At 39.7% G+C, this 72,089-nt stretch overlaps 1 protein-coding gene and 1 non-coding gene across 2 annotated transcripts; one reads left to right on the forward strand and one right to left on the reverse strand.

The window, feature by feature from the left end:
- Window positions 1-20,306: 20,306 nt before the first annotated feature.
- On the reverse strand, window positions 20,307-58,367 carry SEPSECS (Sep (O-phosphoserine) tRNA:Sec (selenocysteine) tRNA synthase). The gene is made up of 11 exons (XM_003927484.4): window positions 58,147-58,367; window positions 56,843-56,997; window positions 55,077-55,195; window positions 54,605-54,763; window positions 53,565-53,718; window positions 50,541-50,643; window positions 43,797-43,926; window positions 43,572-43,663; window positions 26,532-26,625; window positions 24,975-25,065; window positions 20,307-23,470 (listed from the first exon to the last, which is right to left on the reverse strand). The coding sequence occupies exons 1-11, from the start codon at window positions 58,258-58,260 to the stop codon at window positions 23,176-23,178; spliced, it is 1,506 nt and encodes a 501-aa protein (XP_003927533.3). The 5' UTR covers window positions 58,261-58,367; the 3' UTR covers window positions 20,307-23,175.
- Window positions 58,368-71,899: 13,532 nt separating this feature from the next.
- LOC120363794 (U7 small nuclear RNA) lies at window positions 71,900-71,961 on the forward strand. The gene has a single exon (XR_005579233.2). It is a non-coding gene; the product is annotated as a U7 small nuclear RNA (small nuclear RNA).
- The last annotated feature ends 128 nt before the right edge of the window (window positions 71,962-72,089 follow it).

Genomic DNA, 72,089 nt, shown 5'->3' on the forward strand with positions numbered 1-72,089 from the left:
AGGCCAGTCTCTGTTTTATTCAGGCCTTCAACTGATTGAATGAGGCCCACCCACATTATGGAGGGCAATTTGCTTTATTCAGAGTTCACTGATTTAAATGTTCATCTTATCCAAAAACACCTCACAGAAACATCCAGAAAAATGTTTGACCAAATAGCTGGGGACCATGGCCCAGTCAGGTTGACAGATAGCATTTTATTTGCTTATTTTTCTTTTTATTTGTACAAATTTATGGGGTACATGTGCATTTTGGTTACACGCATCAATTGCATCGTGGCGAAGTCAGGGCTTTTAGGGTATCCATCACCCAAATAATGCATTTCATAACCATTAATCAATTTTTCTTCATCCTCCCCACTTCTACCTCCTCACCCTTCAGAGTCTCCGTTACTCATAAAATTAACCATCACAGTAAAGAAGGTACTGAGCTGAATAAACCCAGCCCTCTAGAAGGTCATAGGATAGTAGCAGAAGCAATGGTATGTGCTGGAATAATTCCACAAGTTTGAAAGTGATGCCTGCTATGAAAGAGACATAGATAAAAGTGCCAGAAACCCGAATGCATTTCCTTTAGTCATGGGAGGAAGTGAGGGAGCAAGGGGCTTTCTGGAGAAGGAGGATTTGAGCAGGATCTTGAATCGTGGGTAGGATTTGGATGGATGCACATGCGCATGGAGGGAGGAACATGACCAGCTAGATGGACAAGCATGAGCGAAGAGGGATTCGAATCCGTGCAGGCAGCATCCGGGAAGTCATTGCAGGCAGAGGAAATACTGAAAGAATTAACAAGCAATATGGCAACCAGCAGAGTAGACACAGGCCACTGCACCCTGTGGGTGCACACCAGCTAGATGTCAGCCTCAGCCACAGCACAGGGTTTTCAACATCTTTCCTGTCCCATTCCTGTGATAAGTGCTCTTCTTTCTTTGCACAGTTATACCCGACAATGTGCAAACCAGGCTGTAGGAGAAGAGCAGTCTGCTGTTTGCCCCAGCCTCCACTAAACCCAGCCTTGGCTTCCCTCCGATCTCCATCCCATACCCTTCAGTGTGTACTTCATCGCTGGCTCTAGATGGCCCATGTGGCCCAGCCCTCAGCCAATCAGAGCCTCACACCCTCACTGCTGGGGCATTGGTGAAGGACACTGACACCACTGGAGCCAATCACTGCAAGGCTGTCGCTGTATGTTCCCACGTCTGTTCTCATATGAATATGAGAGAAGCCAATGTCCCATGTTCAGGTTGAGACTGAAGCCAAACACATTCATGGGCAAAGCAGAGAAACAGAGAGAAGATGGGTCCTGGTTACGTCAAATCCAGCCCACGCGCATAGAGGAGGCTGTGGGACAGACAGGATGAGTCCAAGATCCACAAGCAGTTGGCAACGGTTCAACACCATGATAATAACCTTAACCACCACCGTTTGTTAAGTGCTTACCACGGATCAAGCACCAACATTTTATTTAATCCTTTCAACCTGCAAAGGTAGTTTCTATTCTCTCATTTTATAGCTGAGAAAACTGCCTCAAAAAAAAATTTAAGAAACATTCTCAGGGGCCCCCTCACAAGTCAGCAGTGAAATCAAGTTTCAAACCCAGGTCTCTTGGATGTTGAGCTCTGAGCTCTTGGTGCCTAAGTGGTTCAGAAATATCTGGAAAGAGGCTGGGTGTGGTGGATCATGCCCGTAATTTACCCAGCATTTTGGGAGGCCCGAGGTAGGCGGATCACCTGAGGTCAGGAGTTCAAGACTAGCCTGGGCAACATAGTGAAAACCTGTCTCTACTAAAAATACAAAAATTCGCCAGGTGTGGTGGCACACACCTGTAGTCCCAGCTACTCAGGAGGCTGAGGAGGGAGAATCACTTGAACCTGGGAGGTGGAGGTTTCAGTGAGATGAGATCACACCACTGGCAGTCCAGCCCGGGCGACAGAGTATGACTGTGAGAAAGAAAGGCAAGGAAAGAAAGGAAGGGAAGAAGGGAAGGGAAGAAGGGAGGGGAAGGGGGAGAGGGGGAGGGGGAGGGGAGGGGAAGGGGGCGGGGAAAACGGGAAGGAAAGGAAAGGAAAGGAGAAGAGAAAGGGGGAAGGGAAGGGAGGGAGGAAGGGAGGAAGGAAGGGAAGGGAGGAAGGGATGAAGGGAGGAAGGGATGAAGGAAGGGAAGGGAGGAAGGGAGGAAGGAAGGAAGACCTTTTTTAATAATAGAGATCCAGGCCAACCCCTAGAGATTTGAGTCACTGGGTCTGGGGTGGGGGCCCAGACACTAGAATTTTTTCAGTGCCCCCAAAGTACTGCAAATGAGTAGCCAGAATCAAGAGCCACTGGTCAAGGCATGTGGGATGAAGTTCTTGTTTCTGTAAAGCAGTTTCAGCCATTTGCACAAAAAACGAGTGACACTGACCTTCCAAACTCCCAGCAGCTCGAGGCATCCCCACGTTCCAGTAAACACCTCCCTTTGGGTAACCTACACAATCTCGGCCAGCTCCTGATGGATGGAGCTGAGATCTGATTTACAGGAAGCGAGTGAGGAGTGAGAAACGCACTAGATGAGAAGAAGAGAAGCTCTCTTTTTTTATCTGGCCTGTCATTTCTAGAAAGCACACTTTATAGTACTAGGAAGGAACAGAAAGCAGCTGCTTCGGGAAACTCTGGGGGACGTCGGCTTCTGGCTTGTCACGGCTGTGATCCATGTTCTGTTCCACTCCACTTACAAGAGCAGATTTCCCTGTGAAACGCAGGGTACAGTGTACACAGCCGGGCCCGCCACGCACACCGCAGCAAGGACCGGGAAAGGGCTTGGCTGAGACAGGGCGTGAGCCAGCCCGCCGCATCCTGGGGCCAGCGGGTTTTGTAGTTGTTGGAGGAGGGAAAGGGAGTTATTTGGTTTTTTTCCGAGAGGTTGGCTGAATATAATCTTTCAGGAGTTCCTCCCTGAACATTCTTCCTTGCTTTAAAAAAAAAAAAAAAAAAAAAAAAAGAACCTGGACTGCAATTTTGTCTTTATGGCCTTTCCCAGGAGATCAGCTTTTATTTCAAAAGTAAAACCCCAGCACAAAGGGTAAGGAAGCTTGCAAACCTTTTGAGGATGGCTGTATAGCAAAGGCTTTCATTAAAACGCTTCTGTACCTCCTATATTATCGGGAAAGTGGCTTTTGCACTTGTTCTTAAAAATCTCCAGGTTCCTTCTGATTTTACGATTCTGAGTCTCTTGGTTGTAGCACAGTGCCGGGCACATAGCTGATACTAAGCCGGAAAATTGTGGGTGGGTGTTTTTTTCTCTCTCTCTCTCTCGTGTATGTGTATGAGAAAACAGGAGCAGAAAGAAAACCTTTTGGCCAGGCACAGTGGCTCATGCCTGTAATCCCAGCACTTTGGGAGGCTGAGGCAGGCGGATCACCTGAGGTCAGGAGTTCAAGACCAGCCTGACCAACATGGAGAAACCTCGTCTCCACTAAAATACAAAAATTAGCTGGGTGTGCTGGCATGTACCTGTAATCCCAGCTACTCCGGAGGCTGAGGCAAGAGAATCACTTGAACCCGGGAGGTGAAGGTTGCGGTGAGCCGAGATCACACCATTGTACTCCAGCCTGGACAACAAGAGCGAAACTGCGTCTCAAAAAAAAGAGAAAAGAACGGCTATTGGCCAACTAGCTTCCTTCTTCATCAGCAAGACTCAGGACTTCAGTATTCCCTGAAATGTGAAATGATTACCAAATGGTTTAAATTTTGATGATACATTTCACCATTGGAATAAAATTTAAGAAAAAAAAATGCAAATGCAAAATTATCCCACGTTTGTTGTTAGTATTTTAATGTGTTTCCACAAACAAACAGGAAAATGTTAAAACTATATTCAGGGGGTGGGGAGGGAGAGGAGATTCGATCCAGTGCTGGAGAGGATGGATCCACTTGGTTTTTTTGTTTTGTTTTGTTTTGTTTTTTTGAGACGGAGTTTCGCTCTTGTTACCCAGGCTGGAGTGCAATGGCGCAGTCTCGGCTCACCGCAACCTCCGCCTCCTGGGTTCAGGCAATTCTCCTGCCTCAGCCTCCTGAGTAGCTGGGATTACAGGCTTGAGCCACTGCGCCTGGCCTGGATCCACTTCTAAAAGGCAACAAGGAGACCTTTGAACCCAGGATTCAGCTCTTAAGACCTTCCTTTCAAACTGATTCTTACTCAACATTCTTTGCCTACAACCAGAGAGAAATCGACCCACCTGGGCCAGTTCGTATTTCTCCTTCCTGTCTGAAAGGATGTTGTGAGGGTCTCTGCTGAACATCTCACAAGATCGAGGTCCATCAGGCCTTGAGTATTTCACAAATCCGTATCAGACACTTCCCTAAAAGAGACAGTGAACCCAGGACGGTCCTGGGGTTTTTTACTCTTTTCTTCTGCCAGTATGCCAAACTGCCTAACAATTTTAAAAGGGATTAACACCACTCCAGCCTGGAGTTTCTACAATTTACCTTTTTTTCCTTAAAAAGGAACTGCAAAAGCGCTTTCCATCCCTGGCTCTCTCATGCCACTCCCATACCTGGTGATTCCTCAGGGGATACTGACAGCAGCTCCGTGGCCACATCAGCAAGGTTTTCAGCGTCTCGGGATGCAATTTAGCTGAGCTTTGGACATGGATGGCACGCACGTAAAGGAGCTAGATATTTTTTCATTATCCTCCCGATCTGAAAGATCAGTTCGCTTGTTCCCTAAATAGTTGCTCTAAAGGTAAGCATCTCTGAAAGACTAAAAGCAGACCTAGCATGATTATAGGCTGTTCTGGGCTTCACCACTTGCTCACACTCTAAATAACAAGAGCTCCGTTTACTGAAGAGCGGGGCGTGTCGGGCACTGTACTGAGAGCTCTGCTTACAGGCTCCCGGGGAATCCTGGCAACACTTCTGTGCAGTGGGCACCGCTGCTTCCCGTCTCGTGCAGAGGACAAAACTGAAGTGCAAGCAGGGCAACTTTTCCAAGGTCACACAGCTCGTAAGTGGCAGAGTTGGCAATGCAACCCCTGTCCTGAACCTCTATGCGACACTCACCTGTTCCTTGTCACTTGTTTTGGGCTTAGCTTGAAAAGTCCTTCGTGACTGGGGAGCAGAATTCTGGGGAATGATTTTCTCTTTTCTGTTCAAATGTTTTGCATCAAACGATTGTTTGTAAAGCCCTTTGAGATAGCTCTAGCACCCGACTGGCCCCAGCCTTCATGGAACCTGAGCCTTCCTCTGCCAGCTCCTGGCCTCCCTGTGTCCTTCAGGCTCCCCCTGGCTGACAGCATCAGTCACGGGGCTGCAGCCTCCTTCACTCTGCGGTGGCAAAGCCCACCAGGCTCCTTGTCTGTCTCCTGACTCATCCCTCGTCAGTCCTTTTGGAAGCCACAAACCCAATGGAGCTGGATGGTAAAGACCAAAGTGTCTCCCCTGGAAGCATCATGACTCCAAGAAAAGACTTGAAATTATGAGTTGAATTATGTCCCCTCAAATTTACATGATGAAACCCTAACTCCCAGCTCCTTAGAGAGTGACCTTATTTAGAAACAGGGTCATTAAGATGCAATTAATGAAGATGATGTCATGGAGTTGAGGGGCCCAGTCCAATGACTGGTGTTCTTACAGAAAGGGGAAACTTGATCACAGATACACGCACAGAGCGCCATGGGAAGATGAAGGCAGAGATGGGTGATGCATCTACAAACCGACGGACACCAAAGACTGCCAGCAAACCCCCAGGAGCTGGGGAGGCAGGGAACAGGGGCTGCCTCACAGCCTCGGAAGGAACCAGCTCAGCTGACACGTTGATCTGGAATTCCAGCCTGCAGAACTGTAACACACTTCTGTTGAACATACCACCCAGTTTGTGGTTACACAGCCCTAGGAAATGAATATACTGAATATCACATGATAAAGAGGAAAGAAGAAAATTCCAGTTAACAAAATCCCCCATATCTCCTCTTAGATTCCCTTCTCTTGAGAAGCCTTTGCAGAGCCCTTGACCATGGCCCTACAAAAGAGGGGACTGACAGAGCCCCCTGGCAGAAGAGAGGGCCAGGGCATGGCGTTGAGATGGTGTTGCAGGGATGACATGCTGGTGTGTTTATTCGTGGTGCCCTTGGTGGAAAGGTTGTGAGTCTGGGAGGAAACAGAGGCACCTCCGAGGCGCCTGCCGGGCTCCATCCTGCCCCGAGTCTGGGGAAGGGCTCCTTCCACGTGTTTCCTGCCTCAGCAACTTAGGCATCCCCCCCTCTTCCCTCCCACCACATGGCCTGAAGATTGTGTCTTTCCCTGTTGGCTCCCCCACTAGACTCCCTCTCAGGACCAGACTGAGGTCAGGACAGGCCACTGGCTCCCCATTGTATCTCCATGGCCAAGTCACAGTACACATCTGTTAGATGAATGGCTAGATCATGTGTGTATGGGAGGAAAACACGAGTCAAAGAGCTCCAAAGATGAAGCCAGGTTTTGGTGGCTCATACCTGTAATTCCAACACTTTGGGAGGCCAAGGTGGAAGGACAGCTTGAGACCCGCTGTTCAAGACCAGCCTGCACAACAAAGCAAAACCCTGTCTGTCCAAAAAGTTAAAAAATAAGCAGGTGTAGTGGCATGTATCTACAGTCTCAGCTACTTGGGAGGCTGAGGACGGAGGATTGCTTGAGTCCAGGGGTTCAAGGTTACAGTGAGCTATGACTGCACTCCTGACCCCCTGCCTGGGTGACACAGCAGGGCCCTGTCTCAAAACACAAACAACAACAAAAACAACAACTACAAAGATGAAAAGTAGAAAGGGAAGGTAACAAAGAAACAGAATATTTTAAAAATCAGAGGAGTGAAAAGGGAGAGAAGGACAAAGACAGAATGGAAGAAGGAGGAGAAGAATATGCATTTTTCTGATACGGATCCACAAGTCCTGGTCTGATATTCTTGGGACCAGGTGTTTTCCATATTGAGAATCTGGTTACTATAGGGCATAGTACCCATATGGGGGCAGACTCCTGTACACAAACATGCATGGACATTTCTGTAGCAAAAACCTATGTATATTCACACAACGTGGAGAAACAAGGACTAGAAAGAGCCTCGCGTAGCTGGAGTCGGGTCAGATGTTCTCAGAGCGCAGGTTTGCAGAGGCGTTTGGACTTCGGAGGATGTTTGGGGAGCGTGGCTCCGGCATGGAGCCTCTGCAGCCCAAGCCAGGCTAAGATGGAGGCTGCTCACACTCTCGTGTCTAAGAAGGGAAAAGGCCTGGGCGGAGAGCCGTTCCCCTGCTGTTCTGTTCTCACGTCTCATCCAGGGTGAATTTTGGGCCAAGGGTTCCCAAGAAAGGATTGAGGACAAATCATTTATTCAACCTAAAAAAAGACAGGGCTTTGTTCGCAGTCAAAGCCAGATGAAGAATGAGAGACAGGGAGAGAAGGCTTCGTATGGAAAATCCAGTCCTTTCACTGCTATACTCTTCACTTTTCCCCACGAATAAGCCCCCATTTGCCACTGTTCTTTTCTGGGAAATGGTTCCACGGTCATTTTTCCCAACAACTGAGCCCCCCGCCCCGGCTCTCCTGGCGGCAGATGACCTGGGCAGCATCTGGTGGAAGCCCCATTGAGAGTGCCCCCCTCCTGCAGGATCTGTCCTGGAAGCAGCTGACCTTATTCTTGAATGGCCTGAGGCAGCTGTAGACATATTTCTGCTGTCACTCAAGGATGCTGGAGCTAGTCCAAGCCCAACTCCCAGTGCGGTATCTCGAGGTGAGAATCAGGATAGGGCAGAGGAAAGATAGTAAGATTCACCGCCAGGCAGGCTTGGCTTTCGGGCTTGTCCCTGCGACTTGTCATGTGATCTTAGGCACATGACTTCATCTTTCTGAATTTCATTCTCCTCCTCTGTAGAGGTGAATAACGATATTCTCTTGCAGAGCTGTGGTGGAGGGCAAAGGAGATAACATAGGAAAATATACCAGAAGCCCAGGCCCTGTCTGAACAGCAGGCGTTCCTGTGTCTGCTGTTCCGTGAAGCATCTGTGGACTCTTCTTGGGGGAGTGGCTTCCTTTCTCCTAGTTGGTGGTGGGGTGATGGCTGTGGGAGGCAACAGAAGACTTTTGAGGCAAGTCCTTAAGCTTCTCCTGCCCTGGTCCATACTCCCCAGACCTCAGGCAATTCCACGACTTTTGGAGCCCACCAGAAAGCTGTTCTGTCATTGGGCCGGTTCCTATAAAGGGAAGCTGATTTCAAAACCTCCCCCTCCAAGATGTCAATGGTTAGAAGCAATCCACTGACAATCCCACCAGCTCACTTACCCGGCCTACCCAGGGGCCAGCATAGCTCCAGGGCTGGCCCTGCCCCATGCAGACACCTCCACCTGCCTGGTCACATCTGCCCTGGGCCAGCCCCTTGGTGCTTCCCAAGTCAGCGGCTGCAGTGGTCAGCAGCTCACAGAGCCCTTAGGGAGGAAACCCAGCCAGCACTCACCACTGGTATTGATGCCCAGGGCAACACAAGGCGTCCCCAGCTCCCAGTTCCCAGGACTCATCTGCATTAGGTTGAGATTCCATTCACTGTGCATGGTCGCTATTGTCTGTGCAGGGCTGTTGGCTCCTGGCATCTCTCTGTGGAGTCCTCACGGTCCAAGATGGTTGCTGCAGCTCCAGCCACCATGTCTGTGTTCCACTTGCTTCCCAGGGGCCTCCCCACCCAGTGACCGTCACTGAGCACACGTCTCACTGATTCATGTGGTGGTTCTAAACAAATCTATACATTATTTGAGAAAGGTGGGAGTCTGTGTCCCTTCTCCTGAGAGTGGGCCAGCCTTCGTGTCTTGTTACCAATAAAGGCAGTGGAAGAAAAGCCGCATGTCTCATCCCAGAAAAGTCAGGCAGTTTCCAGCTGGTACTCTGGTCAGGCTTGCTCTTGGGGACAGCCACCACTAAGTTTGATGCCCCAGAATCACCATGGTAGAAAGGTCACACCTGAATGGAGTAGTGTTGTTATAAAGTCTACTGGATAGGGCCAGGTGCAGTGGCTTACTCTTGTAATACTCGCACTCTGGGAGGCTGAGGCAGGCAATCACTTGAGGTGAGGAGTTCGAGACCATCGTGGTCAACATGGTGACATCCTGTCTCTACTAAAAATGCAAAAATTAGCCAGGCATGGTGTCACGTACCTGCAGTCCCAGCCACTGGAGAGGCCGAGGCAGGAGAGTTGCTTGAACCTGGGAGGCAGCGGAGGTTACAGTGAGCAGAGATCACGCCATTGCAGTCCAGCCTGAGCAACAGAGCCAGACTCTGTCTCAAAATAAATAAATAAATAAATAAATAAATAAATAAATAAAGTAAAAAGACTACTGGATAGGAGTCAGTGGGTCCAGCGCTGGTCAGGCCGCAGTTCCTGAGAAGTGGTTCCACTCTCTGCCCTGTGCAAGCAGTGGGGGCAGCTGGCAGGAGTGTAAGCTCTGGAGGCTGAGTGCTGGGAGTCACATGCCGCTTCCTCCGGTCCGTGGCACGTGTCCTTATGCAGGCAATGTTATCCTCCCCAGGCCTCCTTTACCTCGTCTGTAAAATGGGTATGATACTTGTCACCACCTCACAGAACTGATATGAAAATTAATACATGAGACATTCTCAGAACTGTGTCTCACTCAATATCACCTGTTTTCTTCATTTTGTGCCACCAATTATTTAGTAAAATTACTGTTTCCACAAGTATAGCTTTCTCTCCACTAGAATGTGTCTGCACAGGGCAGACACCGTGGTCACCATGCTGGTGACCATCCTCACTGCTGGTCACCACCACCTCTAAGAGTGTCTGCCACACTGTAGGGACTTGCGTTAGTTTGGATTAGGTTTCTCTTTTTATTTTTGGGTTTGGCTCAAGTTTGGCTATGTGTAACAGATAAAACAATCATGGCTTTAAAAGGGAGCAGTTTATCTGCCGCTCAGGAATAAGAGGTGTCTGAAGGTGTACACCTCAGGAAAAGGTTTGTGAAACTGTCATCATCAGAGGTCCAGACTCCTTCCACCTTTCTACTGCAGCAGGTTTAGTGTAAGTAGACACTTCATGGTACAAGATGGCTGCTTGAGCTCCAGCCGTCACATCTGAATTCTGTGTCAAGAACAAAAAAGAAACAAAAAGGTGTAAAAAGGCACACCACTTTTCTTTTAGGGCAACTTTCTAGCAGTTCTATACAATAATTCAGTTTCCATCTCATTGGTCTAATCTTAAGGCACAGTTACATCAGCTAGGAAGCTTACCCCACTGGAAATGGCAGCATTGTTCTCAAAGTTAGGGTTCTCAGGGACAGGAGGGAATATTGAGAAGAAATGAGCAGTCTCTAGCCAGTGCTCAGTAAATCTCAGACAGATCGATAAATGGTCCAGCCAGCCTCAGCCCTTTCCACCCACGCCCTGGGGGTTGTCACTGCCCTGTAGGCCAGCTGACTTGTGATTTGTGCCAGCTTTGTCTCTAGAAGGCTGTGCCTACTGCCTGAGTGGGAGTCAAAAGGTAGGAAGGAGACTGGCTTAGGAGAGGGGCGTGGTGCAAGGCAAAAGCCACTCTTCCATCCTTGACAATGTCACCGTCATCAGTCATCCCCTCCATGCCCAGGGCCTGCTCTGGTGGTGACTCTGGGGACTTGATCCAAGGGAGGGAGGCTGGCTAAGGATAAGAGCAACCTTCTTTATTTCCTAGGACATCATCACCCCAGGACTTCATCTGCTTGGTTACCAGATGGTTCTCACCATCCACCCTCACAGGACACAAGCTGTCACCTTGTGGCCACTGTCAGTGGGAGTCAGCAGTCCTCTGGGCAGGTGTAAAAGTTCTAGCTGATGTATGGGAAACTTCAGACCAGAGAGGGAGGGCAGGAGCACCACTCAGCCTCTTGGGTCCCAAGAGCCCTGCATCCTCTTTGCCTCAAGGTGCAAAATCTTCTGAGGTTTGCCCATTGTGGGTTCCAGAAACAGGTGCCAAGTCACAAGCTTCTGCGTCTGAAAGGGGAGAGCAGGGAGCTGGATTTGGGCAGATCTAGGCCATGTTCACACATGCTGAGTGGACAGACTCCGGCTCCCACCTGGATCCTGCTCCACAGCTTTTTGAGCTCACGGTCACTGTCCACCTCGCTCCGTCCTGGCATCTTCTGCTGACCACCAGAGCCCCACAGATCATGACCTCTGGCTTGGGCTGAGTCCTCTGGGTGCCAGGAGTGCAGGATTCCCAAAGTTCACAGTCTCCTTAGTCCTCAGGAATAAAAGGTCCTACTTGGCGACTAGGTGATTCCTCACCACCATCACCAACACCAATGCCAAGATCAAGGGCAAGACCGTCACAGGTCTCTTGAGGACCCGAGCATGGAGGCAGGCACCAATGACATGCAGAACACTGCGCTCTTTGTCAGCCTTGGCAGAGTGCTTGTCCTATGCCAAGCACCATGCTATGCACTTTGCACCGAGCATCCTGTTTCGTTTTCCCCTCAATCCCATGCTGTCGAGACCATTGCTATTATCCCCATTTCACAGATGAGGAAACTGAGGTGTAGAGAGATTGACCTGCCCAAGGACCACCCCTATAGGGAAGCTCCAGTGACCCTGTGGGGAGGTATAAAAGAACATCACACCAAGGTGTGATCTCATGTTGGTGGCAGGGGCCTCGCTAGCATAGCAAGAGCATTGCGGACATGAATCCTGGATCTAGATATTTTGGTTATCACCTGGCACGACAGAGTGCTAGAGGTGGATGGACCCGGGAGAGGACCAAATCCAAAATTCTCATTATACAGATGAGGAAACGGAGGCCAGAGTAGGGAATCGCCTTGCCCTGGCTTCATATCTTCGTATCAGCAGGTTCAACGTGCAGCCTGTTCTCATTTAGTTTGGTCATTTCTTGTCCCTGATAAGTTGCTATATTTTTTTTAAAGGCTTTTCTTTGGTTAAAAAAAAAAAAAAGTATTTCTGTCCTGTAGCATGTTTGAATTTCCCTCAACTTTTCACTATCACCAGGTGCAAAAGAGGCTGAGGTTGCACAGTGACGAGCACCCCCTATCGGTGTATTTTCAGAGGACAAACAACTTCAAGGGACTCCGCATCATCTTATCATGACACCTCCCACTCCCAAAAGTGATCTACGTGTCATGCTAAACACTTCACAGTTACTGCATGGCATCCCCCAGTCCCTGACGGAGGAACTCCTCCTTACCTTTCCTATCTTGTAGCTGAGGACACAGGATTATCCACGGAACCTATCCAAGATTACACACTTGATAAACAGCAGAACCAGCTCTGAAGGAGGGGTGGCAACCCACAGCCCCTAAGCGAGATCCAACCAGCCGCCTATTTTTGCATGGCCCATGAGCTGAGAATGGTTCTTACACTTTTAGAAGATTTGGGGTGGGGGGAGGGAAGCATCCAAAGAATACTTCGCGACTCATGAAAATTGTATGAATTTCAAATGTCAGTGTCCATAAATAGTTTTATTGGGACACTGCCATGCCCATTCATTTACAGATTGTGGCTGCTTTCGAGTAGTTGCAATAGAAATGGTATGGCCAGCAAAGCCTAAAATATTTACTGCCTGGCCCCTTACAGAAAATGTTTGCCAACCACCCCTGCTCTAAAGCAAAGGCTCCTACCCCATGTTTCAATGCTCCAAGAAGGCTCCAAGGCTGGTGTCAGAGCTGTGAGCACCAGGGTTTCCAGACCTTACCCTTAGAATGACACCAGACAAGACAAACCATGGAAGTCACCAAACTTCTCTGGGGCTTAACTGCAAAATAAGGATAATCATCATGCCCTTCCAAAAACTGTCAGAAGATGAAAACAAAATAATGTACATCAAAGCATTTTGTAATCCAGAAAGCACTCTACAGAAATGGGATTAGTGCATTATTTGATTCAGAGAAAGAGGGCTGGTATGAAGGAGAGAATCCAACTGGAGGAGGTGGGGTGGGTTTGCCTTGCTTTTGCAGGATTCAATAAAACAGAACAAGCCTGTTAGGAACGGCCTTTGTCACAAACCCTGTGCCCCTTGCTCCCCGATGGTGCATATTCTTTGACCCTGAAGCATGGATTCATCTCTTAAACATTTACATTTGGGGCCAGTGTCTTCCCCCCAGGGCTTGCATGGGATTCCCAGCTTTGGGCTTCTTCCCATGGTGTGAGGAACCACGAGGCAATTTTAAGGAAGGAAGAGTTCCCTGTCCCCAAATTCACTCTGCTCTTTTCTGCTCACTGACTGGCAAAATTTCACAGAGATTCGTTTTTATGATTACTCCAAATCTGTTAAAACAAATATTTCTGGCCCAGGTTAACATTAAACACTCTTGGTTACTTCTATAGTGTGAACAAATTAGTTGATCATTTGTTCAAGAAATATTTGCTAAGGTCCCACAAAATGTAGATCAATGGGCATTCAAGCGACAGGCAGGGGAAGCGAGGAGGGTGAAACCGAGGTCACCACTGTGTCCAGCCAGCTCCATTTATCAAGGTGTTTAAGAAAGAGAAGGGAGAAGGAAAAGAAGGTGTGTGGCAAGAGTTCCAGGAGGCAGGGTTAGGGCTGGAATCCTTCTGTGATGGAGAAGGGTGACTGTGAATATTTGGAGCTGCTGCCTGGTAACTCCGGAGTGGAGTCCACTGATGCCGTGAACCTCCTCCCACTTACAGGGGAACCTGCTGTTTTTGATTGTCAGCACAAAAGCCAATCTGAACCGACAGCAGCCCAGCTCACCCCCCACCCCCAGCCGCAGCCCCCCTGCTGGCACCATGGATGCCTGACACTCAGCTGATCTTTTAAAAGTGAGAAACAAACAAAACCGTGTGCAGAATTGGATGTTTATTTCCACCATCTGCGTGGCAATACAAGTTCAAGTTATAATGGCATCCGCTCTCCATCAGTATTAGGCAACCATTTAAACATCTACAGCCATTTACTGATTATAAACACACACTAAAAAAAAAGGCGGCAAGTGGCATGTGGCCCCGCACCTGCTGCCTCTGTGTGCGTCAGTCAATTTCATGCCTAGGAAGCTCTGAGCTCCATGGGGATGGATCTATAAAGCAATTTGGTTGGTTGTGAGTTTTACTTTTTTTTTTTCCTGGGAACAGCATAAACCAAGTTGGCCCTAAAATACACTTATTGCAAATAGATGGGAATAAATGGAAAATAGACAATGATCATAAATGCAAACCCCAAAAATGCTGATTTCCTAATGTTAAAAGGTCCATTTGCTTTTAATTAGAAGATAAAAACTGATGGAATGTTTTTACTGGCCTTTAAAAAAAAGTTTGCGGGGATTACTGTTCAAAAGCTCCTGCTCCCCACCGCCCCCACCTTTCCCACCCCAGGAAGGTCTGGGTCACCAGGCAAGGACGAACAGCACATCAACCGGATGTGGTGAGAGAGACACTGGAAACAAGAAATTGATGCATTGTATAGGGAATCAAAAGAAAACCTGATCCAAAAACCGGGAAAACGTTTTCTGGATCAGGATGTTGTCTTGCAGGTTTTTCTCTACCTCCTTCAGATCTGCCACTGGCCATCATGGGCCGTTGTTGGCCGCAGCCTGAGACCTGCCCCCATGCCATCCCGAAGGGGCTGTGTGGCTTTGGGTTGTCACTCTCAGAATCTGTTTTATTACCTGGGAAGGCTAAAATGGGGAATTTCATTAGACTAATGGATTCCTAGGGACACTGGATCCCATACTTCCAGGTTAACTTCTCCAAGGAGAGGTCTGGTTTGGTTTGTTTGAGCGTTTTCCAATGAAAAGTACCTTCTGCCACTGTGGTGTAAAGGACCCACTTACTGCCTATGACCAAGTTTTTTGGAGGGGGAGTGGGAATAGATCTCTCTCAGCTTTTGATTTGGTCTCAGGCAAGTTCTTCCAAAAGCTCCTTCGTCTCTCTCTCTGTGATCCCTGAAGTGAATCAGGCGGACTCTTCCAACAGGAACACCATGGTCAGCTCCTCTGCTCCACCCCGGGGGGTGCCTCTCGGCTCCCCTTTGCTCTGAACACCCATTTTGAGATGGCGTTCTTCCTTCTCAGCTCATTGAGCCAGGCTGGCAGGAGCCCAGCATAGCTTGCTTTGTCTTCAATCCATTTTAGAATAAAAGATAGCTCTATATAGCTACGACGATTACCACCCCACCACCAGCACATTACAGGCCTAATCCTTTTTGGGGTTCTAACTTAAAGCCTCACATTGGGAAAGCTGGCATTGAAAGTGAATTACTACACACCAGTGTGGACTCAAGTCCATTTCTCATGATAACCAGCAAAACTTGAAGCATGTCAAACTGTAATTTCACCAGCATCCTGAAAGCTCTTTGGGAGCCTGTGTGGAGGTATGAACATCTACTGTAAATCCAGTATTATTAACCCAGGGGAAAGTTGTTTAAATGACAAACAAACAAACACACAGTCTCAAGTCTCAATCTCCCCTCTCAGTACTTCTCTAATTGTCACTGGTTCCTAATGCTTCCTGATTCCCTCCTCTTACCCCTTTTCCACTAAAATCTACCCTTAGGTGATCTTATTTGGATCCCGACTCGAAGGTAAAAGAAAGGTAATTACAGAAATGAATACTGACAGCATATTTTATGATATCAAGACATTATTAAATTTTTCAGGTGTGATAATGGTATTGTGACTTAAAAAACCAAAATGAGTCCTTTCCTTTGGTGAGACATTTTGAAATGTGAGCTACACCCAGAAATGATGATGAGATTTGCTTAAAGTGATGGGGGGAGGACTGGCTGGTGGTGTAGGTGAAACAAAATTGGATTTGATATGTGCCAAAGTTGATGAATGGATACTAGGCACCATCATATTTTTTGGTATATGCTTGAAAGTTTCCATAATAAAAAAAATTTTTTTTTAAAAAGCCTACTCTTAAGGAAACATCTGATAAATACATCCAAAGTAAGATGTCACCAACTAATAAGGATAAATAGCAGTTATCTACTTCCTGAGGCATCTGCATTTAACAGGAGAAAAAAGGCTTAAGACAAAGAGATGAATCCAACAGCACAAGTCAGGCAGGAGCAAAGAGGAGGGGAGCGAGTGGTCATCTCCAAAGTGCTCTGAAGAGGATTCCAGGCTTCATTTTCTTTATCAGAACCGGGTTTAATAAAAATCAGGCCAACAAACACAACTACATTTTACAAAGACTGTTTCTGGTGCTATTTTATTGAAGATCTTTTTCAGTTTTTAAAAATAAGATTCATTTAATAACAGCTACCATCAGACCACATGCTACAGACGGGACTCCTTGCTAAGTACTTTATATATGATGGATTCTTCCATTTGATCTTTATTTCAGTCCTGTGAGATATTATCCCCATTTTACTGATGAGCCAAAAGTAAGTTGTGCAGTTTCACTCGGTCACTAAGTGGCAGAGCCGGGGGCTGAAGTCACTTTGTGATCACTGTAGCTCCTGGGAGAAACCTCTTCCTGAAGGTTGGTCACTCAACAACTAACTGATTCACCTTCTCATGGCACATGGACCACTTATGAAAGGTGTGATAAATCATCAAGTCAGGAACCATTCCTCAAAACAGTAATTAGTATTTTAAATGATCAAACAGCTAAAAAAATGATGCCAGGCTAAAACAATGGCATAATCTGTGATAGCCAACACAGAAAAGATTCATGAGGCTAATGAACCTTACTGAGAATTGATGTCACTGGAATACTATTAAGTGGGTGCAACTGGGTTTAGTAGACATTTTTAGAGCAAGGGAGAGAAGAACGGGTAGAAAGGTGTGCAGAAGAGCGTAGCTCATTTTGTTGGCCATGGGTATCAAAGGTTGAATTCTCTGGGAGGCATATACTGAGGCAAAGTTAAGAGAGCAAAAGGTTTGTTGAGGAGTTAGCACTTGAAAAATAAAAGGGAGGAAGCAGGCCAGGGCAGGGGAGCCTCGGACTGAGATGCAGATCCAGCCAAGTGTCTGCCAGCCCAGCAAGGTACCCCAGAGCCGCACTGGGTGGAAATGGCTGGGCCCTTGGACCTGGGCCTTGCTCAGAAATTGGCTGAAGGCCATGACTTTTGGCTCAAAGACAGGTTTGAGCTAACCTTGAAGGAGGTAACAGCAGAAAGGCTGTCAGCTAAGCATATTCCTTGCAGCTAGGTAGAGTCTTTCTGTGCAAGATCTGAACAGAACCTCTTTGTGTCTACCACCCAAGTAAAAATTTCAGCGCTCTAAGTCTAGGAGAGATGGAAAACCATTGAGAAGTTTCAATCAGACATGATGGCATTTCATATGTAGTTATATAAATATTTAATCCTTATTGAATCATTCATGCAATAAATATTTTGAGTGCCTATCATGTTCCAGGTGCTATTTAGGTGCTTGGGATGCATGAGTGAACAAAACAAAGACGCTGCTTCAGTGGAGTTTATGCCATAGCCAGAGAGTGAGAGACAAACAGTACAAAATAAACATGCAGATGAACGGTGTGGCGGACCTCTGCTCCTCAGTGCGTCATGAGGCAGCACTGCGGGCATGCCCTAAGGATTTGCTAGAGATGCCGCCCCACCCCAGACCTAGAATTTGAATCTACATTTTAATAACTCCAGATGATTCTCACAAACTCTAAAATTGAAGTCCCACCCTCAATTTTTACACAATGTTAAGGGAGGGGGGAGACAGCTACAGTACTAAAAAGGGTAGTCAAGGCAGAGGTCATTTAAAAGGGAGAACTCTGATAAAAAGTATGAAGGAGGCGAGTTAGCCAAGCATCTGGGCTAAGAGATGTTTCCAGGTGGAAGGACCAGCTTGAGCCAAGGCTCTAAGGCTAAGCATGCCTTTTGAGGAACAGCAAGATGGCCAGTTTGGCTGGAATGGAGGGGGTTAAGGATGAAGAGTTGGGTCAGAAAGATGAAGGGGGAGTGGTTACGATGGCCAGTGCTGTAGGGATTTCTGGGACACAGCAAGGCCGTGGGCTTATACTCTGAGCGACATGGGAGCTACTGCAGGAGTCTGAACAGACACGACAGGACCTGTTTCCAGAGGATCACTCTGGCTGTGAGAACAGACGGTAAAGGGACATGAGTAGAACCAGGGGAACCAAGGGTACTGTCATAATTCAGACAAGAAACACTGGGAGTTCAGAACTGGCTGCTTACAGAACAGGTGGGAATTGACTTGATTCTGGATAAATTAGTAACCAGCTACATGATTTCTTGATGGATTTGGCGTAGGATGGGAGAACAGTGGAGGATTACTCCAAGGTTTCTGGCCTAAGCAACTGAAGAGAAGTGTGATTTGCTGAGGTGAGGAAGGCTGTGGGTAAACAGATTTTTAGGGCAGAAGATCAAGGAATCATCTTCGGAATGTGGAGGTTAAGATGTCCATCAGACACGCAAAAGATGTTGACTAGGCAGCTGCATACAAGTATGGGGCTCAGGAGGGAAGTCTGCTAAAGATACCCACTTGGAAGCCATGATCAGCTATTCTCCTATAAAGTCATGTAAGAATAGGGCTAAATATACTGAACAATTGCCATGCCTGCAGATCTGCCTATTATACCACAAATTTTAGTCAGATAATATAATCAATGTTAAAGTCATTGTGTATGAACTTTTTCTGTATATCTTTTCTGCGTTGTAATCTGAAATTTCAGGTAATTCGTCAATGTACTTTAAACACAGTTTTTAAGAAAATTCTCAAAAATGCAAAACTAAAAAAAAAAATCCATAAAAGCCAAAATAGAAAAACCCTGAAAATAAAAAATAATGGTAATCTAAAATCAACTACATACTTTTAAATTAATTTGCTGACAAAATTCATTGATGACTCCCCCTCAAAAAAAATTCAAACTACATAATAATGAATACATTTAAATTTAAGTCTAGCAAAACTTATGACGGTATAGCTTTTTGCAAAGCATAATAGCAGTTATTAACAGTAAGTACTTTCGGCAAAGGTACTGAGTTACACTTTACCATATATCATCTCATTTAATCTTCAATCTTACACGGTTGTATCCGTTTTATATTTGATGATACCGAGATTCAAAGAGGATAAATATGTGACCTCACATGGTCAGTAAGTGCCCATGCTTCTAAGTACTTTCTACAGTCAATACAATGTTTGCAAAATGATTGCTGGAATATCGTCTCTTTCCTTCTTCTTTTTTTAAAAAATAATTTAGCCCCCGGCCATGACTCATGAGTCTCTTTATAGGTATGACTTTCCTTGCTGATTTCTCGACAAGCTGATACTGATGACTGAATCAAAAATGGGTAAGTAATTTAGTGTCAGTTATTTGTACTCTCAGATTTTATTTATCGTAAGGATTAGGTAAAATAATGTACTGCCAGTGACTTATTAAAAATTTATTTCATGTAATAAATTATATAATTTATTTTTATTTTTAAACAGTCTACAGCAAAAACATTTTTGGAAACATCTTTTCCTTTTGGAAAAAACAGGTTAGTTAGCAGGCTGACTTCGGCTTCACAATGTCATGGCTAAAATCCCCAGTTACACAGTTAAGCATAGCCTTTCTTTGTACTTCTCAAGGTGACACCACTTGATAAAAAATAAAACGACATGAACATTTCTAGATTTTGCCTAAGGCCTTAGCTTTAACTGCAGAATAGTGAGAAGGAAATTACAAACATATGTTCATTACCCTGGAACTTACCATCTTACATGTGTACCTACCGTAAGGGCGAAAGGCAAGTAAAAAGTAAGGCACAAGAGGATGCAGTGAGTGTTAGGTGTGTGTGCTAAGACTGGCCATCAGAGACATTTAGCCAACATAACATAATATGGCAGACAAGGAGACAACTGACTAATAGAACCTTTTCTTAAAAAGCTATTGGTATCATATTCAATTATTATCAAATTATTCAGGCTATGAGACTTCCAAAATAACCAAACTTCTGTGTATGCAAAACTGGACTTTTTTTCAGTTACAAAATAAGGTTGGCCTCAGAAATGCAAAACATTACAAAATCATTTAAGGGCCTGGCACAAGTTAGTGCATCTCAGAAAGTGGGAAAAGAAAATCCGACTCTTACATACACCAAATGCGTATGTATTCCAAAACCTCTCTCCCAGTGTAACGTGAGTCGGACTCACCGGTTTTATTGTTGTTTTCAGCTGTTGGTTATTTTCCTCTGTGAAAGGACACTTGAATATAACTGTCAGGATGAACTGCTAATTCAAAATTAAAGTAACATCAACAGTAAACACAAATGATCGCTGTTTAAATTTTACTAAAATCTATGGAAGCCACAGACAGTCTAAAAATACAAGCACATTCTGTAGTCCAGTCCTCAATGAGACTTCTTCTTATGAGGTGGTTAAAGACACAGAACCACAATGGAGTTAAATACTGATCATAATATTAGAAAAATTTAATTTATATTTAAATTTACCATTCTGTATATCAAGTGCCTATTGGCTGAACAGAACTGCGTTCAATGATTCATATTCTATAACTTCATTCAACTAATACAAAAAGCTCAACAGAAAGATTTACAGTCAAACACCAGGTTCCTAAGGCTGGTGTCACATATCATTCCCTGATAGACTGAGAATTCATCAGCAGAAGACCTAAGAACCAAATTGTGGGTTTGATTTAAAATTCCTTTCCCTGCCATGTGTAAGTAACACATTGTGGAGAGACTAAAAGAATATCCTGTTTCTCAATTTTCTTTTCTAGGCAGACGGCCATACCCCAATGGCTTCAAAAATCTAACTGCAAAATTTTACCTGGTAGTTTTAATAAGGGTAGTTGGGTCAGAAAGATAGAAGAGGTTATCTTCAGCAATGATTGGAAATGTATCATCCACTGCCTTTGTCACAGTGCAAATATAACAAAGGCCAATTATGAGGCTTACCAATCAGTACTAGCAAATTATAATAAACGCATCCTTTTTAATACTTATATGTGGAAATGGGAGTAAGGGAAAATGACACTAGGGTGAGGACCAAGGAAAGCCTGAATAGGCCGAACTCTCTGAAAACTGTTGTGAATTCCGTGATCTCAGAGTCAAATTTTAAGCCAGGAGGAATAGAGCTGGAATTCCAAAACGGAAAAAGAAAGGGTTAATAATAAAAACCACAGCTGATTTTATGCATCAGGAATGAAATGCTGTAACATATCTATCATTCACATGTGAGTTCATGTAATTTATCTTCAATTAGAATTATTATCTATTCAGCAGCTGAAGCTCAAGAACTGCTGATAAACTGCAGATGAGAAAACATTTGCCAGTCTCCCAGCTCCGGCCTTTCGTAAGCTAAATGATGATCACAACAATATAGATCACTTGCTCTATAAAACAATTTTGGCTTACATGTGTGGTAAGCTGCACTGCCAGCATTTACATTTGCAACATCATTTCAATGCTTTTCTTGACTCTAGAGGTTGCAACTCTTCAGCTTTATTGGCTCTGCAATTTAGTCCCAAGTTCTCATTAAAAATTTACACTTTTTAATCCGGTATTTATTCCCTTTTAACGAGTTATTACAACTATGTAAATTTTTTTAAACGTTTGAGCCCCAAAGATAAAATAAATACATTTTAAAGTAAACTTTGTGATATTCATACTTAAAAACTTTATCTCGAAATAGTATTGCCTTCCAAGATGGTCAAGCCAGTGACCATAGGAGTCTACCTTACACATTAAAGGAAGAGGTATCTATCTGAGCTCATGTTTACAAACAGTCTGGGACAATGTACAATGTCACCAAAATACCAAAAAATCCCTTATATATACGTTACAATGGCAAATCAATAAAGAAAAATGTAACCCAGAAGGCAACATACCATTCTCTACTGTAGTGTTCTTAAAAGTATGTTCAATGGGCTGTTAATAAATACTTCACGTTAAAAAATAAGTTTCCCTTTGGATAAGGACATATTCAAACTGGGTTAGCTAGAGAAGCAATTCTTAGAGCCTTTAATATGCCAACAGGCAGGTTTGCAAAGGTGGCTCCCAAATTTATTTGTCTACAGAACATTTTCTCCCCATGAGCACCTTTTGGGAACAATGATCCACAGAGCTGGTTTTGAGAAACATGGCTTTGGCATGGTGGCATGTTTAGAAGCTTCAGTAACTCTTCAGGCTATGACATATCAGTCTATTTCTTAAATTAACAACAAAAATTACTGTTAATGCAAGTAGGTCTGGAATTTCAGACTTAGAAAAATGAACACATGGGCAGAAAGGGGGCAATACCCCTGTTTATCACACTATGTGATTTTCACCTCCCTAGCAAAAATATGCTCAAAAATACCCATGTTAGCCAATTTTGATGATGTCTGTGCACAACATCTGAACAAACTAACCAATATTCACAGGCTGCTTAAAGCAAAAACAGTAAGTGGAATAATGGTTTCCCTTACCCAAATGGAAAAATGCACCAGTACTATAATGACATGTTTAGAACCCGTGACCCTGGTTATCACTTAAGATTCTCTATATTTGATGACATTTATAAAACTATCTTCTTTGAAGTACTATTGAATAATTAAAGTTGCTATGGTAAACTTCTCTTTACTCAAGGAGTTTATCTACTTTAGAGGAGTATTTCTCAACTTCAGCACTGCTGACATTTTGGGCTGGGTTCTTTTTTGTGGGGAGTTGTCCATGCATTGTAGGATGTTGAGCAGCACCCTGGCCTGTATCCTCTAGATGCTAACGGCATCCCACCGGTTGTGACAACCAAAAATGTCCACAGATGCTGTTCAGATAAGTGAATCATCCCCAGTTGAGAACCACTGCTTTTGGGTCAAAATGGAAGTTTGTATCTTGACTCTGCTTCCCCGGTGAATGTCCAATTTACAGGCACATTGTGACTTACACATTTCAACAACTAGTAATTAGTAGCATAAGAGACCTTTCTCAATTCTGTGTGATCTGCATTTCAAAAATAATTGAAGGTAATATTACTGTCATTACACTAGTAAAAATTATCTGAGCCATGAGGCTTAACTGACAGATACGCTAACAATTAGAAAAATGCTAGTTGTATATTATAACCTGTTAAGGATCACAAGGATTGAAGCAGTCTAAGAATGGAAAACTTAACAATCATCAATGGCTAGTTCAGACAACAGTCTACTCCTTGACTGAATATTCTCCATAAAATTCTCAATTCAAAAATCTCAAGTCTTGTCTTTAAACTACTTGCTTGTGCTACAGCTTTATCATTTCTTTCAAATGATCAAGAAGAAACCCTCCGCATGTCATGAAGAAGCATCCTGCTGTGTGTCAAGAAGTTCATTATCTAGTTTTAAAGCCATTTCTTCAATATCCACATCTTCAGTTTTGTCGTAATTGTCATCACTCTCTTTACTTTGTTCTTTTCTTATTGTCTTTAAACAGCTGTCAAGTCTCTTTATGAACAGGTCCACATCCTGCATCTTCATTCCGATGGCTGATGCAGCATTGAGGTAAGCACAAGGGTAATTATTTGTATGTGACATAAAGCCTCTGAAAGTATAGCCACTCACAGTTTGCAGAGACCCAAGAGGCACAACCCTGAAAGAGGAAAGATTTACCAATTTAATATGTCTGGTAATGGTAACACATTGTCACCCATAAACAAAAGATATGTGTTACAAAGCCTTATATCCACTTATTAAGAAGTTTAAAAACAGTCATAAATCATAACCTACGAAAATAGACTGGGTTGACTTTAGAATGATTCTATAACACACTTTTTTACACAGAAAAATTCTGCCTTATGATTATCATTTACTTATCTTCTCTGAAAGATCTAAAAGCTCTAGGAATCTCTTTTTATTTATTTTATTTTTGCCAGTATCTTTTTCTCTTTACTTGAAGCTCTAGGAATCTCAAACACCTCTACATCTTCTTCAAAGAGGTAAAAGGAAAATTATTTGGTTTTGTGCCAAATCTGGAAAATTACTTCATATAGGCACAGTTTACTGAAATATTAAAATTTGCAAGTCAAACCACTGTAACTGTCATGTGTTACCTCAAATAATCAATAAACTAAGTCTATCTGATCAATGCTTTGCAATGGACAGTTTTAAAGCAAAGATCCAGAAGAAGTTATGTAACCGTTTATAGTGGGGTGGTGGTCAGCAAACAGTAATATTCAGCAAAGGCACCTGCATTTTAAAACTTTAGTTCACTGGCATATTAGACATAAGCAGATTTCTAATAGTTTAATCATTTTTTTAAGGAGTCAATTAAGCTCAACCTAAACATAGAGACAAATAGTGGCCATACTAAAAGTAAAGTCAAGAAAATCATTTTAGAAGTGTCAAAACTATACTGCATATAGATAAGAGTTCATCAAGGTAAAAAGTAAATTAATCTAAGATTTTACTTTTAAAAAGTTGTCCTGTGATATAAAATCTCTATCTTCTGATAGTTAAAGAAAAATTCTTTAACAGAAGCATGTAAAGAAAAGTATTTACAACAGATATTTCTTTTCAAGTCATTTTTCTCTGACCTCATCAAATCTAAAATGAAAAATGAGATTCACTTTCAGGCCGTGTATATTTGTAAAGGAAAAAATACAATTTTCTGAGGCAGTTAGATAGGCAAGGGTTGCATAATCTTTTTTTTAGTTTAGGAAGAAGGCTTTTCCTTAACAACACTTTCACTTCAATTTAGTGATGAAGATGACTTATTTCTAATGCCATACTGTGACTCGCCGAAGATCTTCTAACAAAGGAAATAAAGACAAAAAATCTGTGTAGAGATGTAATAAAACTTTGTTTCTGTACGTCTATGAAAACAAACAAGGTTCAGGCAGAAGCAGTCCACAAGTGGGCACACAGTAGCCTTACAGATCCTTTTTTTGACTTTTTGTGACTATTTCAGGCAGAAGCAGTCCACAGGTGGGCATATAGTAGCCTTACAGATTCTCTAACTCATCATTCTTTACTCCATGATGAAGTCACAGGTATAGTTCAGCATATACTTGGGGGACCATTGTTGAGGAAAGATACTTTATTGGAATTAACTTTGAAAAGCCAAATAAACCCACGTCTCTTTTAAACATACGTACCTGGCTCCAGAAACCTGTCTGGTAAAAAGCATAGAGCCAAGCTGAGTGACAGCTTTGTCATGGTGTTTATCTAATGTTTTAAGTGTCACAGCTGAAAAAGAAAAAAGTATCCCAATAAGCCTTGGTTTACTGGCATAAAAATCACTCAATAATAACAATAGTAATGATGAAGACATGACTTTTTATTCATTGTCAAGTGGCACAATTTCACTTTAATGTACTTAATGAATTACAGAAGGGATTTTTTTCACATATCAGACAATAATATTTTAATGCAAATTAACATCTCAGAATATGAAACAGAATTTCCATACCATCCTTCCAGAGAGTAAATTTTTCCAACTAAATAGGTGGAACAATAACATCATCAGCATGGCTGTTCATTCAAATCCAACCAAGTTTTAAAAAAATTTGTAAAGTGAGAATGTGGGAGAGATTTCAGTACATATATAAAACTAAGTAAGATCAACTTCTGCATATAGAAATGGGAATGGTCATTCTGAGGCTGTGCGGGTAAATTGGATTGCATACATAGCACCACTCGTAGCTACATTTACCGACGACTCACCATGCTAGATGCTGCACAAACTCAACCAATCATTTAGCAATTTTGCATGTGCGGGAAAAGGAGGTCACAGGCTAGTACATGGAAGAACCAGAATTCAAGCTACACAGTATCACCTTCTATAACATCTACATAGATCACAAAACAGCAAAGACTGATTGGGGTGATTTTTATTATATATTGGTGTTCAAATGGTATTCTGTAGAAGCCCATTCCTAAAAAAGGCTTCAGTTAGAAATGATTCACTTTCCTTACTTTCTTCAGATAAACGTAAAATATGAAACATTATATTACATATATTCACAATTTAAAAGGAGGTAATTTGAAGCTTAAAAGATAATTAAGTGAATAAAAGTCAATATTTATATTATTGTTTATAGTAGCCTCTATATTACATGACAAAAACACATAGTCCTTATATATACAAGTGAAATTATCATAAATACAGATTTCTCTAACATCCATAGGCTAAAGAAAATAAGCGATAATGGCATTAAAAACAACATAAGATTTAATTCCTGATATGTTGGTGTTTTGTTAACTAGAGAAAGTTTTATTTATTTGTTTAGTTTAACTAACAGAAACAAGGTCTCCTATGTTGCCCAGGCTGGTTTTGAGCTCATGGGCTTACGTGATCCTCCCACCTTGGCCTCCCAAAGTGCTAGGATTACAGGCATGAGCCACCACACCTGACCTGGAGAAAGTTTTAATTATTTATAACTAGAGTTCTGGTTAGAAACAGGACTTTAAGTATTTTCTGCATATTCATTATAATAATGCTGATTCTCATTCTCTCAGTGCATTGGCTCTATCTTAGAAATATATTAAAGCATTTCAAAAGGCTAAACTTCTTCAATTTACAAATTAAAATACTGTGATGAATTTAGAAATATCATTATAACCAGAAGGAGTTCTCTCACTTTCTAGAAATAGCAGCTTCTTCCTAGAGATGGACTGTAATACTTGTTTTTCTTTAGGAAAGAAGAAATTACCTAAAGATATGGGATTGTGAGGTGTATGCAACAGTCTTTCATTGTAGGCTTCTGACAACTTCTTTATTTGGTTGGACAAATATGAAAACATTTCCTGCAACAATAAAATGTCACATTTAAAACAAATCAAATATCTACTGCAACTTGCCAGATTTAGTAAGATAAAAATCTGATTGGTATGAAGTCTACACTGTAAATTAACTCATCCATTTGCCCTAAAACCAATTCTCTCCTTTGCCACAATACAGTGAAATTCAAAGCTGCCACAAATATCAGAAGCCACAGGATTTCAGTAAAGGCAAAAAATCAGCACATTTTCTTCCTTCACTATTAGGTATCTATCACAAATCCATCTTGTTCTCAGAACTTCCCGACCTACCACTCTGGACCACGTAGCCATCAACCTCTTCCCTGGACACAGCAACAGATCCTAAAAGATTTGTCTGCTTGTTCTCCACTCTTCTATAATCTGTTCTATACTTAGAGACTAGATAGGTCTTTTCAAAAGCACACTAGTTCATTTCCCTCCCCTGATGACTTCCTCCTATAACTATTAAAAAGCCACAGTCTTCATCTCTAAGGCTGCACATCATGTGACCCAGCCAATATACTCAACCTAGTTACTATCATTTCCCCTGGCCACTACACACCAGTTACATTAGCCTCTTTCCAATCATTCTAGTGTCCAAGTCTTTGTGCCTGCAACTCTCTGCATTTCCTAGATCATTCCCCAAGTCAAATGCTAAAGACACCTTCTTTGGTTAACTTCACTATTAAAACAGCTTTGCAACTCTGCCAATTTCTTTCCCAATTCCAATCTCCTTCCAACATACTACCTACTTTGGTTCCTTCACTATACTTTATCTGAAATTATCTCACATACTTGCTTAAATGAATATTGCCTATTACTACCTATTACAAGGGAAAAAATTCCTGAAGATGAGGACTTAGTCTTCTTTACCACCACTGCCCCAACACCAAGAAAAATGTGCCAGACTTTAGTATGCAAGTTGTTTAGGAAAAGGTAGTTTATAAATGTGCTTCCTTTAAATCACACAACATTAAAATGAACAATCCCCTTAATCAATTAAAAAGAATACACCAACTCCCATAGTCCAAGCTTGAGCTCAAGAGTTCAACACCAGCCTGGGTAACAAAACAGAAAAAAAGGCCACTAAAACTAAAAATTGTCCCACTCTGAAAAATGAAATATATTCAATAGTAGAAAATACAATAAAAATATACAAGTATCAAATGTCACATAAGTGGTAGTTTAATAATTCTAAGTCAATATTAAGTTGGCAACTATTTGACCTACAATTTTACTTTGTTCTCCTTATAAGACCTTTAAAAAGTGTTGAAATCTGTATCTGCCCAACTGCATCTGCAGCTAAACAAACCCATTTGCACTGAGCTCCTCTAATCACAGACAAAACATATAAACTCTAAGGATACACCAAACAGCTGGGGGCTCACAGAGTACCCAAGTGGAGACAGCAAGAAATGACACTTCTCCAGCTTCAAAGGCCAAGATGCTCTGATCCCACACTGAGTCCCAGAGGAATTTTTTCATGCCTGAAGCACACAGATGACTAACTCCATCTTTTGTTAGGTAAAGATTAAGAGGAAAATTCCTACCAGGTTTATGAATTATTAATGAGTCTACTTAAGACCAAAACCATTTTCACTTCTGTCAATCAGTACATATATTTTATACTCTGACCTAAAAATTTTTGAATTATCATTTTAAAATTTTAGGATATAAGATTAATTATCAGAATGTTGGAATTATAAAAATCTTATATCACTAAAACTAATTCATTCCTTTTATAGTCAAAAAGTTAACATCTACAGTGGCCATAACTAATGAAGCTATTAATAAATGTTAGTTATATATGATAAGCCTTTCTCTTCTGTTATTTAAAGTATAGAGAAATATTTAAAGAGACAAATGTCATTAGCATTTCCAGAAACAAACAAAAAACACCTTTTCTTAGACATATAAAAATATCCTGGGCCAGGAGCGGTGGCTCACACCTATAATCTCAGCATTTTTGGGAGGCCGAGGTGGGTGGATCACTTGAGGTGAGGAGTTTGAGATCAGCCTGGCCAACATGGTAAAACCCCATATCTACTGAAAATACAAAATTAGCCAGGTGTGGTGGTGGGCACCTGTAGTCTCAGCTACTCCGGAGGCTGAGGCATGAGATTCACTTGAGCTTGGGAGGCGGAGGTTGCAGTGAGCCAAGATCATGCCACTGCACTCCAGCTTGGGCAACAGAGCAAAACTCTGTCTCAAAAAAACATTGTGTGTGTGTGTGTGTGTGTGTGTGTGTGTGTGTGTGTTGTGTGTTGTGTATCTTGGTCCCTCCTTTTGTTTTTGAGATGGAGTTTCACTCTTGTTGCCCAGGCTGGAGTACAGTGGCCCGATCTTGGCTCACTGCAACCTCCGCCTCCAGAGTTCAAGCGATTCTCCTGACTCAGCCTCCAGAGTAGCTGGGATTACAGGTGTGTGCGCCACCACGCTTGGCTAAGTTTTGTATTTTTAGTAGAAAAGGGGTTTCACCATGTTGGTCAGGCTGGTCTCTAACTCCTGACCTCAGGTGATCCACCCACCCTGGCCTCCCAAAGTGTTAGGATTACAGGCGTGAGCCACCGTGCCGGCTCTGGTCCCTCCTTCTTAAACTAATATTCCCATACTATGAAAAGTGAAACAATAAGATAATCAAATGGAACAAATCAACAGTTTTTCCAGCAATTAGAACAATTCATAATTTTTCAGTACCACGCCAGGGTTAATAAAGAGGAGAATTCCTGTTTCATTTATATATTTTCATCTCCTATAATTAGGTTACAAATTTAAATGCTGAGTATTTTTAAAGCAGTTACGTATTTTCATTTAGATATTAAATGCTTATTTTTCTTCACTTATGTTATTTACCAAAGTCTTAACTGGCTTCTGTCTATCTGATTTACTCTGAAATTCATCAACCTCCCTTAAGCAGAAACAAATCTCACAGGCAGGAAATGCCTTTTACAGAGCCCTACCTGTAAAAGCCACCTAACAACAACAACAACCCACATCCATCCTTCATTTACCCTCAAGCATATATTAATGAAGCAAAATTTTCTCCAGTTTACATATTTCAGTGGTGAAGACAATTTAAAATACTATTCTATCTACTTTGGCAGCCACATTAAATACCAATGTGGTCACATTTGTGAATAAGCAGAATCTGATGAGTAGTTAATTTGTACTCACGTTAGCTATTTCTGAAAAAAGAAGGAAATGTTTCCTTAGTAACACCCCTAGAGGGTGCTTTTAAACTAACTGATGTATACATGGCTATTAAGAAAGTGAATCTGCCCAATGTTCAACTTCTAATACTCTAACAAATTAGTTTTAACCAGTTCTATCAATCACTTGCTAACGCCACGAGAATTCAGTTTGAACTGCAGGTAATATTAGGATAGTATTTTTAGACTACAAAGATAACACTCAAGTAATTAAATCTCATATCACTAGTAGGAGAGTAATTAGATTTAAAAAATTTTTGATGCAAGTTCATACCCATCAACAAATATTTGTAGTATGTCTACTCTGTGTAAAGGGTTATGATAAATAGACCAATAAGCAAATACATTTTAAATATCTTCAAGCACAGTATGCTGAATTCTACAATATTCCACGTTATACTCCTAAATGCTCTCCTATTAATATTACTACACTTTAAAAATATCGTTTAGGAGACTACACCACTATTCTACACTGATACTTAGCTAAGCAGTTTTTTACCTGATATATTAAAGCTACTACAGAACCTGTACTATTTTTTGCTACAGTTAAATCTGTAACTGACATCTATTATAAAATACTTCTGTAAAGAAAGAAATTTATAAGCAACCCAAGCAAGTGTATATAGAAAGATCTTACTTAAATGAAATGAAATATTATTGATTTTCCATGTTCTTTGTGCTGTATTTAACTTAATTGTAAAAGACTTTTCACTAGAGATAAACTGAACTATATACCTGAATGCTAATGTCAGCTGTATTTCTAGAATAAAAATACAAAACTTTACACCATAGTTCAAGGTGTTAATGGAAGAGATCTTGAATTATATTAAGTATTATCCTTCACAGAGCCTTTTGCAAATTAATTTGCAGTCACGAAATCCGACATCTAGGCTGTCCCTCCCAGAATCCAAAGACGTACATAATCCACTAAATTTTAAGTGAAATAGTCTTATGTAATCATGTCTTTGGAAACATACCATTTCATGTTATAGGATAAGATAAAAATGGAACCTCACATATTATTACAATATATCTCATAAGGCAGGTAATAAACCAAAAGAAACATAACCGGTAGTCTACTATTTCAAAGACAACATGAATGGATGGATGGATGACCAACAGAAGGTAAATATCAAGGCAGACAGATGTCCATATTCGAGGAAAACAGTACTAAATACAACATGCTGTTGTCTATGAGGCCATACAACTGTGACCAGCTATGAGGATCCATATGCACTCGACAAGTCTTGACTCCGAGGCTACCCCCATCTGCATTCAAGGTGCTAAGGCCCCATATATGGGCTGAAATTAGATGCTTCTGTGGAGATTCAACTACTCCACTTATATGGCCGCAAATTTACTAGTGTTTCCAAACTTCGCTCTGTTATAAGGACATTGTTTGAAGTGTATAATGGTTCTTTTAAAACTTACTTTGTCCCCCAGTTTTTAGCTCACAAGTTCCAGCCACTGGAGCAGCCACGGTGCTGTTATTCTTCCACTTATCCAATTCAGCAGATATTTGCAACAATGAATGATTACCTGACTGCCCTGTTCAGTAAATCACTCTTCTAAAAGGAAAGCAAAACTGAATAATGATCTTCTCCAGAAGCAAAACAGAAATGAGGATAAACTTCTAAGGCCACAGACTTTCTTTCCACATAGATAACCTAAAAGAAACAGTCTACGTTTTAACCCCTTTTAGAAAAGGGGTTAAATTCATAGTTATTTCTCCCCTGGATGAAGCAAATGTGTTGATCAGGAAGGGGATAAGGACAAAGAGGCTCAATTCACACACACAGTTCCACTCTCTCTGATCCTTTCACCCTTTAAAAAAGAAAGCTTAAGAAGGAATGACTTCAAGCTGAGATCTTGTCTGCCACTACTGTGAAAAAGATAAAGCCTTTTCTGAATAGATACAGCTAGATGAAATAACCTCTAAAAATACCATCGTGGTGAGTAAGGGCATAGAATAAAAAAAAAAATCCTAAGTTTTCTTCTAACATTCCTTTTTTTAGTACACAATAACACCAATAATATAAAAAGGAGCTCTCAGTGATGGTATATAAATAGCTCTGGCTGGAGCAAAATAGCTTTGCCTCAGCTTCTCCAGAGCTGAACCAATAAACTATCACGATTAAATTTTCACAGTTCAAAAGCAAGTCCATTTAAACAAAAGAGGCCCTTATTTCTGCAACAAATCCAATAAAAAAACAATATTTATGCTACATAGATGCAATTATGGTTTATGGAGGACATCCACATTTTCAACAGAAAAACCTGCCTACTGAATGAAATTGTTAAAAAAGTAAACTTTAACTTAACAGTGACAGAGTTCTCAAATGGGCAAATACTTTGAAAACTACTCCTATAGATATTCTCTCTTATAAATAAATTCTATACATAGAATTTTAAATAAAACCAATTAGTACATTAGAGAACCTTTGGGGTTTTACACACCTCCACTAGATAGAGTGGAAAGGTCACAAGATCATCATTTTTATGGCTCAAAAGCCTAGCACAGAGCAACATTGGATGAGTGACTGGAAGCAGTGAGAAGAGAGTGAGTGATAAGACAGAAAGTGCCGAGACTTTACCATCACACAGACTTGGGTTTCAATGGCAATTTTGGTACTTATATGTGATACCTGGGTGAGTACTTAACTACTCTGGGCCTCAATTTTATCTGCAAAATGGGGATAATTCCTACCTCATACACTTGCTCTGGGTGTTACAGAAAATAATAAATAAAATGAATCTAGCACAGTTCCTGGCATACAGCAGACATTCATAAAAATGTTAGCTCCCCACCCACCTATTTTTCCCCTAGCCTAAAAAAGTCTTCAAGAGTAAAAAAAAAAAAAACACTAAAGTTAGCTAGCAGGATGCCTATAGACACATGATAATACATTGTACCTATAACCCTGTTCTTGTCCTATTCCTGTTTATTCTATTCTACTCTGTAAATCTAGATAAAAGGAAAAGAACAAATTTCTGTATGTTACAAAGAAAGTTAACTCCTAATATCTGAGATGAAGGCATCCAATTCATGAATATTACTCCAACATAAATTTCTCCCATAAAGTGTTTACCCAATGACAATAAAGAACAAAGTCCCAATGAAACTGAACTGCCTGCTGGATTCACTCACTAGCTAAGCTACATATTGCTACAGGTCACTCTCAAAGCAGGCGGATTTTCATTTATGCTAAGCAAAATGTACACATGCATGGGGCTTTGGAATAATCTACAAGCAGCTGAAAATCTTTTTTTTTTTTTGGTGGAGTCTCGCTCTGTTGCCAGGCTGGAGTGCAGTGGCGCAATCCCAGCTCACTGCAACCTCCACCTCCCGGGTTCTAGCAATTCTCCTGCCTCAGCCTCCCAAATAGCTGGAACTACAGGCACACACCACCATACTCAGCTAATTTTTGTATTTTTAGTAGTGACAGGGTTTCACCAAGCTGATCTCAATCTCTTGACCTCGTGATCTACCCGCCTCAGCCTCCCAAAGTGATGGGATTACAGGCGTGAGCCACCACGCCCGGCCGTAGTTGAAAATCTTAAAAGTCAAAACATCAATGTCACAAGAAAGAACAATCAAGACATAACGGTTTCCAAAAAGATGACAAAATCCCTAAAATTATAAATTCCAAAATCTTAAGGTTAGAAAAGTGCTTCTGCTAGGCAGGAAGTACGATGCCTGTTATATACAACAGGTAATCGCCATTCCTTTTCACAAGTTTTCAACTATATCCATATAGTTGAATATTTAGAGAAATGTTTTTATAAGAAGATAAAATTATACAGTAGATTATTCCTTAAAAAAGAATAGGCTGGGTGTAGTGGTTCACGCCTGTATCCCAGCACTCTGGGAAGCTGAGGCAGGAGGACTGTTTGAGCTTGAGAGTTCAAGACCAAACTGGGCAGCACGGTGAAAACCTGTCTCTAAAGAAAGTTAAAAAAAAAAGAATTAGATGGGCATGGTGGTGTGAACCCATGAACACCAGTTACTCAAGAGGCTGAGGTGAGAGGATCACCTGAACCCAAGGAGGTCGAGGCTGCAGTGAGCTATAATCATGCCACTGCACTGCAGCCTTGGTGACAGAATGAGACCCCAAAAAAGAACATAGAATTCATAATGGAAATTAGTATCAAAATAATATTTGCAACTGGACAGAGGTACGTGCCTATAGTCTTGGCTACTTCGGAGGCTGAGGAGAACTGCTTAGACCCCATATCTTTAAAAAAAAATGTGTGTGTGTGTGTGTGTGTGTGTGTGTGTGTGTATAGTGTATGTGTGTGTGTGTATAAAATTTGCTTTCTTACTAATTTTCCAGAAAGATACTTACTGTGTAAAATAGGAGATGATGATACAACATTTGGCTCAGGTGTTCTTAAATACTTTGTGTTCATTCATTCAACAAACATAGGACAAGCATTACTATATATCAGGTAAGGGATACTAAGAATAGAGGGATGGATGGCAAATTCCAAGGGGGGTATTAGCCTACCAAAGTACTCATAATTAAGCACTAAGTTTCATTTCAAACCTATAATAGTAATTTTTAGGAGTACACTCAAAAACTCTCAGTTTAATTTACTGATTAAGTAAGTTTAACTACAAAATTACTCCAGATACTTTATTAGTTTATTGTAGTAAACATTGCACATTACTATTATTTATGGTTTCAATTCAAGAAGAACAAAAGCAAGAAATACTAAATAACATGTTTATTTGGCATTATAATGACAGCATATAGAAATCTTAAAATTTCACTCATCAGCAAATGCAAAAGAACTGAAATCCTAACAGTCTCTCAGACAACAACTAAATTAGCACTCAAGGTTCAGAAACTCACTCAAAACCACACAACTGAACAATCTGCTCCTGAATGACTCCCGGGTAAACAATGAAATTAAGGCAGAAATCAAGAAGTTCTTTGAAACTAATGAGAACAAAGAGATAATGTATTGGCATCTCTGAGACACAGCTAAAGCAGTGTTAGGAGGGAAATTTATGGCACTAAATGCTCACATTGAAAAGCCAGAAACATCCCAAATCAATGTCCTAACATCACAACTAAATGAAATAGAGAACCAAGAGCAAACAAAACCCAAAACTAGCAGAAGACAAGAATAACCAAGACTTGAGTGGAATTGAAAGAGACAGACACACACACACACAAAACATTTTAAAAAATCAACAAATCAAGGAGCTGGTTTCTTGAAAAATTAATAAAACAGATAGACTGCTAGCTAGACTAATAAAGAGAGAAGAATCAAATAGACATAATAAAAAATGATAAAGAGGGTATCACCACTGACCTACAGAAATAGAAAAAAAAATCAGAGAATACTATAAACACCGCTGTGAAAATAAACTAGAAAATGTAGAAGAAATGGATAAATTCCTGCATACATATACCCTCCCATGACTGAACCACAAAGAAGCTGAGTCCCTGAATAGACCAGTAACAAGTTCTGAAATTGAGGCAGTAATTAATAGCCTACCAACAAAAAACAGCCCAGGACCAGATGCATTGACACCTGAATTCTTCCAGAGGTACAAAGTGAAGCTGATACCATTTCTTCTGAAACTATTCCAAATCACTGAAAAGGAGGGTCTCCTCCCTAACTCATTTCACAAGGCCTACATCATCCTGATATCAAAACCTGGCAGAAATTAACAAAACAAAATAAAACTTTAGGCCAATATCCCTGATGAACATCGACACAAAAATCCTCAATAAAATCCTGGCAAACCGAATCCAGCAGCATATTAAAAAGCTTATCCACCACGACTCAGTAGGCTTCATCCACAGGATGCAAGGCTGGTTCAACATACGCAAATCAATAAACGTAATCCATCACATAAACAGAATTAAAGACAAGAACCACATGATTATCTCAATAGATGTAGAAAAGACCTTTGATAAAATTCAATACTGCTTCATGTTAAAAACTCTCAATAAATTAGGTACTGACGGACATACCTCAAAATAATAATAGCCATTTATGACAAACCCACAGACAATACCATACTCAATGGGCAAAAGCTGGAAGCATTCCCCTTGAAAACCAGCTGAAGACAAGGATGCCATCTCTCATCACTACCAATCAACAAGTATTGGAAGTTCTGGCCAGGGCAATCAGGCAAGAGAAAAAAAGAAAGGCATTTAAATAGGAAGAGAGGAAGTCAAGCTGTCTCTATTTGCAGATGACAAGAAACTATACCAAGATATTATACTCATTGCCTCAGCCCAAGTTTCTCAAGCTGATAAACAACTTTTGCAAAGTCCCAAGATAGAAAATCAATGTGCAAAAATCACAAGCATTCCTATACGACATCAATAAACAAAAAGAGCCAAAAATCATTAATAAACTCCCATTCACAATTACTGCAAAGAAAATAAAATACCTAGGAATACAGCTGAAAAGGGAAGTGAAGGACCTTTTCAAGAAAAACTACAAACCACTGCTCAAGGAAATTAGAGTCACAAAGCATCCCATACTCATGGATAGGAAGAATCAGTATCATGAAAATGGCCATACTGCCCAAAATAATTTATAGAGTCAACGTTATTTCCATCAAACTACCATTGACATTCTTCACAGAATTAGAAAAAACCTATTTTAAAATTCATATGGAACCAAAAAAGAGTCTGTACAGACAAGAAAATCCTAAGCAAAAAGAACAAAGGCATCATGCTACCTGACTTCAGACTATACAACAAGACTACAGTAACCAAAACAGCTTGGTACATACTGGTACAAAAACAGACATATAGACCAATGAAACAGAATAGAGAACTCAGAAATAAGACCACATCTACAACCATCTGATTTTTGACAAACCTGAGAAAAACAAGCAATGTAGAAAAGATTCTATATTCAATAAATGGTGCTGGAAGAACTGGCTAGCCATACGCAGAAAACTGAAACTGAGCCCCTTCCTTACACATTAAACAAAAATTAACTCAAGATGGATTAAAGACTTAAATGTAAACCCCCAAACTATAAAAACCCTAGAAGAAAATCTAGGCAATACCATTCAGGATACTGGCACAGGTAAAGATTTCATGACAAAAACATCAAAAGCACAGATTGACAAATGTGATCTAATTAAACAAAAGAGCTTCTGCACAGCAAAAGAAACTATCATCAGAGCAAACAGACAACCTACGGAATGGGGGAAAAAATTTGCAAAGTAGCCATCTGATAAAAGTCTAATATCCAGAGTTTACAATGAACTTAAACAAATTTACAAGAAGAAAATCAACCACATTAACAAGTGGGCAAAGAACATGAACAGATACTTCTCAAAAGAAGACACACATAAAAAAACAAACCAATCAGCTCAACATCACTGATCATGAGAGAAATGCAAATCAAAACCACAGTGAGATACCATCTCACGCCAGTCAAAATGGTCATTAAAAAGTCAAGAAACAACAGATGGTGGCAAGGTTGCAGTGAAATAGGAATGCTTTTACACTGTTGATGGGAATGTAAATTAGCTCAACCATTATGGAAAACAGTGTGGGGACTCCTCAAAGATCTAGAACCAGAAATGCCATTCGACCCAGCAATTCCATTACTGGATATATATCCAAAGGAATATAAATCATTCTATTATAAAGATACATGCACACATATGTTCACTGCAGCACCACTCACAATAGCTAAGACATAGAATCAACCCAAATGCCCATCAATGATAGACTAGATAAAGAAAATGTGATACATCTACATCATGAAATACTATGCAGTCATAGAATGAAATGACTTTCTTTGCAGGGACATGGATGGAGCTGGAAGACTACACTCAGCAAACTGACGCAGGAACAGAAAACCAAACACCGCATGTTCTCACTCAAAAGTGGGAGCTGAACAATGAGAACACATGAACACAGGGAGGAAACCAACACACAACTAATGTTGTATTTCCAAGTTTTGATATTTGGGATATTTACGCATTCCATCTCAAATACCATAAAATAGTACTTATCTATGTGTAAGTGTTAAAATGCTAAAACATTGTATGTTTCCTCTCCAAGTTTCTGCTATGCATATAAGTGACCTATGTGCCCCAAAACAAGGAGTATCAAACATCAATTTGCACCAAAATTCAACAGGAAAATTTTGCTAAAAATGCATTGTCTGAACCCTCCTTCTGACCTAATGAAACTGAATCTACCCTAAAAGAAAGCTAATTTTATAAAGTGACTCAAAACATAAACCCTCAAATGACTGCATAATACTTTGCTTTCTAGACTCAGTTTAAAACACTTTTTCAGTGTTTTACAGTTTTACTAGCCGTCAGTACTACCTTAGGACCACACCATGAATCTCAATGAATAAATGCACTGTCTTTTCTCCAGGGAGATTTTCCCTGACCCTTCCAGAGCTGGGGTAGGTGCCCCAGCTGGGTTTGGTGATAGATGCTCTCAAACACTCTGCCTTCCTTTCATAATTCCCATCAAATTTGTAACTATTTAATAACTAGAATTTCCCCCAAAACTATAATTTCCATGGGAGTAAAGACTAAATCAGTCTTGTTTGTGAATTTAACTTTAGGGCCTACACATAAATATTTGCTGGAATTAATAAATGTATGAGTACAGACCAACACTGTTTTTAAAAGGGATCAGATTACAAAAGATCATTATGGTAGGCTAAGGAGTTTGAACTTTGTCTTGCAGGCAACCAGAACCCAAAGCAAAACAATTTGAAGAGTTGTGTCTTTAGAATATTAACCTGAAACTGCTCTATGATATGACAAATTAGAGTAGACCAAGATTGGGGAACAGGAGAAGTGTGAGTAAATTATTGTAACCATCAGGTGTGATGTGGTAAGGACTTAAATTAGGGAGTGGTAGCAGTGGAAATGGAAAGAAATGAATGTTGAAAACATTGTCAAAGACTTAATGATATAAGGGCTTAAAGGTATAAGGGGAATCAAAAGTATCGGCATTAGAAATCTAGTTTAAAACAGAGAAGGGAATGTACTGCTTCATCTAACAGCCCAGTCTATAAGCAGACATGGCTGGATACAGAGTCTCAAATGACTTAATTATGTTTTCCTTCTTATATTCCCTAGACTCAAGAAGTCTCTCTTGGTATGGCTAGAAATACGGCACCTGGCAGTTGTAAGATTATATCCTTGCAGCTTACTATCTGCAAAGCAAGAGGTCCTGTCTCTAAAGGATCGATCAAATCTACTGGAAGGACACTATCTCCACATGCCTGTGAACCAGGCTAGCCAGATTATTTGCCCACCCTATAAAAGAGAAGGAAGGAATACTGTAATTGACAGACTCAGCAGACTACCTGGAGGCAGGGAGGAGCAGTTCTCCAATGACTGTGATTCTGCACCAGCAAACAACGTATATCCTCTCTAAAATATAACTGAGTGTTTTTGGCCACAGTAGCTAGATTTATTTACTGTTTTTGTCTCCTTTAGATATTAGTAGACCTGTACTTGAGATTTATAGCCATATAAATAGCTCCATAGCAACCAGGCTAGATTATTATCTTTATTTTAAAAGGCAGTAGAATTTAGAGGTGAAGACAGAGAACAAGAGACCCAAATTGCCTAGATTTAAGTCCATATTCCACAATTCACCTCATATGTTACTTCTCTATTTCCTCTGAAAATGAGGGTGACAACACCTCACAGGAATATTTTGAGGATTAAATGTTTACATATAAATGTACTTAGTGCCTTCCATAGAGTAAGTTCTCAGTATTATGTGTAATTATTTCATCTGTACATAAATTTATAAGAATGTATATGGTATTTGTATAAACACAAACTTCGCATGGAAAGACCAAGAATGATTTTTTAATGAACGCTTTCTAACCGATGGTCAAATCTTAATGCTCACCCTACCTGACCTATCAGTGCCATTAGCTATGCTAATCACTCCCTCCTCCTTAATACATGTTGGTCCTCTATCCATGAGTTCTGCCTCCACAGCTTCAACCAAGTGTGGATCAAAAATATTTGAAAAAAACATTCCATCTGTGCTGAAAATGCACTTTTTCTCTTGTCATTATTTCCTAAACAATACAGTATAACAACTGCTTATATAATATTTATATTGTATTCAGTATTCTAAGTAATCTAGAGATGACTTAAGGATACAGGAGGATATGCATAGGTTACATGAAAATACTATGTCATTTTATATATGGGACTTGAGTATCTGCAGGTTTTGGTATCTGAGGGATGCCAAGGGAAGACTTAGGACCCCACACTCTTGGTCTTCCTCCTAACTGAATGCTCCTTCTAAGTCTCCTTTGCTGGTTGTTTTTCTCAGACCTCTTAATGCTGTAGCACCCCAGAGCTCAGTCCTTATACCTCTTTTCTGCTTAGACTTGCTCTCTTGCAATCTCATCTAGTCTCTTGGTCAATTAACTTCCAAATTTTAATTTTTGGCCCAATTCTCTTACATATCCTATTCTCTACTTTGCAACTCTATCTTAAGGTCAATTCAAATTCAATTTTGTCCAAAACTGAACTCCTAATCTTCCTCCAAAACCTCAGAAAATCTCAGAGGTACTCTTTACCTGTCTCTAACATCCACCAGGAACTCCTACTCACTCAATCTTCAACACAAACCTACACTCTAACCACTTCTTATTACCTCCACTGCCACCATCTAGCTCCCTGCCAATATCACTTCTTAACTACTATAAAAAGCTCCTAAGAAGTATCCATCCAGCTTCTACCCTTGCACCACTAATCTATTATCAAGACAGCAGTCAATGTGAGGATTCAAAGCATGTTAGATCATTCTACTCAATTCAAACTCTCCAATGACTCCCTATTTCATTCAGAGTAGGAGACACAGACCTTACTGTGGCCTAGAAGGCCCCACGTGATCAGCCCCACCCTCATTACCACCCTGACCTCAATTCCCACAGTTCTCCTCCTTGCTCCAGCCACACTGGCCTCCTTGCTGCTTCTCAAATACACAAGGTCTACATCTGGCCTAGGGTCCTGATACTGGCTTTCTGCCTGAATCACACTTCACCATCATATGTGTACATTCCCTCAAACTTCAAGTTCACTCAAATGTCATGGTCTTGGGCTGGGCACAGAGGCTCATGCCTATAATCCCAGCATTCTGGGAGGCCAAGGTGGGTGGATCACGTGAGGTCAGGAGTTCAAGACCAGCCTAGCCAACATGGAAAAACCCTGTCTCTACTAAAAATATCAAAACTACCTGGGCATGGTGCCACACACCTATAATCCCAGCTACTCAGGAGGCTGAGGTGGGAGGATCACTTGAACTCAGAAGACGGAGGTTGCAACGAGCCAAGATATCACCACTGTACTACAGCCTGGTGGACAGACTGAGACTGTCTTAAAAAAGCCACCTTCTCAACGAAGCCTGCCCTAACCACTGTATTTAAAAATCAGTTCCCAACACCACCTTATCACCCCAAATTCTCCTTAATCCGTTCTTGCTTTTTTCCATAGTACTTTTCACCTTCAGGCAAACTTTGTAATTTCTGTATTATGTTGCCTGTTTATGGCTGGTTTCCCCCACAGGCAATGTGTGCCCCACAAGAGCAAGTATCTTTATCTACTGTATTGACTGCTGTATCTTTATATACCTATATGCCTGACACATACTATGTGCTCATTAAACATATAGCAAGTTAAATATTTACTGAATGACTCTTACCCCACATTCAACTTTACCTTTGCATTTCCATACTTTAGACCACACTATTTTAAGTGTTTATTCAGATGCAAAGAGGGAAGCCAAGAGAGCCTGGTGAGGGTAGAAATGGGTATGAGGTAATATGAAACTGAAGAGATCATTGTGTTAAAAAGAAAAAGTCGGCCCGGCACAGTGGCTCATGCCAGTAATCCTAGCACTCTGGGAGGCCGAGGTGGGTGGATCACCTGAGGTCAGGAGTTCAAGACCAGTCTGGCCATCATGGTGAAACTCCATCTTAAAAAAGAAGAAAAAGTCAAATTTACAAAATGTCTGATTTATATTACCAATATGCCTTATACTGGATTACTAAATTACAGACCAATTCCCATATTATGATGTCCAAAGTCCAGAGAGTAACTCTTTTAAGAAATATTCTAGAGTCTTTTAAAACTAAAAGTGTCCTGAGATAGCAATTGTCTCCTTCAACAACGGGGAAATAAAATCTTTAAAACTTTTCCAGGATAAAACAACTAGTTACACAAGAGCTAAGAACCATTGGCATCTGAAACAACTCAACTCTCATATAAGCAGATGACAAGTTTTCCTCATCTATAGAAAGCTGTCATCTGACATATGGATCTGTTCCCTTGAAAGATTTGCCAAGGACTTCTCTTGGCTACAACAATGTATGACCATGAGTGATTACAATTTGGAGTTTATAAAACCAGAGTTCTATTTTTATTGTATAAAAATTCATTGTCAGACTTACTGAGGTATAATTCACTTACATATAGTAAAATTCGGGGTGTCTGTGTTTTAGGTGTTCGCTTCTATTAATTTCGACAAATACATACAGTCATGAAACCACTATCACTATCAAGAAATAAAACGTTTCATCACCCCAGAAAGTCCCCTCCCCAACCCCTAGCCTTTAGCAACCATTAATCTTTCTTCTTTCCTTATATTTTTAACCTTTTCCGGGATGACATATAAATGAAACCATGTAATATGTAGCCATTTGAGTCTGGCTTCTTTCATTTTGTATAATGCGTTTGAAAGTCATTATCTTGCTGCATATTTTGGTACATTAGCCATGCTAAAAGGTGTGTAGTGGTATTTCATTGCAGTTTTAAATTGATATTTCCCTAATGACTAATGCCATTGAGCATATTTTCCTGTATCAAGTAAATCTTAAGAAATGTCCTCACAATTAAACAATTACTTTCCCATTGTATGAATTAGCAAGGGAAAGAGGGCTGCGGCATAAGATTTTTAAACTTGTGTTATGTATTCATCATAAGGCTATGAGAAGATCTATGAGATAATACATATGAAAATGTTTTAGAATATATAAAGTACTGTTATAAATATAACAGCCTATAATTGTTATTAAGTACTAGAAAGTTACCAGATATAAAAAGTGCACCAGAGGACTCACTCTCTCCCACACAGAAGATGAATAAAACACTGCAGTCTGACCTGCCCTAGCTATACTATCTCTGTCTTTTGGAGTTGTCCTGAATTAAGCTAGTTGTGCTGGAGATAAAGTCCTGTTTTCAAGCATAAATGTTACTTTTCTTTTCATAGCCAATATAACTAATTAGCTCAGCATTCAATAATAACAAGAGATAAATTTATTATTTTAGTGTAAAAAGACAGAGCTAACTTCTGACCTGGTTCTTCCTCCTGTGACTGACATCTCACACCTAAACAAGTTTTCAGGTTCCCAAAAACTAAAAAGATGACTTCTCCATTTGTCTTTTAAGAGCCTCTACCTTTAGGTGATAAATGAACTGAATTTTACTGAAAAAGAGTCCCTAATGCAAGAATTTCTAACAAGTAAATAAATAAAAGCAAAATCACCTATTTAAGATTCCTCAAAATATCTGGATAGACAGGCTGACAAAAACTAATAGGAAACCACCCGCGGGGACTCCAGATCTGAATAAATACTGTCGGACCACACTAGATGTCTCCTTCCCAATGCATGCAACTAATAGACAGAAACACCAATGATTTAGAGTATGGTTCTAGTTGAGAATATTGTTCAACACCTAAAGGGAAAGCTTACCTTTCTTTCTTTTAATAGTTTCTGATAGCCATTTGATCCAAGTGATAATAAAGTAATAAGGACATCTAAAGAAGGTGAAGCTGAAGCTCTCCCTGAAATAAGAAGGCTAAGTTACATTAAGGAGATTAAGGGGGGTGTCTTTGGAAATTAAGATTTATTGCAGTAGCCAATGTACAAATGGATTTTTGTTTATTACTTTTTCTGAAAAGCAACTTATTTATTTACCTGGATACATCTTGCTGATTTCCTGAATGAAGGAATCATTAAAGCCAGCAATTATAGCGCCACCTACTGGAACCATAAAATTTTTGTCCAAGCTCTGAACAAAAGCATCTATTCTACCAACTCGAGCCCCCTAGAATCAATATAATATTACATATTAGTTGCTAGGAAAACAGACAACTGCTATTAACAAATAAACACCATAACAAAAAATTGTATTTGGGATAATTAATATATTAGCCTGATTTAACCATTTCACAATATACGCATGCACTGAAACATCAAATTGTACACCATAAATATATACAATGTTTGTCAACTCTACCTTAGACTAAAAATAAACACTATTAAAACAATGCATAGAAATAAAAAAAATTGAAAATTTTTATTTCCTTTGTTATAGTGCCAATAAAATGTTTTTAAGTATTAAATCAAAATTGTTGATGGTGCTCCTTATATGTGGAACTTTAATTTACAACCTGCTTTCACACATAAATCATTTAATCTTCATAACAACTCTGTGAAGCAAGCACTGTTTAAGTATCAGCTCAGGTGGGAACTTTAATGAAATGGAGCTTTACACCTTAAAATTGAGTAAGAGAGAATGAATTCATCCCTTGCCTCCCATCTGTACTCCTTTTTTGACAACAAATGTCTACAATGGGTCCTATAACTATTAAGTGGTTTTAAACACCCTCGGTAAGTTCGAGGGTGGCCACCATAACCTGATGGACTGTAGTCATCCAAGTTGCCAAAGAGTTAATTATACATGTGCCTCTCTTTAATGCTTGGACAATCTACTACCTATATGACCATTTTAAACACTGAGATAACAAAAAAGAAAAGCAAAACTTTTAACATTATTTAATGGAAATTTCATTTGTATACTCTTGGCAATCCTAGAAGCAATGTTTCCATATAAGCTCCCTAATATTATAAACTTAGATGATTTCATTCCACTACAAATGAACTTCCAGTGAAAATCTAATATTCTGGTGAAAAATTGAATACTTGCCTACTAGAAATGTAAAACTCAGTTCTGGTCCCCATCCAACAGAGTCTATGACCTTCTGTCTAATGTGCTTTAATTTTCTCCTCTTAAAAATAGAGATACCATCTAAATTACAACTAAGATAGTCTTTTTCTTTATCTGTAGCCACAGATTTTCAATCTGTATTCACAAGCTGCATTCCTATTAATATTATAACCATATTTGACCTTCATTTTCACACTTCACTATCTCAGGGAGAACAGAAGGAGCAGATAGCTGGCCTATCTAAGAGTCCAGATCCAGGCAGCAGGTGAAAGCAGCCAAAGCAGGGAAGAGGAGTGGTTGCTCTGGAGGCCATGATACAACTGTTCAAATCTTAACCGTCCTCTTCCTCTTCTTTCTAATTCCCTAAAATAAACCATGATCAGAGAAAATCTCACCATATCACAGGAAAACAGAAACATATAAGACTAAGAGAATAAAAAACACTGGAAAACATGCAAAGTAGCAGCATATAAAAATAAGTGGGCCCAGGAGGCGGAAGTTGCGGTGAGCCGAGATCGCGCCATTGCACTCCAGCCTGGGTAACAAGAGCGAAACTCCGTCTCAAAAAAAAAAAAAAAAAAAAAAAAAAGTGGAACACAGTTGCTTTTGTATTAACAGTACTGTTCAAGGCTTCCTGAGAGAAACAGAAACCTAAATTGGAAGCAGAAGTGCTAGAGGAATCAGCGCACCAGACTTTACTAGAATCCTTCCATCACTAAAACACAGAAGGTATTCAAAAGGCAGCATATTCTGTGGCAAGAAAACAAACAGGCCAGACCCAATCTCAGAAATGGTTCAGAGACCCCCTCTTTCAGCTACATAAGTCACCAGTATATGATCTAAAATCCACACTCAAAATACATCTGAATAAAACCATTTATTACCACCTTCACAGCTACTACCCTGGCCAAAGCCACCAAGAAATTTCATATGGGTTGCTGCACTAGCTTCTACGCTTGCCTCCCTACAGTCTGTTTCCCACATAGCACATCACTCTTTCCTGCTTGAAATCCTTCCACGGCCAACGATCATACCAAGAATCAAATCCCAAACCCTTACACACCTTAAAGCTCTACAACCACTGTTCACCTTGTTCATTATGGTTCAGCCATATTGGCCTCCTTGCTATTTCTCATACATTCCAAGCACACTCCTGCCTCAGAGTCTTGGCTGTTAGCTTCTGTCTGGAATATAGAGAGCGGCAAAACTTCCTTCTTCACGTCATTCAGAGCTCCACTCACATTCTTGAAGAGCGCTTCCTAGATCACTCCATCTAATGACATCCCTCCACCCCAAACACCTTAGCGTTTATCCAAGACCTGTCATACTCAAGGTTTACTCCCTGCTTTCCCACAAAAAAACAGAATGCTCCATGACGGTTAAAGATTTTGTCGAATATACCATTTCATCTCTATTTCTCACCCTCGTGCCTGGTACACAAGTAGGAACCCAGTAAACATTTGTTGAATGAAGTGGCAAGTAGGTCTGTGAATAAACAGTAGTAACACCTACTTCCCTCAAATTCTTAATAGGCAAAGTTGCTGCTTCCCACACTTTTGGAGTTTTACAATCCATTATGACTCAAATAACTAGTCTCATACACATATTTGTGTGACTCTTCAATATCCCTCTCCATTAATCTATTTTAATATCCATACTCCATTAATCTCTAAGTCACTTTGGTAAATATAAGCAGAAATATAGGTTATTCAAAACTAACTTCCCTGGGGGCTACATGTGCATACAGAACACTCTAGATGCTCAGTATTAAGGTATTCTGGGGTCTCTCCTTAAAAATAAAAAAATTAAAAACATAATCTTAATAAAAATAAAAAACATTTTATAGTTTTTCTTCATATATTTAATTATTGTAATATTATTTTCTCAAGAAAAGACTTATGGTATTAGCACTTTGTTTTTCAACAGAAAAATGGGACTTTGGAGTCACACTGAACTAGATGGGCTATTTTGTAGCTACAGATCCTGGGCAAGTCACTTAACCCCATTTAGTTTATTTCTCCATGTGCAGAATGAGAAGAAGCAGTACACTGAAAATTGTTAGGTCTCAGTTAATAACTTTAAAAGCCTAGTTAAGATGCCTGACACATGGAAAGTGTAATAAATGGTAAATATGAACAATAAGGACTATTGAGATGAATTAAAGCTAACTGTAATTTTTTGGAATGTCATTAAACAGCAACCAGCACTCACTAAGACTCAAGTATTAATTTGATTTAAATCAATAGTGCCACAAACTCTTTCGGCGAAGGCCAATTTGGGAAAAATAGAATGTTTATGTATTTGCTCTTTTTGTTTTAAACGAATGTCTAATTTAATAAGTTCTCATGTTCAATAGCACAGTACAGTTACTACAGTTAACAACATATTGTGTATTTCAAAATACCCAGAAGAGAGGATATGAAATGTTCCTAACACAAAAAGAAAAAATAAATGCCAGGTAATGGATAGCCTAAATACTCTGACTTAACCATCACATAATCTGTACGTGTATCAAAATATCATATGCACCCCATAAATATATCCAAATATTATGTATCAAAGAAAAATTTTTAAAGGAATGTCAACTTTAGAAGGTAATACATTATCTGCAACAATGTCTGCATTTCAAAGTTTATTCACCCATCTTATAGTTTTATGCTTTGGTTAAAATGTTAAGTAAAATCGCCTCACAAATGCAGAGAGGTAATGACAAAGCAGAGTACTGAAGACGCACAGCTCCAAGGGCAGCTTTCTTACTGTATTCTGGAGCTTTTTTTTTTTTTTGTCTTTTTTTTTTTTTTTAAGAGATGGTCTCACTGTCACCCAGGCTGGAGTACAGTGGTGTGATCATAAGTCACCATAACCTCAAACCCCTAGGCTCAATCAATCTTCCTGCCTCTGCCTCCCACATAGCTGGGATTACAAGAACACACCACCACACCCAGATAATTTTTTCCTAATTTTCGCTGTGTAGAGATGGAGTCTCACTTTATTGCCCAGGGAGGTCTCAAACTCCTGGCCTCAAGTGATCTGAAAGCTTCGGCGTTCCAAAGTACTGGAATTAAAGGAGTGAGCCACCATACCCAGCCTTTTAGTTTTAATCTCTTCAGGTGCACCACCAAATTTTCTAGTATTTAAAAATATGTTGTGAGTATCATTAAAATGATCATTATGAAGACTTTACAGGCATCTGGAGAGTACAGAAATATAACACAAAAAAATTAAATGTACACAATGAATATGACTATGTAAAAACAATATGCATATAAAACAAGAAAAAGTAAATATATAAATAGTTAAGGGTATTTCTTAGGGTAATAGTGTTCTGAATTATTTTCTACTCCTTCCTCATTTTCCTAAACTTTTAGTAATGCTGATGGTATCTGACTTTTAAAAGAAGAGAAGCTGCTAAAAACTACAGAGAAGAAGAGCAAGGGGGAAAGGGAGGGGAGGAATAAAAATCAATCACTGAAATAAAATGTTTTTCAAGATTTCCAGTGTAGAAAATTGTACACCCTTCCTTTATGACCATACAAGTTAGATACAATCTAATATAGATTAAGTGAAGAAGCCTTAAAAAGTTAAGGTATAAAAAAAAGAAATACCAAGGAAATGGTAAACAGTCTTTCTCTAAACGTTTTAAGAAATCCTAGCATGCCATGCCTACAACCCAAGCCACCTCTGGACTTGCTACATAAATTAATCCATTTCCTTATTGGTTTAATGCACCTTGAGTTGAGTTTGTTACTTGCTGCCAATGACATACTAACTGATACAAACTTGAGTAAAGAAATTAAGCAAACCAGCGATTACTATTTCATATAAACCACGTTTATGTAAAAGATGATACTGGTATACTCAAAATGATATAAAAGACAAAAAAATAACTAGATAGTTATCTATTGTGTTTCAGAGCATTTCAGAGCAGGCCACAGGTAATCTGTGAATAACTTATGCCCACATAATATAATCACATGTATGTCGAAACTGAATATGTATATTAACATCATCACGCACACAAACTATGTAGCCCATATCATACATGCATAAACACAATACTTCATTTATTCACTGACTCTATTTAGTAACCAGTTATTGACTGTCCACTATGTACCAAATTGTCTTAAGTATTGAGGGCACAGCAGTGAACAAAACAAAGTTCTACCTTCTACCCCCAACAGAGCCTTAATTCTAATTACTGTCAATAACTAGACAATAAACAAACATTACATCAAGTGTTAAGTGTTCTGGAGAAAAATAGCAAAAAGCCATCAATTTTAAAAAGCATCATTATTTTATATGTCACCAAGAAAAAACATTATCTGTTAACATTGTAAGACACCACTGACTATAAGACATCACAATTTCAAATATCAAAATGTAGAACACTACATCTTAAAATCAATGAACATGGTAAAAAAAAAAAAAAAAAAAAAAAAAAAGAAAGAGAGGGATAGAAAATGCTAGCAAGGGCTAGACACAGTGGCTCACATCTATAATCCCAGCACTTTGGGAGGCCAAGGTGGGAGGCTCGCTTGAGCCCACAAGTTCAAGACTGGCCAGGGCCACATGACAAAACCTCATCTTTAAAAAATACAAAAAGTTCGCTGGGGTTGGTGGTGCACACCTGTGGTCCCAGCTACCCAGGAGGCTGAAGCAGTAAGATCACTTGAGCCTGGGAGGTTGAGGCTGCTGTGAACTGTGGATGCACCACTACACTCCAATCTGGGCAACAGAGTGAGACCCTCATCTCAAAAATAAAAATAAAAAAGTAGAAAATGCTAGTGAGAAAGGGGGAGGTATTAGATAGGGTTTGATATGTATGTCAAAACTGAGTATATATATTATCATTATGCATATGAACTATATAGCCTGTATCATACCTGCATAAATAAACACAATATTTCATTTATTCATCCACTTGGTTCAGTAATCAGTTATTGATTGTCAATAATAACAATCACGGATAGAGTTTCTGAGGAAGTCTCACTGACCTAAAGAAAGTTATGCAACTATCTAGAAGAGCAGTCCAGTGAGTGGGATAAGCAAGAGCAAAAGCCTGGAAATGCACACACACGACAAAAATGGAAGAAAAGAAAGGCAGCGAAGGTGGTTGGGGCAGAGAAGGCAAACGGAAAGCAGTAGAAAATGAAATCAGCAAATCAGCAAAGGCCTTAATACACAAAGCCTTGCAGGCCACAGTTCTTACTATAAGTGACATGGGAAACACAGACATAATTTCAAAATTAGAACCTAAAACAAATGACCAGAATCTAGTTGATGCTTAAAAAAAAAAAAATACAAGACCTGCCAATTCCATAGCTATATACTAGAATGTTTATAAAGGAAGTCATTTCTAGCCTAAGACAATAAGGTACAATAATTCCTTAAATATAGAAGAAATCATATATTTTAAAAAATGGTATAATCCAGTATATTAGAAAAATGAGAATGAAACATTCTCAGAAAGTTAAAAGCTAAACTACTAAAGTATTTCTATGTTGATTCTAGTCTACTACCAAAGCTATCAGTCCAATTACCACCATAGTACAAAGAATAATGACTTTGAGAGATTATCAGATGCAGGTTCTCCGTAAAGCAGATGGTGATAAATAACTGTTTTTACTATACCGCTTTGTAGAAAAAGTAACAATCCTATAATGTGTTAAAATGAATGTTTCCTTGACATACATATCATTTTAAATTCTTACCTGCTGAATGAGGTGCATACACTTTGAAGACTGCACTCCATAAGCATTATTGACTATATGTGGAATGCCAAAATTAGCACAAATCACAGCCAGTTCTTCTAGTCTATAAATATAAATATTCAATAGAAAGACATACTAACACTGTGCTTTATAAATGATAGTGCAGAATTTTTTTAAAAAATTAATAGTTATCCTCAATGTACACCAAGGGAAAAAACGATAAACACTGAAATTTCTATTGCAGTAAACTTGGAAATACATAGCAAGCTCTTTCGAATAAACCTAGAAAAGCTTTTAAATTAATGTTATCAATAAATGGAAAAAAATACAAAAATTTACGGAGATGGTAACTTTTAAATCATCTTAAAATTAAAAATTCCCTAAATAGAAAGCCAGAAGATTATTTATAATGACCCCTCACAAGGTGGTATGTGCTTTTTTTTCCAAACACTTTTGGTTGCTTACCATTCTGAAGCTCGTTATCTGCAAAATAATTAGCATATCTGGAAATCTTAAGAAATCTCACATTAAACATCTCATAAAATAAAAAATGCATTCTCAAATAGACTTTAATGTATTAAAAAATACAGAACATTAAAATGTGTCATTACCAAAATAACATTTTCTAACAACTTGGATACTGAAGAATCTTTTAAATAGCTACTGGTTTTAAATCCACCCTTATCTACTCTTACTTTTTCATTTTACACCTCTCATATTAATCTAATTTGAGAGTCTAACTTTATGCAAAGTAAGGTAATAAATTTCAGTAAGAGTATAATAAATAGATGTTCTTTCACAAAGCCAAATACTTCTTGTGACTGAGCTCATCTTTAATAGAAACGTCCTCCTGCTATGAAACTAAAACTAAATCCTGTGTTTTAGAAAAGTTATTAAAAGTTTTCTCTCTAAAGTATAAAGAATTTGAAAGCATTTTTATACAAGTAAAGTCCTTTCCAACAGGATATATTTCATATATATAGTTTGAACTACCTATTTACGCATAACACATGTTCTTTATCCACTGGATGTCATTAACATACTGTTAACTATAAGGAGGAATACTACTACTATGTTCATCTGTCACAAGTTTTCTTCTTTTGTCCAGTTTGCTTCAGACCAAAAACAAGTTATCAATTTGCTTCCTTGAAGTCTCATGAATTAAAAACTCATTTTATCATTTATTTTTACAAACCCTACAAATTGATAAAAAAATCATTTTTGTTACTTTCAACTTATCAGATGATTTTTTTTTTTTTTTTTTTTTTTTTTTTTTACAGAATAGACCTTCTGGGATACACAGAAGTATTTTCTTCATAAAATAAAGGGTGCGTGTTCTAATGAAAGTATTCCTTAATAAAGGACTTCTTTGAAAATAAGGCTCCATAACACTACATTGTATTTAAAAAAAAAAAATCACTTGTGAGTAGTTTTAAATAATCTGAATTACTTAAATCTGTTAATGGTTAGGGCATGTTTCAAAAAAGTATTTAAATGAAAGAAAAAACAGAAAAAATATTTTTCAAATGAATCAAACTGTTTTCTAACTTAGAAGCCAATGTAAAGTGTTTATCAGTTGGAAGAAATACCCATCTTTTTTATAACATTTCCTTTAAGTGAAATTTCCTCCACAATACTTTTTGTCTGATTAAATAACTAATAAAAACAAAATGTATACTGCACCCAAACAATTAAGACTATAAAGGAATAAAGCCTGATGTAAAAAAAATCAAAACGTAGTTTTAAAACTTAATAAAGTCAGAAATTCAAACATTACTGTGCATCACCCTTTTCCTATTCACTCCTATTCAGAAATATTCGTTACACAACAATGACAAATGAGAATTTTTCTGACTGATAAAAAACTTTATGAAATTTTTTCTCAAGGAGATAACACAGGTAGAACACTTAACACTGTGCCAGGCATACTGTAAAATTCAAAAGATGTTAGTCAAAATGAAACAAAAGGAAAGTATCCACAAGGATAAATGATCCAATTAATACAAATATCCATATGTTGTTTTTCAAAATGTGATTTCTATCACATTAAAAATTTTATAGATATCAAACCATCACTAAAAAAAAGATGCTTATTTAATATTTCAATACAAATTTGAAATCTGATTGGTAATGAATAAACCACAATAGCATATGCAAAGTAATCTTAAAATAGAGTTCACAGGCTCATGAATGTAACAAGGTAAATTTTTAAGAGCCTAGTTTAAAAATTGTCTCTTACAATCTGCCTATAAGATAATAAAAGCCAACATGGCATTCATTACTGCCAAATAATGTGATTCCATGAATTAAAACCAAAGTATAACTTGATGCTACAAGAAAAGTCCAAAGTCAATATAGTTCTTACAAATCATTACCACTTCCATTCAAAATGTTAAAATGAACCAAAAAAATTGTAGTCAAAACCAGAAATCTTATTACTAAACCTGAGCCTATTTCATTTTCAGAATAAAAATCTGTGACTATCCTTTAGAAAAGTAAACATTTGCTTTCTTTCTTTTTTGCTTTTTCTTAATGTTTGTATTATTCTCAAAATGTAGACAATGACAACCACTATGCACATGTAAGCATACATCTGAGTTAATCTTCCAATTACAGAAAATTGAAATTAAACAACCCTAAATTTTTTTAAATTAACACTGATAGCAATGAAAAGAAGTAAAACCAATATTTATCTTAGAAAAGAAGCTTCTATTAAATAATAAGAAAAAAGATGCTAAGAAATCAGAAACAGGATAAAGAGCAAGAAAACAAAGATGGCCAGCGTCTACTTGGGTGATAAAGGGAGCTCCCACCCTGTACTAGTTGTTTTCTTTGTTCTATTTCGAATGTTTATTTTCCCAAGCCACTACGCTATTTCTCCACAAGGTCAATCTATTCTCTTAGAACAGACCATTCACCTATTTACTACGGAAGTGTTGTTTAAGCCTATTTGAGAATTAGTATATCATATTTTATTTAAAAGACCGATAAACAGCTAAAAGACAATATTCACAGATCATTTACCTATCAGGCACCCTCGGAGCAAAACAGGATGTAGTAGAATGAATACACAGAATGTTATCAGGCCCAAGTTCCTGGACTTTAGCCTTTACTGCTTGCAGGTCTGTACGCAGCTCGTCACCTTCCAAAACATTTTCTATCACCACAGGCTCAAAACCTAACCAACCAGAAAACAAAATGTTAGTGTGAACTAAAATAAGGGAAGATCCTGCAACTCTAGGAAGCATGCTATTTTACACAAGAACTCTTAATATTTATGTTCTCTGGTAATAAATATGTGGCTCAGTTCTGGTAATAGTCAAAGGCAGGTCAAAATAATGTGAAGGACAACTACACAATTTTAGGACCATATATCTATTTAACACTTCAATATGACAAGAATGAATTTTGGAAAGTAAGGAAAATAAAAGTTAAACAGGTATCTATAGAAGTAATAACATAGACACTGATAACAAAAAGGATCACTTTAATCCAGTTCAATTTCAACCCACAGAAAAGTAAGTCCACTCATTCTCTGGCAACATTTCTGTTTTATTTTAAAGTTCACTTTATTTCAGACAGGACATAAATAATAATATAATTCAATCACTAAAACAAATCACAATCATCTACTTAATGTTCTAACACTAAAGAAAAACATTATAAATTTCAGCAGTGTAAGGATCACTGATTCATCTCGTAGCCTACAAAAGCCTTCTATTAAAATAAAATGTATACTGTAAAGTTTTCATAATTTAAAGATAAAAATGGTTTTCACATTTTCAATTAAAACAGTACACTTAACTAGCCTATAAGTAAAGGTCCCTCAACAAATAACAATTGAGTAATATTTTATGGTAGATATTTAAGTATCCATAAACTTAAAAATTACATAAAGCAATACAAACATTAAATTTTGTTACATATATTTTACCACAATTTTTTTCTTTAAAAAAAGCAATAGGGTACAGATTTAGTTTATTTTTCACTTATCTATGTTTATATAAGAAGTCTGAATTTTCTAATTGTGATGTTTAACAGATTTTATATGACACTTCTCTTACCTGCAGTGATCATGGATTTAAAGCAGGACTTCTGGTCTATTCGTGGCCATATAATATACTTTGCCTTTGGTCTTTTGTGCCGTAATGTTAAGAAACATAGGGTTAGACTCATTCCAGTTGCCATAGGAACTACAAAGCAGTTGGCTACTGTATGGACACCTACAAATATGAAGCAAAACAGAAATCTGTTATCCCACTAAATACCCAGCATCCTTCTTAAAGAAATAATATACTGCATCTACAAAATAATAAAAGTTGTAGCCCTAGTGCTTCTGTTGCTGTACTCACTCCCAGGAAATTCAATGCCAAATTCAACTTCTGGGCTTATGGCTCTGATTTTCTATCTTATTCTAAGACATTTCATTTTTAAAAAGTACTCTTTTTTGGAAAAGGGCAATAATAAAGGAAATGAGTCAATGGTGTATGTGTGTGTCCAGTCAGCCAAAAGTATTATGATTAAGATAGTACATACCAGCCAGCTTGATAATGTCCAGGACCAAAGAATTAGTAATTTTGTTCAAAAGGCTAGAGCCTGCAGCTTTTGGTTGCACAGCAGAAATATCACCCGATCGTCCAATCCCATGAATGAACCTAGGCAAAAAATGGGCCAAAAACTGGACAAATACATTCGGCATTCTAAGTAATACAATGTACAAGTACGCAAATAAAATAACCAAAAAACAACAGGAGCAATATTTGGCTGTTATAGACATATGTTACCAACTATTAACGATGTGGAACTATCCTACTTAAATTGAAACAACTTTATCAATTATGCTCTGATAGCTGGTTTCCAAAGGCAGCCACCATCAATTCTTTTTCTCCCTATGCCCACATGCTACTCCCACACCAAGTGATGGTGTCTACTTCCCCTACACTTGAATCTGGGCGGACCTTAGTGACTTGCTTGGCCAGGAAGAATCTAGCAGGAGTGACTGTGTGAAATGTTCATGCTAGGAAAACCTTCAGATGACTAAACTCTCAGCTAGTATCTAACTGCAACTATATGAGAATCCCAAAGCAATACTCACCCTGCTGAGCCCAGTTAATCCAAAGAACTATGAAAGATAATAATAAATAAATGTTTTAAGCCACTTAATTTTAGGGCGGTTTGTTCTGTAGCAATAGAAAACTGGAATATATGAAACATTAAATTATCGTTTTTCTTTCCTTTTCCCCTAATCACATAGTGGACTAAGTTCCAATTTTGCCTTCATTTTAAAAGAACTATATGCTCCTAGAAAATCAGAGTGCAAATCTACTCATTTTAAATCAGATGATATTATACATTGTTTAGATATATCTGAATACTCCTTAAAATAAAAAACCCCTTTTGTAATCTGAGTAATTTCTGATTGACAGTAAAACATATCGGAAATTCTGTACAGGGGGATTATCAAAGAATACTAGTGTTGTACTTCCTCACCACTGAAATCTCATGTACAAAACATTTGTTACATATATTATCCACCATGTTATCAGCAAACCGTTAACTGAAATCTTCTTCCAAATTAGGCATTATCATCAGTTTTGACTGCAGTGGTTTTTGACTGCAATACAAATTCTACTAGGTCCAGGAAATTTTCATTATAATATAAAAGCATGGAAGACAGGAGTTTTATTTAAAAGAGTTTACACTTCACAGAAAGGTTAGTGGACAGAGAAATAAGTGATCATATTTGGAACAACTACCAATTAAATTGTTATCAGAATTAATGAAAAGTTTTCTTCAATAACGCAAAAGAGAAAAGTCACTTAATAATCTATTATATCTACTGCAACAGAGAAGTATTTATAAAATGGGATGCAATTTAAACACAGTTTAAAACAACGTTTAAAAGTTCTAACTATAAATCACTCTCAAAAAAAACCAAAAACCCTACCAATGTTAGAAAAGAAACATAGAAAACTATAAACAGCCTTAAAGGATTTTAAACTCTTAAAACCAGGTATGTTTATCAGGGTAACCATTCCTAACAAAACGTATAGCCTGTGTTGTTCACCCACAACCTGACAGGGTAACCCCCATATATTTTTAGTCTATTGTCTTTGAAAAGCACTTGCTGAGATAAAATTGTTTCCATCTCCCTGTTGCATCTGGTTTACACATCCATTTGAGCGGGGGAGAAGTGGTTTACAGACAGACATTAGATAATCTAGTAAGACGAATACTGCTGCCATTGTTTTGAACCCCAAATAAATAAACGATAGCGTCCTGTACTATTTAAAAAAAGATACCTGTAATGACGACGAGCAACTAATGCGGATGCAACTCTCCCTTCCCTTTCTCCCACACCACAATTGCCTAAGAAATTGTTGCTGTCCATGATTGCAAGTTCATGTAAAAAGAGTTCAAGTGTACTTTCATCCCAGCCATTCTCTGGACATTTGCCCTTAAACAAAAAAAAAAAGTATGATTATATTTAATAAAACTACGGTTCTCTAGAACACAACAGGAATACATTTTCACTTTTTAATGTGTATTTTGCCATGCTATTTGTTTGCTAAAATTCAGGCATAAATTCAGCACTATACAGAGACCGCAAATAAACAAAACGTTTGTACATTTGATTACAATTATTAATAGGTTTGGAAAAGTCATGATAAATGCATACGATGACATTTACTCAGATATTTAAATTTTCACAAGTGAAACTAACTGAAAACCAACATGCCCCAACCCCAATGAAGATGCTTCAAACCAGGGCGTTATGACTGGGGTGGAGGGGCATGGAATAGGGCAGTTGTCAAACTTCAATTAAATATTATCTCACGTCTGTAATCCCAGCAGTTTGGGAGGCAGAAGAGGGCAGATCACTTTAAGTCAGGAGTCTGAGACCTGCCTGGCCAACATGGTGAAAACCCCGTCTCTACTAAAAACAAAAATTAGCCAGGTGTGGTGGCACACGCCTGTTAATCCCGGCTACTCGGGAGGCTGAGTGAGGCACGAGAATCGCTTGAACCCGCGAGGAGGAGGTTGCAGTGAGCCGAGATTGTGCTATTACACTCCAGCCTAGGAGAAAGAGCTGGACAAAGAGACTCTGTCTAAGAAAAACACACAGACAGACACACACAACAAAACTTGTAGTGAAATTAAAAATCAGGAAGGCAGACAGGAGGGATGGAGACCCGTGAAGTTCCGCGGAAACCTCGTGGTTAGCACACAGAGGTCTACAAGCACCTTATGTGCTCTGAGTCCTAGAGGGTGGTGAAACATGGAGGCGCGAACTTTGCCCTTCCGCAGAAAAAAAAAGTAAACTGGAACTTTCCCTCACTTCTGCATCCCGAAGTTAGAAACAGCGGGACTCAAAACCCCGACCCCAACACCCCCTCCTAAGAACAGCCTTTGGCTTGCACCGGCTTTGGCAAGGCTGAGAAGGCACAGACCGCAGTCGGTCGGCGAGGACGAGCCAAACGGAGACAGACTCGGGACTAGTCTCAAGCAGCAAAGAGCTGCCGAAGCGGTAGCACCAGCAGGGACGCCGGGTGGAGCCTGAGCGCCGGGGTCGCGGCGGCTGGGGAGGAGACCGACTGCTCGGTACCTTCTCCAGAAGCAGCCGTATGAGGTGCTCATGCGAGCGGCGGGCCTCACAGCCCTGCCTCACGTAAGCCGGCGACACCAGTCGCTCGCCCGCCGCGAAGCTCTCGCGGTTCATGACGGCGGTGGTGCCTGCGGTCAGTGGGAGAACCAGCTCCACACACCAGGGACACGACGGAACCAGAATGCAACTCGCCGCCTGGACGGTACGGCAGCGCCTTGGGACAAAAAAAAAAAAAAAACACAACAAACCACCAACCACTTCTCGCTCTTGCACATGCGCAGACCGTCTTAGATGGAGCGCAAGGAGGACGCTGGAGCATGCGCAAGGGAGCCCGCGCTTCTCGCTGATTTCTGGCGAAGAATGGACTGAAATGAGCCCCGCCCCGCTGCAGCTGATTGGTCTAGTTAAACCCCGGTATTCCTGATACGAACTTCAAGAGAGGATTTTGCGCTTGTGCAAATTCGACGAGCCGAGTAAGGACCAGATACGTGGGGTCTTCTAGGTTGTTCTGTGTTCCAGTCCTGTTGGATGGTTGAGATCTGTGCAGTCTGTGCTTTTGCCTTATTTAAACTGATTGTCAGATGCCAAACAGTTCCACACTTACTACTGCCTGGCAATCCCATAGGAAATAACAGTGCCCGCTCCTTTTCCCCTTTGCACTACTCAATGTTTAACCATAGCACTTAACACTCACCACGTGACATGCCACACGTTTGTTCACACACGCACCCGTGAATGTAAACTCTAACCTAACGGCAGGGACTCGGGTTTTGCTGCAGTACCCTCCACCCCAGGCACCTAAAACAGAACAAAGTAGAGCCTTAAAAAATTGATAATGAATTAACAAATTACTTTGACCGTTCTGAAACTGTTCCCAAGACCATTTTGTAAAATTGATTAAGGGGGGAAAATTCAAGTAGGCTTACAGCTGCTATTATTAAGCCAGCTTGCCCTATGGCCGACTTGCCTGTAGCTGATTGCTACTTACTACCCTAGGAGAATGTGGCCCTTGTCACAAGACTCTTCATTCTTTTTCTGTTTTATAGATAAAATTTAAGACATTGTGAGAAGATAAGCTTTCCGTTTGCTTGGCTTCTTTAGGTTCTGCATAACAACAAAACTAAGGATACCAGCTTGTCTGGAAGGCCCAATAAAAAGCTGATTCTTGGAGAAATGCAGTTTCACATCCTGATGATTTCATCCCCCTTACCCCTATAAATCGATGACCCCAAATTTTCCTTTCACCCTCCAGAAATCCCCTAAAAAACCTTTGCCTAGAACCCCTTGATGAAATGGATTGAAGCTTGAGAATTCTTCCTGTTTCCTGGCTTGTAACTTGTGATTATTAAACTCTTTCTCTGCTGCAACCCCACTGTCTGTATATTGGTCTGTTCCTGCACAGCAGGCATGGAAACCTGGCAGTCCTGTAACAATTCAACAACCTAGAGGTTTATTGCTGGAGATCCCTGCCTTCAGTTGCCTTACAGTCTTCATCTTATGTGAGCCTACAGTAATTTCTGATATTGCTCTCACTTGGTGGTATGCCTGCTTGCACTGATTCACATGCACTTGCAAGAGCTGATTCTTAAGTGTTCGGTAATTTTGTGAGCTAGTTTTTAAATACGGCCACTCAAAAATTAAATTATATTAAAAGCAAAAGTAAAAATACTCAAAATCCATCACTTCCTAATTAGTTAACTCCATTTTACTATTATGTATGCTCTTCAGCTTATTTACATGCATTTTATCTATATGGTGGAAATTCAATGTAATGTACTACTGCACATCTTCCAGCTCCCCTTTTGATGATGTCATCTTGGCCACGGTGGGAGCATTTACACCATGGAAAACACTGCAAATCAAGCCCTTACCCTCCAATCCACTCCCCTAGAAGTCAGTTGTTCACAATGTACCAGCTCATCACTGTTTCTACTGTGTGTTCCCAGGGCATCCAGCTATTAATATATATCAGTCTACTTATGATATTTGTTGAATTGCATTTCAGTTGTTAATTTTCTCTCTTGACTAGACTGTGAGCTTCTAGTTGACAAGGGCTATATTGATACCTGTGTTCAAAGCCCAGCACTAAATACCTAATAGGTGTTTGATAAATATTTGTTGAATGACATAGACCACTTAGCAACATAAGACTAAACAGAAAGGTAAACCACAAAACAACAAGAATTTTGCTTACTTTCTAAAATGAGTATTATCTTTCAGACTTTCAGAAAGTTGAGTTCTTATTCTCAAAATGCAACTATTTTTGCATCTTCTTCTTTGGAAAGGCCTTCAAAGCTGCTTTGTTAATCACATGCAAAATGTGCAAAAATTCCCAAGTTAACCTCATTACTAAATGGACTGCTAGGTTTTTGAGCCAGCTTGTTCTCTCACCTTATTCACCATCTTAATTCAGAAAAATGTTTGTCTGTTTCCAAAAATTAACTAACCATCATCAAGATATGCATTTGTTAAAAGTATTCCAAAGATGCCAGCTTTGGAAGAAAGTTCAAGAGAAGTATTCCAAAATTATTTTCATCCATTCACTCACCCAATAACTATTTATTAATTACATACTATTTTTAATAGATAGGGCAGCATCAGAATCATCTCATGGTCTTTACAAGATGAAGCATCATTTAAAATAGGTCCAGAACACACAGGTTTAAATTCTGCTAGTGTCACTAGTTGTATAACCTTAAATACATCACTCAGACTTCCTGGGCTTTGCTTTCCTCAGCTGTAAAATAGGGATATGAAAGAGGCAGTTACTATGATTAAATGAGAGGTAATTGCTCAATGACATCTTCTTGATAGACTGACTATACAAATGGACAATGGCCAGATCATATATGATAACAGAACTCTCACCCACAACCTGTTTAGCAACTAGCCTTCCAAACCACCACCGTTGCAGCAATCAGCCAAGAATGGTTAAGTCTTGGACAATGACTGCTAGCTTTCCTCTTTTATTACTTGCTTCTAACTTAAGACCAACCAGAGAAAGCCAAATAGGCTCCTTTAAAATATCACATAAGATGCCCTGTTTCTAGTCAGCCAACCTCTAGCTTCTCCTTGCCAACAGCTCCAATCAGCACACCAGAATTCTTCCCTTTACCTGAATCTTTCACTATAAAGCTTTCCCACTCCCCTGCCTGCCTTTGAGACTCTGACAAACGCAAGTGATGGTGACTGACTCCCTTCTCTAACAAGCTCTGATTTTCCACAGTTTTCCCAAAGACTCCACTGAGACATGGTCTGTGCTGTCCATGGCTGTGGACCTCAGCCTTTGGCCACTTGTGCCCACAGTTGCTCCTTGTGCCTTGTTGCTTATGGCTTGTCAAGTCCATGCCAACATGGTAAGTCAGTGGTGGCTTGGAACTCTTCCCTCTTTGCCTTGAGTTCCTAAGCTATTCATTTGAAGTTTGATATTTGGATTCTGTTACTAGTTACTGTTTTCATCCTTAGTGGAATCAGGCGACTCCTTTTCATCCTTGGTGCTGTCTTATGTACTTCTATTTTGTATTGTGCTGTCTAAAAGTGTTTTCCATAAGAAGAAGAATCCTAGGGTTAGAACTCGGTCATGGGCCCTACAACCCTGTTGTTCAAGCCAGTTTCACAGACCGATGAGTTTGCAGGTCTCACCAGACTACATCCATTTGGACAAACTTCGTTGTGAGTCACCAATAAAACTGGATGAGGTTCTCCCTTCATCTTGATTTTTTGTCCTGCAGGCTTGCTTTTGATCCAAAGAAAGAGGTCATTCTGAGATTCTTCCTGCCAGGGGGCACAGATTGTCCAGTCTGTGTTCAAAAGGGGCAAAAATCAAGCTGGGGGCTGAGACAGGAAAGGCAGAGCATAAGTTTCAACATGGTAGCCAGTCTTCATGGCGTGCTCTAAGTCTAAACTGTCTATGTCCTCTCCTTCACCAGGAAAAACTTCTTCTTATACGTACTCTCATTACAATTCTAATGCTTGTGCCTGTCTTTCTAAATGGCATAACTTCAGCAATGAGGAGTTGGGCCTTCAGTAGCCACTCTAGGGACCACTTGACTTGAACAAAATTTTTTATTTGATGGGCAACTTAGAAAAGAAAGGGAATTAAGATTTCTTAGGCCTTACAGGCAACAGTTTTTGAGTGATACACAGAGGCCTACACAGGAAATTCTGATTCAAGAATTATTCTACTAAAAGATGCTTTGGCCAAAGCTAACAAGCAATTTGACAAACATAAGCAACAACAAACTAGATTCATTTACCAGTAAATCTTCCCCTTTGGGTTGGCTCCTTATATCCGGATGTCCCCCTTAATCCCTTAGCCTTCTGATCTCTCTCTTTCTTCACTTTCATCAACTCTCCCCTTCTCTTCCTCTTGTTGAGGCCTCCTGCATTTTCTCAACAACTCTTCTAAAACTCCAGAATGTCAGTCGCTTCTAAACATCCATCTCCCCTCAAAAGCAAGATATTCAGGCAACTGCAGAATTTAAACTTTGCACCCAAGATGAATTAAGAGCAATAATCAAGGACTTCTCTACTTCCAAACAAGAACAGTAACTATTTGTAGAAGAATTTAGGATTCATTTGAGTTAATATGATTCAGGGTTACCTAACCTACATATATCAATGTATACATATATTGGCCAGATCCTCAGGTGTTAAATCTTGAATTTAAAGAAAAGCTGGTTGGACTGACATGGGTAGGGATCTACAAAGATCACTCTTTCCCTGATAAACTTAGAGTCTGAGGAAAAAAAAAAAAACAAAACACCCTGAAAAGGAGAACAGAGTCTCCTAAACATTTTCTGTAAAAATCTATTGTACCATGATTCAATAATGCAAACCAGGACAAGATGGAATTATAGGAGATTTTCAGGATAGACTATAATATACCTCCTGACAACATTCAAGAGTTAACAAAGGTGCCACTGTAAGAGGAGCCCTTTCATCTTGTTTTGTCAATGGAGTTAAACCCAAAACTAGAAGGCTAATTCAAAAGTAGAAATTAGAATGGGAAATAGCCCTTTACCTGAACTAAATATCTGTCAGAACATTTTGAAAGGGCTTTAGAATAAAAATGACACAAGACACAAAATAAACTATGGTCTTACAGATCAAACAGCTAGGTGGCCCTCTTACCACCAGCCATTTTGACAAGGACACTTATAAATATTGTAAACCAGAAAAAAAAGATTGTACTATCTTATACAAGAAAAATCAAGACAAAAAAAAAAATCCCTCAATCCCAATCAATGAGAGTGTTCTCAGAAGAAGAAAAATGCTCCCAATATTCTGCCTTGCCCTTGAACACTCAATTGAATTAACTGTATAGATGATGCTATAGTCTGAATGTGTTCCCCAGAATCCATATGTTGGAAACTTAATCCCCAAGGCAAATGTGTTGGGGGATGGGGACTAGTGGAAGATATTTAGGTCATGAGGGTGCTACCACAGGAATGAATTAGTGCAACTATAAAAAACTTGCAGGAGTAAGTTCATTCTTTTTGCTCCTCTGCCACGTGAGGACACAACATTTTCCCCCACTTGCCTTTCCACCTTCTGCCATGTAAGTATGCAGCAAAAAGGCCCCTGACAGATACCAGATACCGGCACCTTGATCTTGGACTTCCCGGCCTCCAGAACCATGAGAAATACATTTCCGTTATTTATAAATTTCCTAGTATTCTGTCATAGCAGCATAAATGAACGAAGAAAGATGATCAATCTCATCAAATCCTTGTAGGTACAGGTGCTGCTCTTTCTGCATTAAACTTCTGCACCTTTGCTGAGCCTTCTCCTTAGAGTAAGCATACACACAAGTGACAGGTCTCTCAAATAACCCACAAATTTTTCCTGTCTCCCAGCCCTTAACCGCAACCCTTGTGCCCTTCAGTGAAAACATCCCTTCCTGCTCTGTGAAACTACCCCTGCAAATTTAATAGCCCCCTCTTTGTAAATAGAATCATAATATTAAATGCACAAGAGAGAATTGTTTCTTAAAGTTCCAGAAGACTCCTCTATTCATAATTAAGTTGTACCTACTGTGGATATACCTTTACCTCCTCCATTATATTTGATGCATACCTGCACATGAAGGTCTTGACACTGTACCTGACATTCTGTGGCCTTAAAAGTCCGATGACATAGAAAAAAGAAAATAACGTGTAGAACCTGAAAAGCACATAGGTTGTACCAAACTGTTACCCAGTCATCCCGAATAGCCCTTGAAGACAGAGCAGAGGAAGCTTTCAAAGCTACATTTGAGGGCCTTATATCTAATGGTCTTTTCATACCCTGCACCAGCAATTTTAACACTCTACTTTTGCCAGTAAAGAAACCAAATGGATGAGAATATCAACTTTTCAAGACCTCAGGACAATCAACAAAATGTTTGTTCCTTGCTTCCCAGTAGTATGTAACTCAGATACCATCCCGGTATCAATTCTACCTGAAGCCACTTGTTTCACTGTAGTGTATTCTTGCTCTGCCTTTTTTTGGGGGGGAGGGGGCGGCGGGGGGCTATGCCTCTAGACCACTTATAGGACAGTCAATATCTTTTATCTTTCACCTGGAGAAGATAACAATACACTTGGACAATCATGCCTCAGGGTTTTATTGAAGCCCCCTCCTGTTTTTCCCAATTCCTCAAACACCTCTTAAAAGATCTAAATTTCTCTTGTGATTCAGTTCTGACATCATATGTAGATGATCTGTTTCATTCACAGAAAAAGAAAACTTGTAAAAGGGTCCCATTTACTTGCTCTCAGCTTTAACAGAAAAAGGACAAAGCTTCAACAGATACATTTCAACTTTCCAAAGTACAATTCATTATTTAGGACATGGTATGTCTAAGGAGGGAGAAACATTCTCTCATTAGGCAAAAGATTATCCAAACTTATTTTAGACCTCTCACTAAATGACAAGCGATAGGACTTCTAGGTTTAACTAGGTATCACATACAAATTTTTCTGAGATTGCGACATCCCTTTACGAATTGACTCAGACCTCAGGAAGAGACTTTTTCTTCTGGGAACCCAAACTTGGAATAGGCCTTCTGTAACCTTAAGAAAGTTCTTCAATAGCTTCTTCTACTGGGCATCCTTAAGTACAAAAATCGCTTTGACCTATTTATATATAAGCTATATGGACAAGCCCTTGGGGTTTTAACTCAACTTGATGGGAACTATCAAAACCCATAAGTTACTATATATAGCCTTACCTTTGATCTGGTTGCAAAGACTTTCCTCTCTTATCTGTGTCAAAAGCTGCTATTAAGAAAATAGCAAAAATCACTTGTCCATACTCCTGCTAAAATAGTTCTAAGCTCCCCTCTTGATCTCATGGTCCCTCACATAGTACTGACATTATCACTGACTGAAAACACACAACACTTTTCAGCCAGCTGATTAACTTATTAGGATATTGCTACTCTCTTCCTCTCACATTACCATTCACTGCTGCAGCACCCTGAATCCTGCCACTCTTCTGCCCCTAACCAGAAACGGAGCCTCACAATAGTCTCACCTTGGGAAACTTTGTGTATTCATATTTACCAGAGACTCCCAGTGAGAACCCTGACCTAATGCTATTTGTTAATGGATCATACCACAAAACTGAAACTGGCTGAGGTGGGCAACTTGTTTGAGCCCAGAAGTTCAAGATCAGCCTGAGCAACATAGTGAAACCTTGTCTCTACAACAAGAAAAAAATTAGCCATGTAAGGTGGTGCATGTCTGTAGTTTCAACTACTCAGGAGGCTGAGGCAGAGGATCTCTTGAGTTCAGAAGGTCAAGGCTGCGATCATGCCGCTCCACTCCAGCCTGAATGGCAGGGCAAGATCCTGTCTTAAAAACAAAAACTGAAGCTGGAGTTTATCTAGCAGGATATGGTATCACTAATTTCTCTTTAGAATATAGTCTTCTACCTGGGTGAAAAATCAGCACAAATGCCAGAACATCAGGCATGAATATTATACCTTGTCAATTAGTTGAAGACCAGAGAGTAAACAAACATACAGAAAGCAAATATGCTTTTGGAATAGTACATGACTTTGAGATGTCTTGAGGAAAAAAAAAGAGGAGTTTCTCATCTCTGCGAAACTCCCAGCAAAAATAGGCAACAAGTGAAGGAACTTTTCGATGCACTCCTGTTCTTTGAGTGGTAGCCATTACAATGTAAAGGCTCATTCAGAAAAAGAAAATATGAAAGGTAAAGGAAATGCTCTAGCAGATCATTGTGATAAACAAGCAGCCTTAAACAGTAGATGATTTTGTCTGAGCCCTCAGAGGATACATCTCTGGAGGTACCCAAAGAGACAATTATAAAATGTCAATTTTGGTGGGCACGGTGGGTCATGCCTATAATCCTAGCACTTCGGGAAGTCAAGGCAGGTGGATCACCTGAGGTCAGGAGTTCAAGAACAGCCTGGCCAACATGGTGAAATCCCATCTCTACTAAAAATACAAAAATTAGCCAGGAGTGGTGGCAAGCGCCTATAATCCCAGCTACTCAGGGGACTGAGGCAGGAGAATTGCTTGAACCAGGGGGTGAAGTTTCAAGTGACTTCTCCATGAATTTCTCCATCATGGTACAGACAAATTGCTTGCTCCCTTATATGGACATTAGTTGGGAAACTGGAAAAAGACAACCGAGGTTATTTTGGGGTCATATGTCACCTGTCAACACATAATCCTGAAAAATCTGTAAAGGTGGGATGTGGCCAAGAACCAAGGCCTCAACAGCCCTTTGCACACCTTCAGATGGATTTTTTAAATGTTTTAATTGTATGCCCATTTTCAGAGTAGACTGCAGCATTTCTCTTCCAAAAAGCTGCAGCCCTTACAGTTTCTAAAGAGCTGTGTGGTTTTATGTTTCCAACCTGGGATATAACAACTTTTATATCAAATAACTAAAGCATATACTTTATGGGAACTATCATAAAATAACTCTGTAAGGCATTACCCCTTACTCAAAACTACACTATCCTTACCACCCACAATCTTCTGGAAAGAGTAAAAGAACAAGTGGCATCCTTAAATTTAAATTAGCAAAATTTTCAGAAATCTTTGAGCTCCCTTGACCAAAGATGCTCCCACCTTCACTAGCCTTTATGGTTACATGGTCCACTATTCCCCTGGGACTATATCACCCTAGACCCATGCTTGAGAGATTTCACTTTAGATAATAGACTCTGTCCTACTGCACACAAAAATGACACTATTTCAAGGAACTCATGTACCATACCCAGGTCTATCACCAAGACCATTATGTCGGTATCCCCACAACATCTTCCTAACCAGCCTCTTCATGATCTTCACCAGGAAACGTTACATATTTGGAAGTGACATCAGAAAGAAGCTGTTCTTGAACCTCATTGAAAGTAACCTTATCTAGCTCTGTTAATAGCAAACACAACAATGAAACTCCAGGGAGTCAATCCTGGGTTTACATTTCACAACTGAAGAAGTAATTCAGAATTCTATACAATTGAAAGGCTAATCTAAAAAGATGCTTCGAACTAAGGATTCTTATAAATCCTCTAGAAGAAGGCAGTCTTCTAAAGTTGGTAGCCGACCCTCAGAACCCAAGACCTTCAGAAGAAGCTGATGGCCTAAAGTATTGGGCAGCTTCCTCCCAAGACATTGAACCAAGATCTCTAATTCCTATTTTGTTCTTTACCTGCTTGCTTATAATCATTCTTTTTCTCATTTTGTATAGAACCCTGGCTTTGTCCTCCCCTAACGGGCCCTTTGCCTTTCTCCTTTCTCCTTTTTTTTTTTTTTTTCAGACAGGGTCTTGCTCTGTTGCCCAGACTGAAGCACAGTGGTACTATCTCAGCTCACTGCAGCCTTGACCTTCCAGGCTTAAGTGATCCTCTTGCCTCAGCCCCCAGAGTAGCTGAGACTACAGGTGTGTGCTACCACCTCTGGCTAATTTTTGCATGTTTTTGTGGAGACAGAGTTTCACCATGTTGCCCAGGTGGGTCTCAGACTCCTGGGTTCAAATGATCCACCTGCCTCAGCTTCCCAAAGTGCTGGAATTACAGGCGTGAGCCAGTGCGACTGGCCCCCCTTTGCCTTTTATTCTCTCCTTAGTATAATTATAAAGTCAAAACATGCTTATCATAATGCCATTCTTTGGTTATTCCACTCAGCATCCACTTCCCTGAATCTTACTGACTGTCGGATATGGCTTCCATTACCAGACCTCCATGATAAAAATCTCAGAACATCTTTAATCTCATTAAACAAGATCATAGGGAATTATAAATATTTCCAATTGTAATTACATGGACAAATGGTCTTCAGCAAATCAACCTGTAAATTTGCTAGTGTCTCTCCCTCTCCCTGAACAAGAACCAATTATTATAATCCATTGTTCAGACCCCGGGGATTCCTAAATTTGAATTCAGTAACCTTAATAGGGTTATTGGCCAAATACTGGAAAAGGCCAATTGAGATCCAAGTATGTATCTCAGCTAACACAAGGCCTTGATTCCAACCTTATATTGTGAGCAACTCCTTTTCTCTTGTATCTCCATGTACCCCTACCAGATGCTACTTCCTCGGTGTCCGGGATACCTAGTCCTGTTTGCCTCCAACTAACACCTCATACATTACAGGAGTGGCATTCCAAGTGGTACTGTCTGTGCATAGAGACTTTAATTCTATAAGTCACCAAGACTGGAAATCCTGACTCACATGAACTCCAAAACAAAGCCACTTGTGATTATTCAGGTACTTTCCCTAGGGGAGTTACCAACTTAGTATTCATGCTATTCCGAATTGTGAGAATTATACCAACAGAAAAAAACTAAGAAAAGTATCACTAGCTGAAGAATATCAAGGATGCTGCCCTTGCACTAGATGGAACACAGATCAGTTGCAGTTCCTTAGCGTGAGTAGTGACAGACAATCACATTGCTCTAGATTCCTTGTCGGCCAGTCACAGTGGAATCTGTTCCATTGGCAAAATGTCTTACTGTACTTGGATCAGTGAAAAAGACAACTTAGGAAAGGCTGTATGTCACCTTAAACAAAAAGCTACTTGGCTTTCTTTAGTTGACCATCATAGCCTATGATTTTCTTCTCCGCCTGAGTTGGGCAATTATGTCCCTGGCTCTGAAGCATTTTAAAAGAACTATAACCTGTTCTTGTTTTCATCATAATTGTCATAATGCTGATCCTTTGCATTCTATCCAGAGTCTTAAATTCTGTACAGGCACTCTCTTACCAGATTATCACCACGACGGTAAAACACAAAAAAGTCCAAAAGACCTCACAATAAGATTGACTGCGGAGGCAACTAAACAATTGCCAAGATCTGGAGATCTGGATCACTACCCTTTCTTCAACTGGTCAAACTCTTGCAAGTCAGAGAGTGGCCAGAACAGGGACTGAGGGACTGAATATACAAGTGAGCAAGGAATCCTGACCCATAACCTCTGCAGCAACTAGCTCAGAAAGCCAAACCATACTCTGCAGTGATCATCCCCAAACAATCAGGACTTGGCCTGTAACCAGCAGCTTCCGTTTATTTCACTTCCACTTCCAACTTAGGACCAACCAAAGAAAGCCAAATGCGCTCCCCAAACCAATCACATAGGATGCCTCATTTCTAGTTAACCTGCTTCCAGCTTCCCAGTGCCAAAAGCCTCCATGTGGTACATACCTAAACCCTTCCCTTTCTCCTGTGATAAAGTTTCCCCACTTCCCTCGTCCTTGTTGTCTTTGAGTTTCTGCCAAATATAAATGATGATGACCCTTGCTATAGCAAGTTCTGAATGAACAGCCTCTAGCTACTCTCATTTGGATGGTCTTCATTTATTTCTGCACCTTCCATAAAATTAAAAATAACCAAGGCCAGCCACAGTGGCTCACACCTGTAATCCCAGCACTTTGGGAGGCTGAGGTAGGCTGATGGCTTGAGCTCAGGAGTTTGAGACCAGCTTAGGTAACATGGTGAAATCTCATCTCCACCCAAAATACAAAAATTGACCAGGCATGATGGCACATGTCTGTGGTCCCAGCTACTCAGGTGGCTGGGGCAGGAGAATCACTTGAGCCTGAGAGGAGCAGGTTTGCAGTGAACCAAAATCTTGCCACCACACTCCAGCATGGGCAACAAAGTGAGACTCCATCTCAAAAGAAAACAAAGTGACCAAAAGCTATAATGCATTGTGTATACAGCTAGAGGATCTCTCTCTAGTACATTGAGAGTGACAAAGGAAAAAAAATCAATCAATATAAACGTGTTAACATAATATGTGCCAAACCTGGGTTTAAGTACTGAGGCTAAGGTGTCAGGTGCTGCCAGGTACAAGACATACTTTTCCTTCAAGTACTATTATTAATTTGAAAAACAAGGCATAAACATTACAAGATAATTAACACTACAAGCTAACATATGTTAAGTAGCCTGCAGGAGTCCCTGTGCCCTCTGCCTAAAATGATCAAAAGTGGCTTCGTTGAATAAGGGACATGTAGGCCAAAACTTTGGCGATTAGCTCAGTAGAGACAAGAGGAAATCAACACCTGAAAGGAGGAAATGATTTCAGTTGAGAACCAGAAATAAAGATGCATTTTATCAGGATATGAGTCTAGCTGGTTGGTCTTAAACAATAGCAGGGAATGCTACAAAGTAAAACTAGAGCCGTACGTCAAAAGGCTTCCCTTGCCAGTCTAAAGAATCTAGGCTTTTTCTGTAAGCCCTGAATTTTCACCTGAGCTTATCCTCCCATCCTCCTGTGGATGTCCTCCGGTCACTTAGGCTACTTAGAGTCAACAAATACTCTACTATACCCTCAAATCTGAATGGAAAGATAGCTAGAAGAAACTATCCAGAGTAAAGCATGGCTGTTAAAAACAAAGATGAAAATATAGAAGAGAATGTAAGAGAATAAAAAACATATGGAACACAGAGGAAACAATGGAAGCCAGAAGGCAATGAAATAAGGAAAGTGCTAAAATAAATAATTGCCAATTTAGAATTCTCTTTGCTGGGACATGTCTTGCACAAATGAAAAGGTGTATGATATGGTCTGAATTTTGGTGTCAACCCAAAATTTATGGTAGATGCCTAACCACCGGTACCTTAGAATGTGACTGTATATAGAGATAGGGCCTTTAAACAGGTAATTAAGGCAAAATAAGATCCTAAGCATGGGTTCCTAATCCAATGTAACTGTTGCCTTTATAGGAAGAGATTAGGGCACAGACACACAAAGGGAAGACCACGAAGACAGAGAGAAGATGGCCATCTACAAGCCAAGGAGAGAGGCCTCAGAAGAAGTCAAACCTGCTGATACCTTGACTTCAGACTAGACTCTAGAACTGTGAAGAAATGAATTTCTACTGTTTAAGCCATCCAGTCTTGTTACGGCAGCCCTAGCAAACTAATACACCGACGAACACCAATTGAAAAATGTTCTAGAGTGTTATGGCTCTTTTTTTTTTTTTTTTTTTTTTTTTTTTTTTGAGATGGAGTTTCACTCTTGTTACCCAGGCTGGAGTGCAATGGTGCAATCTCGGCTCACCGCAACCTCCGCCTCCTGGGTTCAGGCAATTCTCCTGCCTCAGCCTCCTGAGTAGCTGGGATTACAGGCACGTGCCACCATGCCCAGCTAATTTTTTGTATTTTTAGTAGAGATGGGGTTTCACCATGTTGACCAGGATGGTCTCGATCTCTTGACCTCGTGATCCACCTGCCTCAGCCTCCCAAAGTGCTGGGATTACAGGCTTGAGCCACCGCGCCCGGCTTAGAGTGTCATGGCTCTTTCAGAATTTGTCTAGCAGGCTTTCCAGTTTATGCTGGAGAGCACCTAAAAAATACAAGCTCTAGAAAATACCTGGCTATTTATACCTGACTAGTGTATCTCAAAACTGTCATAGTCGTGGGAAACAAGAAAAGATTGAGAAAGTATTACAGACCAAAGAAAACTAACGAGACAT

The sequence above is a fragment of the Saimiri boliviensis genome, chromosome 3, assembly GCF_048565385.1.
Source record: "Saimiri boliviensis isolate mSaiBol1 chromosome 3, mSaiBol1.pri, whole genome shotgun sequence".
Classification (NCBI taxonomy): domain Eukaryota; kingdom Metazoa; phylum Chordata; class Mammalia; order Primates; family Cebidae; genus Saimiri; species Saimiri boliviensis.

Excerpts from the sequence above, each read along its gene's own strand:
- SEPSECS (XM_003927484.4), bottom strand. The coding sequence starts at position 58,260 with ATGAACCGCGAGAGCTTCGCGGCGGGCGAGCGACTGGTGTCGCCGGCT. Across the intron at positions 43,664-43,796 it reads AATCAGCAAGATGTATCCAG|GGAGAGCTTCAGCTTCACCT; the intron begins GTAAATAAATAA and ends TTCTTATTTCAG. Across the intron at positions 23,471-24,974 it reads AGACAGGTTTCTGGAGCCAG|GGTTGTGCCTCTTGGGTCTC; the intron begins GTACGTATGTTT and ends TTCCTCTTTCAG.